Source organism: Arvicola amphibius, chromosome 5 (genome assembly GCF_903992535.2).
Source record: "Arvicola amphibius chromosome 5, mArvAmp1.2, whole genome shotgun sequence".
Lineage (NCBI taxonomy): Eukaryota > Metazoa > Chordata > Mammalia > Rodentia > Cricetidae > Arvicola > Arvicola amphibius.
Genome location: NC_052051.1, coordinates 25,983,464 through 26,055,552, shown reverse-complemented (window position 1 = coordinate 26,055,552; position 72,089 = coordinate 25,983,464). Strand labels below are relative to the sequence as shown.

Sequence of the window (72,089 nt, the reverse complement as noted above, 5' to 3'; positions counted from 1 at the left end):
ATAATAGGTGAAATTCAAGTCTACACATACTGGCACGTATAATCCCAGGACTTTGGTGGCTGCGGTAGGACCAGTATCATGAATTTGAGGCCATCCTCAGCTACAAAGTAAAACTATCACAAAATGCCAGGTGTGGCACAAGCCTATCAGCCTAGCACTTGGGACAGGAAGGTGGTGGGGGGAGTGAATTTAGGGCCATTCTTGGGTTCATAGTGGTCGTGCTGCAACAAACCCTGTCTCAGAACAAAAATATATTTCTTTAGAGAGCAACAAAAAGGTAGCAATAAACACTGGGGAGCTTCATAAGGAGCTGATACTTTATCTGGGCTGTAGTGATATTTTGTACTCTAGCAAAGCTTGCCTGAAGATCAGAGTGCAGAGCTAAACCACTAGAGGCCAGGCAGTGGTGGCACACACCTTTAATCCCAGGACTTGGGGGACAGAGGCAGATGGATCTCTATTAGTTCAAGGCCACCCTGGGCTACACAAAATTGATCCAGTCTAAAAGAGAAACAGTTCACACAAAAATGATCCCAGCAATTGGGATCACAGGCCTTTAATCTCAGCACTAGGGAGGTGGAGACAGGAGTGATATGGCTGGGAGAAGAGAGGAATATAAGGCGGGAAGAGACGTGAGCTCACTGCAGTCTGAGCATTGGTAGAGGTAAGAACTCAGTGGCTGACCTCTCTGCTTCTCTGAGTCTTCAGCTTTCACCCCCGATAGCTGACTCTTGAGTTTTTATTACTAAGAACAATTAGATTTCGTGTTTCACTGGGCCTTGGAAATTCCAGGAACAAGGACATGAGTATGATGGAGTGGCTTCAGTGTATGGGTGAACATGCAAATGTTGGAGCAGGATCAGCAATCTAGTGGAAGAAGTGTGGCTGGAGTGTTTATGTGGTGCTGGGAATTTAACTAAAGGCAAATGCTCTCTACCTCGGAACTACAGCTGCAGCTCAAGCAGAGCAGAGGGAGCCACCTCCCATGACAACCAGGGACCCCAGGAGCTCAGATGCCAGCCCTTCGCCAGCCTTCCAGCATGGGCCTGACAACAGGTGCTCAACAGCCAGACCTGGGTGCTCAAACTGCTCTGCAGTGGGGAAGGAAAAGCAAGATTAAGTTACAGAGTTACCCACTATGGCTCCTGGAATATTTTTCCAGCTGAATTTTCCCTGTGTTGTATGTTTTCTGAAGCCCCCATTCAAAATATAATTAGGAAAACCTAATTTACTCTTAACATTGATTATGATTTCATTGCCCACTGCAAATGAGGCTGTCAGCCTGATGAAGCCAGAAGTTTCTGGCTTCGTCATTTCCTTGTCCTCCTGGCAAGGAGCTCTATCCCAGAAAACAGCAAAAATACAGCATGGATCGCTTACTTTTACTGGCACCGATAGCTTCCTCCTAGGATGGAAGCTGTGTGTTGAACCCTGGGGACTTACAACCCACTTAGACACCAAACGGCAAGCGATGGCAAACTGATGTGGTTCATGGAAACCTGTGCTGCTGCTGGAGCTGAGAAATGTCTCATGGGGAGGAATTATCTCCTAGTTTAGCAATTACAGCTACTTTAAGAGCAAAATAAGTAGTACATTCCTATACTCCCATCTACTTGGGAAGCAAAGGCAAGAGGATATCAAGTTTAAGGCCAGCCTGGGCGTTTTAGACCCCAACTCCAAATAAATAGTAAACACTTTGTTTTATTTACTAACAATTCCTTTAGAAAATAATGGCGGAACAAGCTCTCTCAAAGTGTGGTTCAGTTGGTAGTTGTCCAGTGCAAAGTAAGCCCCAGTCTGATCGCCGGGATATGGCAGCACAAGCGAGTACTTCCTGCCCTCGGGAGATCAGAGGAGGAAGACCAGAAGTTTATGGCCCAAAAGTATATTAAGAGAAGTTCAAGGTCACCTGGGGCTACAGAGAAAGTGGGAGAACCTCCTGGGCTACATGAGATCCTATTCAAAGGAAGGAAAGAAACGAAAAATATAAAAATTCTACCAAGGAGTACAGTCTCGAGTCAGTGGAGACTGGCACTTGCCTTCAATGGGAAATCTTCTAGTACTGTTATCCCAAAGTTTGCCTGACAAGTAAATGCAGTTCTGTGAAGACCCCAATGTGGTTTTACTGTCAACGTGACCCAAAATTCAACTGGGAAAATAGATGCATCATTTTCATACCAAAAGAGCTAACATTTACTGACCACTTACCATGTTCCAGGCCCCATCAGAGAATTCCACAAACAAACAAACAAACAAAAAAAAAACAAGAAAAACCACCACCAACAAAAACATTAAGGTTTAGTGACCATCATTACTAACAAGCAGATTAGGGAGCACGATCAGAGAGAAAAGAAACTAGCCTTGGGACCAAGGGTCAGGGGTCAAACTCCGTGAACTCACCATTCTGCTCTACTGCCAAGAAAAGCCTTGAGATTAATGACTTGTTTTTTTCAACCAGATATTAAAATATATTAGGCAGCTACAACAATGTGGCAATTTCAACCAAGGACAGCGGAACTATGTTACTAAATAGCCTAGCTGAGAGGTGTGTAAGGAACCGCAATGCACGATGAAAGTGACCAACTGAGAAGGAGCGGAAGATGGGCTCAGTGACTAACAACGCTTGCTGCTTCTGCAGAGCTGCAGTAGGGTCGTTCTCAGACCCTACTGCAGCTCACGACCACCTTCAACTCCAGCTCCAGGGCATCCAAAGCCCTCTTCTAGCCTCCATGGGCGCCTCCGCACAACATGCTACACACACATATGCAGAGAAACAACCTTTAAAAGTAAACTGGAGAAATGGTGGGTGTCAGCCAGAGCAAACAAGCTGGGATCCCATTTCCCTTATGAAATCTAAATACATCCCAGCATACAGTTTATATTTTTATTTACATGTTACCACATGAAAGTATTGCAAGAAAAATACCTTTACTACTCAGGAGCTGGAATCTTTCTGAATATGATAGAGTTCAAAAGAGCTCTATCAAGTAAGCCAGTTGGTTTGACTCCCTAAATTTAAGTCCTATGCAGCCACAACATGAAGGCAAAATGACGACAAAGTGAGGGACTATCTCCCACCCATATTATGAAATTAAGTTTTATCATATTAAATTCTTAATAACGAGGCACGGGATTGGAGAAACGGCTCGGTGATTAAGAGCACTCACTGCTCTTCTGAAGGTCCTGAGTTCAATTCCCAGCACCCACATGGCAGCTTACAACTGTCTGATGCTTTTCTGGTGTGCAGATATACATGCAAACAAAACGCCAATATAATAAAATACATGAATAAATAAAGCTTTTTAAAAATAGCAAGGCATAGTGTCACACATCTAGAGTGTGACACTTGGGAAGTGGAAGCAGGACTACACTCAAGGTGCGTAGTTTGAAGCCATCTTGGGCTATATGAGATTGTGGTTTTTGCCTTTTTAATTTTTAATACCTGTTTTAGAAATAAGTCACTATATTTGTGTATTGCATGAGGGGGAGTACACGCACCATGGCACATGTTGGGGGGGGGTCAGAGGTCAATTTGGTTCCCCTTCCACTATGTAGGTTCTGGGGATTAAGCTCAGGTCATCAGACTTAGCAACATCACCCAGCCTAACAGCAAAAAAAAAAATCTTAGTAAAGAGTTCTTCTGTTGAGATGGGGTTACTATGCATCGCTGGCTGGTCTAGCAATGACTGTGTACAACGGGCTGACCTTAATCACAGAGATCTAGCTGTCTCTGCCTCCTGAGTGCTAGAATCAAGGGCACGTACCACATGCCTGCCATAATAATTCTGAAAGGTTAATAGAAATATCTCAGTAGTGATAGGTCAAACTGGCAAATGTTAAAATTACTGGCAGAAATTCATTTTACCAAGGATTTAGGAAAATGACCATAAATTACTACTGAGTGCCTAAGCTTCTGGAGTTGTTTCGGGAAGCAGTTTGGCAACCTGAAACATATTTGTTTTGAGTGGATGGGATTTGAACCCAAATGCAGCTAACAGTTATCTGTGATGTAAACCTAGGGGAATAAATAAGTAAATAAGTGAATAGTAATCTGTATGCAAGGTTGCAAATACAGTATTGCATAAAATAGTTTAAAAACTGGTAACCCCTTCAGTGACCAGCAAGACTGTTAAATCCTGACAAACTACAGTCAGGAGTTAGATGTCTATTAAAGACAAGTCAGCCTAGTGGTGGTGGCTCACGCCATCAATCTCAGCACCCAGGAGGCAGAGGCAGAAGATTTCTGTGAGCTCGAGGCCAACCTGGTCTACAGGAGAGCCAGGGCTACACAGAGAAACTCTGTCTTGAAAATAAATTAAACAGGGCTGGAAAGATGGCTCAGAGGTTAAGAGCACTGGTTGCTCTTCCAGAGGGGCCCGAGTTCAATTCCCAGCACACACATGGTGGCTCACAACCATCTGTAATGAGGTCTGGTGCCCTCTTCTGGCCTGCAGGGATACATGGAGGCAGAATACCTTATACATGATAAATAAACATCATTTGAAAAAGAAAATAAAACAAATAATAAAAAATCATAAGTCTACATTGTTTGTGTCCATACCATTTTATTGAGTGAAAGCATGAATGAACCTATGTAAGGTATAACCTTAAACTACACTCGCCACTGGACTAAGCCCATAGTCCCCTGTATATACTATGAAGGCAAAACTAACAGATTGTATACAGATGCTCAAAAGATCATTAGCTCTGGTTAATAGACTCCCCAGTGATTTGAGTTTTTAAATGTTTTATTTTTTTAAATCTTTGATAGGCTTTCACTGTGTAGCCTGTGCTAGCTTAAACTCATGATCCCCAGCTTCTTGTGTGCTAGGATTACTAGCACATTACCCCACTGTACCCCACCTTTGTGTTTTTTACTATCAGAATATATAACTAGATGCAGGAATGCATAAAATCACATTAGGTCCCTCCCTCAATACAATAGAGGTAAGGAGACAACCCAAGACTCAAGACAGCTAAGCAACTTGCTCTGGGCATATCAGGGTCTAAACATGGGTCTGGGTGACACAGGAACTTTCCATAATGCTGCACCACTACTATTAGTACTTGGCTTGGCCGCAGTACTTAAATACAGACAATGCTTTTAAGCATACACACCATGTAGTATGTAAATGAGAACAGCGTGAAGTCTTACCTGCCAACTTTTCACACAGCTCTGCCACCTTCAAACTGCATCTGGCAATTTGCATCTGGCAGCCACGCACTTCAGTCAGGCTCTCATAATCCTGGCTGAGAGGTGCCCTGGGGCACCATCCAGTTCCTGACCACCTGACACAGTGCTCCAACTGACTTTGCTAGCCACTAGGCTTCCCCACTAGATGTGACATCCCCCTGTGCAGAAGCTTCATCCTGTATGGCCAGAGCACAGAACACTACCTGCTGTTTATAGTGCTCAAGAGAATACATGGACCTGCCGCCAAACCCTGGTTGCAAAGGTAGCAATCACTGCATTATTAGAGCCAACTGTGGTGGGGTGCGCCTATAATTCCAGCACTTGGAGGCTGAGGCAGACAGATCACATTCAGCACTGGCATAAAAAACATAGTAAGTGCAAGTCTTGGTTCACACCGTGAGTTCTGGAACAGGCAGGACTACTTAATAAGACTTTGTCTCAGAAAACCTACAGAAACAAAAAGGATGTCCTTTATGACAATCGGAAATCCTATCAGTGCCACTACTCACAGGTCAGTTTTGGGAAGGACATGGTCCACAGTTGTAACTCATGAGTTATGAATGGCAGCTGGAACATTTCAAAGCCAGGCCCTGCTCTGAGAGCAACCTGGCCCCATTCCCTAGGGACCAAGACTCTGGTGTCAAGATGAAACAGTCCTTGGAATAATGCCTTGCATAGTGAACTGTGCCAGAGAAAACTCCTGGTGGGGAATTTGTCAACCAAGCCCAGAACCCGTGTGAATGGCAGATAGGCTTACTGTAGGCACTTAACAAAATTGCTTTCTGTTATTTCAAAGGGGAATAACAGCATTCAAGGCTTAATTAGAGCATGCTAGAGTACAAACTGGGCTGTGCCTCCCTCATGTGATGTATATACATGGAAAGAGTAGCTACAAATGTGCTGTAGAATTGCAGTTCTTCTGAGTGGTTCTCCACCTGTTCCTCCATCACTCCAAGCCCTGGTCACCGGACGTGTTCCAGGCACGTGTTCATGGGCATGCTCTTCTCTCTTTGCCCAGTGGTCACCACCTACTCAGGATCTGTCACCTCTTCCGCAAAGCCTTTCCTTCCTGCTCCTGGAGCATATCATCACTCTTCCCGACAGATGACACTTGCTGCAGGTGTCAGTACCTACCAAGCCATCTAAATGCCAGACCCAGGGAGGATCATCAAGTCATTCCTTCAGGGAGTTCGGCCAATAAATACACAGATGCAAAGATGGAAAAGGGCTAAGAGGGAAATAAGGTACCAGAGACCCTGCAGTCAGGCAGAGGTGGCAGGAAATTAAGACGACTGTGGAGGTGACTTAAGACGGTTCCTGAGAGCCAGGCATGGTTGCACATACCTATAATTCTAGTACTTAAGAGGTCGAGGCAAGAGGATTTCAAGTTAAGGCCAGCCTGGGCTACATATAGATAGTCAAAAAGTCAGAAGGAACACCTCCTCCCCTCGGGGGGAAAAAAACCACCCTGGTAGCTAAGAGATGAGTAGGAATTATTCATGCAGAGTAGAAAGAATGTTTTAGGCAAAGAACACGTGTATGAAACTGCCAACAGGAAGAGAGCCAAATGGAGGCTCTACCACCTAGCCTCAAAGGTCTGGGAAGACAATGTGAAGCAAGGGGCAGACCTCAAAGGTACCAGGCACTCAAAATCAAAGCTGTTGGTTTTTGACACATACCTCCACCTGCTCAGAGGGGTCTCAGTACATCTTACTTGCTCTACCTGTGTCCTGGGCAACACACAGTGTGTATACACCAGGTGCTGATGGGCTGCATAGTCCCCAGAGCTGCAGCAAGAGACCTGCCTCTGCACACGCCCACCCTGCCAGCAAGTTCCCAGTTGGCTTGCCTAACTGAAGCAACGGGGGACTGGTTAACCACAAACGCAGTGATAAAAACCAAGGCTGCAATGACAGCAGCTGCAAGAGCTACAGTTACGTCCTTGACAAATGTCACCAACAACTCCACTGGCAGATGTGACCACCACATGCTTCTTGGACACTAAATTCTCAGAGTAAACTTCAATCAGATGGTAACTCTAGTGTAAGAGGGTCTGCCAAAATCAGAGGCCCCAAGATTAAATGATCAGTGTGAAGTTAAAAGCAGGCTCCAAGACTTAGTAGTTTCTCAAATAATTTTTAAAAATAATGTCTAAGATGAAAATACAACTAAATAGGCATGAATATCCAAGTCACTTGGGTACCCTGTCCTGGATCTATCTTCATAAGACAGTCCTTGGCCCAATTCAGAGTTCTAATATACTTTAAGAACACACAGTTCATATCACCCTTCAAGTACCTGATTCCTAGTTAATGGATTCTGACTATTCTCCACGAATACTTACTAAGTCAAGGCAGGCTTTGGGTTTCCTTTATGGGACAGGTTTGGAAGTAAAAGCATACCACATATAATTAGAGTATATTTTTTGAAGAAGAATAAACAAGTCATTGTCTTAGTGTGTGTAAATTTTTTAATTTATGTTAGTAGGCATTTTGCCTACATGTATGTCTGTGTGCCTAGTGCCTGTGGAGGCCAGAAGAGGGCGCTGGATCCCCCAGAGCTAGGGTTACAGTTCTGAGCCACCATCTGAGTGGTGGGCATCAAACAAAGGACCTCCGGAAGAGCAACAGTGTTCTTAATTGCCGAGCCATCTCCCCAGCTCACGTGTGTACTTCATGTTGGTATTTTGAGAGTTATATGCTGCTTAACCTTTCTGTGGAAGGTCTGGTGAGGGTGAAGGACTGCAAGGGACGAGAGGTGGCAGCTCGTGGAAGAGTGCTGGCTCAGCACGTGCCAGGACTGCACGTGAGCCTCGGCACCACCAGCAGTGTGTCAGAACTCTCTTTCACAAGGCTGTCACAAGTGCTGTTCCCGCCTGCTCACCAGTTCTTTCCTTCTTCCCTCGTCCTGCTCCCTGTGCACTCTGGACCCCTTCTTCTCCCCCCCCCCCCGGTCACTCTGGCTCTTCAGAAGCCCACCCTCTATTACTAATTATACTTTATATTGCCATATACTTCATGGAATTGATGAAAATTCTGGAGTTTTGTGGTTGTTGTTATTTTGGTTTTTGTTGGTTTGTTTTTGAGACAAGGTTTCTCTGGGGAACAGCTCTGGCTGTCCTGGAACTCACCCTGTAGACCAGGCTAGCCTTGAACTCACAGAGATTTACGTGCTTCTCCCTCCTGAGTGCTGGGATTAAAGCCTCTATTATATTCTTTTGGTTAACACTTCCCCTTTAAAGTACAAGCCCTGCCCCTTTTCCATCTGCTAGGGACCACCTTAGTGTTCCACTTGGTATGCAGTAGGTACTTGATACTTGTTAGATCTTGTTATAGAAACTTGATGGCTTGGTATATAGTAGGTACTTGATACTTGTTAAATGATTAGCTGCTTTTCTTTAGAGTCTGCTAAAGGTGGTTTCTAAGCCTTTGGCTAATATCAAATGTAAAGCTGGTTTGCTCAGTACTGGCTCCTGGTTTCCTGGGATCTAGACTGCTCGTCACATCGTGCTGAACAAACGGCCTTATTGTGGCAATGGCCACACTGTTGAATGTGGCTCTGGAGCATGCACTGTGCTGGCTGCTTTCACTGTATTGCTAATCTTTAGAAGGGCTCTGCTCTATTTTCACTCCACTCTCAGATAGGGGCTCCAAAATCCAGAGAAGTAGATTAGATTCTTCATATTCACCAAGCTAGAGCACAACGTCAAGGCTAGAATTTAAACGCAGCTCAAGAGTCCTACATCTGGGGCTTGGGGGGTTTAAATGAGAACCATCCCCCCATAGGCTCACGGATTTAAAGCCCAGTCCCCAGCTGGCAGCTGTTTAGGGAGCTTGTGAACTTTTAGAACTTTGGGAACTACTAGGAGTCTGGCTGGAAGAAGTATGTAACTGGGGCTGGGCTCTAAGACTTTACAGCTGTGCCCACTTCCACTTCGTCCTCTCTGCTTCCATGTGTGGCTGAGACTAATCTTTGAGCTTCCTGCCATGATGGACTCTCACCCTTTGAAACAGTAAGCCAAAGGAAAATAATCTATAAGTTGTGCTGGCCATTGAATTTTATTACAACAGAAGGGGAACTAACCCAAGGTTCCTTCTTTTGGTCCCATTTCTCTGGAGGAGGTGTGCGACCTGCTGAGGTTCACCTATCATGTCTTGGGATATGAGAATCTTCAAGACACGAGGCCCGATTTTGATATTTTGGTTTCTTAATGATAACATGACATTTTGTTTTTAAAAGAGACATGGGTATATCTTAAAATAGCCTGTATAATACCTTCAAAACAACTTTTAAAAACAAAATATAAAGTTGAAAATTTTCATGCCTCTTGCCCCAGGCCCAAGTACCTCAGATTAGGAACTGCCACAAAAACATGACACACATTTTTTTTTGTCTCTTTCTTTCTTTCCATTCTTCTTTCCTTTTATGATGTTGGGGATCAAAGACAGGGCCTTGCACACAAGTCAGGCAAGAACCACTAAGCCACACCCCCACCTGTCACTCTCATTGCTGTACCTTTTGGATGTCCATATTACAACTCAGTGCTGATGTTCTCCTCTAACTACATCTTCGACAGTGAGAGAAAACCACACATGTCAGTTACGGGCAGTCTCTTTAAAAGGCACCAATCATTTACAAGGACACCTTTCTGTAGATACAATAAATCTGATTGATTTTTATTACACATCTTAGTTTAGAATCACTTTTACATCGCTAGACAAAGAGATAATACAAATAAATATCAACTGTAAAACTTAAAAGTCCCAAGTATTGGCATATCCTTTGTCTAAAGACAGCCTAAGAGAAGGTCAAGATCATTAGTAACTCCAAAGAGCCATCAAGCCCCCGCCTTCTGCCTGCCCACATCATTCCCTTCATAAATAACCTCAGAAGCATTTTATTCAAGAGACAGAGAGGAAGGTGCCAGAATCCCAAAATACCAGACCAAGACTTGAATGATAACTGTGGGGCTGACTATCTTACCTAGCTCCCTCTGAGCTTTTGCTTTATGGCTTTCAGAGTACATTAGTAGCCCATTTCATCCATGATGGTATCTGGATGGTCCAAGGTATTCACAGTGCTCCTCGAGAGGCAAAGGTGATGCAGAACTGGATAGCCTATGTTAGCAAGGAGTCGACGCTTCTCAGAAACTTGGCAGAGTCTACATTCAGTGAGGGAGGACTTAATAAGATAAGGAAGGGCAGACAGGCCCACGCCTGAGCTGTACCACACTCTGGCACCCTGGGTCATGGAGGTGTAGGTGGAGCAGTTCAAGCAGCATGCAGGCATCTGACAGGGGGCAATTCAACACAGGTCAGTCTTAAGAAAGTGCTTCATGCCTATGATTTGTGGCTTCTGATTCTGAATCTAGGGGTCTGGAAATTGTGTCATATGAAGCCAGATACATTCTACAGATCAGAGGGAAAGAGAGTCTGATAAGGATTGTATGCGTAGCTGCAAACACCTCCCGGATGATCTTCTTAGATCCTTTTAAAGACTTGCTTCTAGACTACAACAGCTGCTGCAGGCATGAAGGCCTTCCAGCATCCCAGAACATTCGAGCTAACTATCAGTATAAAGCTTTGGTCCCTCAGAGAGCTGGTATGTTCTCTACTCTTGGCTCAATTCAGAACTCAAAGCAGCAGCATTCTGGGGGCAGCAAGACATTTTAGCATCTGCTCTTTTCAATATCGGATCCATGTTGAGAGAAGAGAAGCACCAGAGGCTGCCCGGGAAGAGACAGCTTCATTGCCACTTGGGTGGTCCTTCTACTTGGTTTCCACAGACCACTGTAGGAACACAGCTGGGGACAGGGCAAAGCTTGCTTTAATAATCATGACTGTCAGCTGGCTTTCTTCTTTTGTTTCGCTGGAAAAGTTCTGTAGATCACTTAACCACCACCACTTCCAACACATTAGCCACTTCAAAACACCAGTATTAAGGTATGGTATTACCTGAAGTTTCCAATCCTTTGCTTTGCTGCATGAATGTTTTTAGCCTACAGAATTCAGACTAACTGAGGAAATGTGGTAAGAAACAATGTCACCAGAGGACAGCCACCTTAAACCACACATCTCATCATTTGGTTCCTATTCAAACAGGCAAAATCTTAGTATATAAGGAGCAGGGTTTGAGCCCAAGAAAAGATAAGGACAGGTTCCATTATACCCTAGGAACTGCTGAATAGGGTTCTAGGCTCAGAAAGAATGATCACTAACATAGGGATAAATGGATCTCCATTCTGTAGAATGTCAAGACATTGCACTTGCTAGCTCCTCCTTCCCATAGGTTCTGATCCAGAAATGATATGGAGACCGAGCAGCTGAGTTAAAAATGCATCTCAAGGCTCACTTGAGTTGCCATTTTCCTGAGGCACCATGCCAGCAAGGTGCACCAGTGTGGCAGACTTGCAGACTCAAGACCGTCCCCTCAGGCTTGGATCATGGACTCAGACACACATGGGGGGGGGGGGCATGCTGCTAGCCTGATTAGCCATCCAGTGGGCCTTTACCACAGACGAAGGCAAAGGCTGCACATTGGAGTATTTCTAAAACTGGGCAAGTTTTCAGTCTCTCTCACAGACGACGAGAGCACAGACATCACTGTGCAACATAGCCCCCCACGCTCGCGCATTTCTCTTGGGGGAAAATGAGTAACTGTCACCTAATGACCAAAATAAAGCTCGAGGTGCCAGAATATGAAGAACTAAAACTTACAAACTGAACTAATCTATGTAAACAGGAAGTGTGAACTCTCCTCTGAGTCTACTCCCTCAGAGCCTTTTCTTGCCAGCACCTAGGGGAACCACACCTCCAGGAGTCAGTGGGTTTTCTGCTCTAGGCAGACAGGATTCCTTTGCTTCCATCTCTGTCTTCCCTTCCCCTGCTCTGAGTCTCCTGCCTCCAGCTCTGCATCTGCCTACTCATTCTGCTCCCGTGACAGGCATGGACCCAACTGGGCAATTCAGAAGTGTCCCTTCCTGAGGCCTGCCTCCAATTCCAGTCCCATCAGAGAAGGCAGAGCCAGCCCCTCCTCCCACAGAGACCCAGCTCTTAGCGCACTTGCACTTTGTGGGCACACTCTGAGGGTCGACACGAGCCCACTCCGCACGTGGACTTGGAGGCAGACGGTGACAAAGGAAGAGTAAAGTGGCATGGCAGACGGACATGGCACTGGTTTATAGACTTAGGTCTTTAACAGGATGGTCATGGTTTTGAGGTTTTAAAAAAGCTATTTCCCCAAACTCTCCCAGGAGGCAAAGGGAATGTCTTTTCTATTGCTTCCAACACCAAGTCCTTCTGGAGCAGGAACTGGAAGCCACTGCCCCGTTCAACAGATTCCACAGGCAGATCTACTCCTACTGAGGGGCCTGGCAGCTGGCTCGCTGGTTGTGCCATCCTGGGACTTGGTTCCAAGTGGGATCTCTCTCATTTCACCTGACAAAAGCAGGCACCCACTGCAGTTCTAGGGCTCTCACTTCCCAGCTCCACTGTCATTTTACTCCAAGGCTCCTCACATACGGTCCTAAGGAGGCCTCGCCGCCATATTGTGTAACAAGAAGGGATCCTGGTGTGAGGAAGGGCTAGAAGAGAGGAGAGGAAGGGAGGGTGGGAACGGGAGGAAGAAGGAAAGCAAGGTTGTGGTCATTCTCTTGCTGTCCACTTGGACTTTGCACTTCACCTTACCCATGCATTTCTGAGATGCTAATTCAAGGACACGTCCCAGAGGAGCTGAGTGCCAAATCAGGACCAGCATGTTCAGGCAGAATGAGTTGCTTAATCTGCAAAGAGGCCATCTCTTCTCCTCAGGGGAATGGCTCTGCGTTTAGGCTCAAGTCATCTCTGCAGTTTCGTGCTCGCTCTTCTCTCAGAAGACAATGCTGTTCCCACCCTGGGAGGGGGTGCTGGATTACTTGGGAACCAGCCCCCGAGACTGTGGGTAAAACTGAGATGCAGGGTTTCCTGAGGAGGAAGACGAGGATCCTGACTTCCTGCCACTTTTGGGCCTGCAAAAGTAAAATGGACATTACTAATCAGCATGCAGATCTGAAGGTGGCCTTTCCTCAAAGGCCTGAAAACCAGGATTCTTTGAACTATAAACCCACTAGACTAGACCAGCATGACCCGTTGGGCCTGGCCAACCCACCTTCCAGAAGAGGCACAAAACCCAAAAGGAGGGCTTGGATGCTCAGCACCGCAGGCCAAATGAACAGGGCTGGGAGCAGGGCTTCCAGAGGGCTGGGATTGAAGTATTCACTATCACACCTGGCTCACACATGCTTTCAGACACAGGTCGCCAGAAGCCACTCACCTGGCCTTGGATTTTCTGTTTGCAGTGCTTTCAAAGGATGATGCATCCACCTGTATCTCATCTTCATCCTGCAGAGCTGCATCTAGGGCAGCCTGGACCTTGGGGGAAATGGCTGGGCCCTCATAATCTCTGGTCGTCCGGCTGGGCATGTCCAACTCCAAGAGCATGATGTTCTCTGCCTGCAGCAGAAGCACAGCAGCCATCAGCAAGGACAAGAAAGCCAGACAACCTCTGAGATCAAAACCGCAAGCTACTTGCCATTAAAAGCCTCCCAGGAGGGCTGGCGAGATGGCTCAGCAACTAAAGGTGCTCGCCGCCAAGCCTGATGTCCTGAGTTTAGTCCTTGGAGCCCACAGAGCAGAAAGAAAGAATTGACTTCCACCAAGTTGTCCTCTGATATGCACACACGTCCCATGACACACATGCATCCAAGCACATACAAATAAAAGTGATAGAAAAAAGTGTTTAAAAAGAGCCTGCCTAGGATCTCTATGAGTTCAAGGCCAGCCTGGTCTCAGAAGGAGTTCCAGGACAGCTAGGGCTGTTACACAGAGAAACCCTGTCTTGCGGGGAGGAGGGAACCTGCATAAAATGATAGCGTTTCCTGTGTCTACATTGGTGTTTGTACACAAGTGTCTGGAAGGCAAGTGTCGTTCACATTTCATCTCTTAGACGGGGTCTCCCTGTGGACTGTGGCAGGGCTGGAACTCACAGAGATGCAACCTCCTGTGGAGCAGGGGCCGGGATTCAAAGCATGCACCACCACATGTGCTTCACCGTAGTTTTTGAGACAGGGCATCTGTGTGAGCCTGAAGTCAGTGCAGCTAGACTGGCTGTCCAGCAAGCCCTGAAGACCTCCCACCGATCTCAGCACTGGGCCTGCAGGTGCAGCAGGTGCCCGCTGCAGCTCCCAGCATATCGTATTTTTTTTTTTTTTTTTTTTTTTTTTTGGTTTTTCGAGACAGGGTTTCCCTGTAGTTTCTAGAGCCTGTCCTGGAACTAGCTCTTGTAGACCAGGCTGGCCTCGAACTCAGAGATCCGCCTGCCTCTGCCTCCCAAGTGCTGGGATTAAAGGCGTGCGCCACCACCGCCCGGCAGCATATCGTATTTTTATTTATCTAATTTGGGGGGGGGGGGGCAGAGGTGAGCCAGAGTTTCTCTCCTGGAACTTACTCTGTAGAACACTTAGCGTCCAGCTTTTTATATGGGTGTCTGGGATTTGAACTCAAGTCTGCAAGGTTATATTCACAGCACTTTACCAACTGGGCCCTGTCACAGTCCCAGAAATTATGTTTCATAAATTTTTTTCCTGGTAGGACTGAAAGTTTTTTTTTTTTTTTTGTTTTTTTTTTTTTTTACTTTGTTTTACTTTTTTTTTTTTCAGAGTTTCTCTGTATAGCCCTGGTTGTCCTGAAACTAGCTCTTGTAGACCAGGCTGGCCTCAAACTCACAGAGATCCACCTGCCTCTGCTTCCCAAGTGCTGGGATTAAAAGCATAAGCAACTATTACCAGGCTTTACTTTTAATTTTTATTAAAATAGGATCTACAAAACATACTACTCACTATTAACCATCTCACAAAGTCAGATTTGGTAGTATTTCATATGTTAAAAATTCCATACAATCATCACAGGTTTCCCAGACTATTTTTCTCATTCCAAACAGAAATCCTTTATCTCTGACATGTTTATCCGCCTTCCTCCTCCCTGGTGTATGGCAAGCACCGGCATGCTCTCCATGTCTATGGATGTTCCAGTCAAGATCTTCACACGTGGCCTTTGATGGCTGCTGTTTTCAGGTTTTTGGGGTTTTTTTTTTTTTTGCTTTTGTTTTGCTTATGTTTTTAAACTTTTTGTTACTTTGTTTTTTCAAGACAGGGTTTCTCTGTGTAGCCCTGGCTGTCCTGGAACTTGCTCTGTAGATCAGGCTAGCCTCAGACTCAGAGATCTCACTTAATATTATGTTTATGAGTCATCCATATTGCAATCCAGACCAATGCTTCATTCCCCTTTTTATGGCCAATGAAAGTACTGCATAAATACCACAACTCATGTATATTCATCACGTGATGAACATTTGATTGGCTCTGGCTTTTGAATATTGAACAAAGCTGCAATGATGATTCATCATATGCAAGTCCTCATGTGAACATGTGTCCTAATTTCATTTCTATTGTGTGACCAACGCAATGACCGAAAAAAACCTGGAGAGGAAAGAATTTGATATTATCCTTCACGATTCTAGTCCACCACTGAGGCAAAGCAGGCCTGCTAGCTGTTTCATACAGCATTAACTGACCAGTTAACATTAACAGTGAGGGAGTACAGTGGGAACGGAGAGATGTTGCTGGCTGGCCAGCTCACTCGCTGCCTCATAGCTGGCTAGCTTTTTCACATAGCCCAGGGACACCTACCTAGGGATAATGCCAACTACAGTGGGCTGAGTCTCCTGCATCAGTTAATAATCAGGATAACGCCCACAGACATGCCCACAGGCCAATCTGATCTACACAATTCTTCAATCAAAGCTTCCCTCTCAGACGACTCTAACTGTGTCAAACTGACAAAGCTAACTAGGACATGTATTTTCAATGCTTCGGTATAAACACAACATCTGATGTGTACTTAAAATAATGCATGTTTTGAATTATATAAGGGGGTATGGAGAGTCATAAGTGTTTTACAGATGTGTATTAGACTTAATCTGTCTATAACATTGTTCAGATCTAGTTCCCTTGTTAATTACTTGTTGAGTTATTCTATCCATCAGTTCAGATATACTAGTGAAGCTGCCAACTATTACATTTGACTTTCTGTTTCCCCCTTCTCTTCGCTCAGTCTGGCTTCACGTACCTGGGCTTTGCAGGATACATGATTGTAAGTAAGTGTTAGCATCTTCTGGGAACGCTTTTGGTTATATAAAAATTTTGCCTTATTTTCTATGCTATTTATGGATTATTCTAGCTATCTTCTGAACTAACTCTCCTCTCTCCTCTCTCTCTCTGTCTCTCTGTCTCTCTCCTCTCTCTCTCTCTCTCTCTCTGTGTGTGTGTGTGTGTGTGTGTGTGTGTGTGTGTGTGTAATCTCCTTCTATCCTATCTATCCTATGTACACAAAGTGGCCTGAAACTCATGGCAGTCCTCCTGCCTCATCCTCCCAGGTGTGAGCCATTATACTCAAGACTGGTGATTTTAATTTTCTACCTTGCTTTTCTGAAATTTTCTGTTTTTATTTTTTTGTAATAAACATATTTTGTATAAAAATATCTCATATAAGATATGAAGAGGTACAAAGACAAAAATAGTTATCATTAATAGTTGACACAGATGTTCCAGCAGCTTGGAGGCGTCAGCATCTGTGTGCTCCTGGGGAGCAGGTACAGGGCAGGTATGTACTTTGAGCTCCACTTGAAGGACCACTTTTTGGCCCTGCTTCATGGCTGCTTTGTAAACTGCCTCCATCACAGAACACTACTTGGTGAATGAGCCCTTCCTATCCAAAGGCAAGTGCAGAGAGGGCAGCGCACACCGCTCCGCAGCTGCGGCCACTGCCTCCAGGAGTCTGCCTTAGTGCTCCAGACAGCCCCACTCGTCAGTGTTAATATCCAGACTGTGCACAGAATTTCTCCAGTGGAGCAGACTGATACCAAACCTCGAGAGTTCCTGCTTTCAGTTCCACTTCTGGTCGAGTCTGTCCTCTGGAAAGTCACAGATTAGATTTGTGCACTTTATTTTTTTTTTTTTTCTTTTTTTGGTTTTTCGAGACAGGGTTTCTCTGCAGCTTTTTTTTTTTTAGAGCCTGTCCTGGAACTAGCTCTTGTAGACCAGGCTGGCCTCGAACTCACAGAGATCCGCCTGCCTCTGCCTCCCGAGTGCTGGGATTAAAGGCGTGCGCCACCACTGCCCGGCTAGATTTGTGCACTTTAAAGACTTTTTTTTTTTCTCAATTACAAAAGCCTGGCAAGTTATGCACTATCTGAAACTACTAGAAAAAAATGCTTCTAAGGCTTCTGCCTGATACCGCCCTTCTTCCTCCATGTAAAAACCCACATAATAGGCAGTTTTTGCTTTCCTTTCTCAATTTTAAATGACTAAGCACCAGGACTAAGAGCACTCAGTTCATCTAACTCTGGCTTGAAAGGAGATAAAAACTTTTTTAAATGAAATGAGTTATGATGACTCACACCTGTAATCTCAGTGCTTGGGAGACTGAAGCAGGAGGATTGCTATGAGTTTGAAGTTATTGTGGGATACAGACAGGTTGAGCTACAGAATGTAATCCTGTAAAAATATTTGATTTCAAAAATACAGGTTGCCCGTGGATAGTTGCAAAAATACAATTAAGTAAAATGAAGGAATTTTAAATTGAGCACACTTTACCAGTCAGGGTCAAGCAGTTTACATTTTCATGGATTTCATACACCAGATTTTTAATTCATGTATACACTTCTAGCACCAACTTTTTTTGTTTGTTGTTTTTGTTTTTGTTCTTTTTTGTTTTTGTTTTGTTCTGTTTTTCGAGACAGGGTTTCTTCTGTAGCTTTTGGAGACTGTCCCAGAACTAGCTCTTGTAGCCCAGGCTGGCCTTGAACTCACAGAGATCTGCCTGCCTCTACCTCCCGAGTGCTGGGATTAAAGGCGTGCGCCACCACTGCCCGGCTAGCACCAACTTTTTATAATTCTGTTTGTTTTGTTTGTTTCTTTGTTGAGATAAGGTCTTTACATGTAACCCTGGCTGACCTGGAAGATGTTATATAGATAAGGCTGGCCATTAGTTACTTCCTGCATGCTGGATTGCAGATGTGTGCCATCATGAACAGTACAAACTGCTTTTCAACTTAGTAATACATCATGTCTCCCAGTCCATCACTTACCAGCTGCCTGTGCTCTAAACAACAGGACCAAGTGCACAGGGAAGATAGGGGAGTTCAATTAGAGAGGACAATCAGACATCAGGTATGGGCCCAGCAGGTCAATTAGAGAGGACAGTCAGACATCAGTTATGGGCCCAGCAGGTCAATTAGAGAGGACAGTCAGACATCAGTTATGGGCCCAGCAGACAGGAAGTATTTTATTGCACGGTATTTGGGGGTCACTAAACAGTGCTTGACTATGTCATTTTACATGACTGTGCAACTGACACACATGTTAAATGGAAGTCGCAGTTCCCTAGGACAGGTCTATTGCCCACCACTGAGCACCTGTATCTTCCTAAAGGTCTCACAGAACTGTCAGCACTTCCTTAACTATGAATGTCTTCTGGCCTCTGTGGACAGGGTGCTTGCTCCCCACCCCCCTTTTTCCTAAATCTCACTCTGCCTTTCTTGTTTCTAATCTCTGTGTGGGTGGCTGCAGGTGCAGTTGTATGTGCATGCCTCTGGAGGCCAGAGAATGCCCTCAGGTGTCATTCTCAGGAATGCTGTCCACCTCCCTTAAGACAGTGTCTCTCATGGGCCTGGAACTCACCAAGCAAGCTAAACTGGCAGGCCAGCAAGACCCAGAAATCTTCCTATTTGAGACAGTTCTGTGATTGCGAGGCACAACCCCAGAGCCGGCAAGGTGGTTTGTGGGTAAAGGTGCATGTCATCAACCCTACTGGTTTTTTTTTTTTTTTTTTTTCTTTTTTTTTTTTGGTTTTTCGAGACAGGGTTTCTCTGCAGCTTTTTTAGAGCCTGTCCTGGAACTAGCTCTTGTAGACCAGGCTGGCCTCGAACTCACAGAGATCCGCCTGCCTCTGCCTCCCGAGTGCTGGGATTAAAGGTGGTTTTTTGTTTTTTAAAGTTTATTTATTTATTATGTACACAGTGTTCTGTCCACATGTATGTCTGCAGGCCAGAAGAGGACACCAGATCTCATTACAGATGGTTGTGAGCCACCATGTGGTTGCTGGGAATTGAACTCAGGACCTCTGGAAGAGCAGACAATGCTTTTAACCTCTGAGCCATCCCTCCAGCCACAGTTAACCTAAGTTTAATACCCAGGATTCACACAGTGGAGGGGAAGAAATGACTCATGTCCTCTGACCTCCACATGCTGATGATGGTGTGCCTGAGTGTGGTTTCTGGGGCTTGAACTCAGGTCCTCCTGCTCAAAAGACAAGCACTTTACTAAACAAGTCATCCCCAACCCCTGCCTTTCCATTTAGTAGTCATCACCCGCATGCTATTTCATATATTATTTGTTAAAATTATTGTACATGTTCTCAGATCTCCAGGAAAGTCAGGTACACACACTGTGACTTGGCATAATGGTGTCTAACGACTTCTCAAACCTAAACTCCCTGAAAGAAACACACAGACACACACACACACAAACACACACACAAACACACACACATACACACTGGGGTTAGTGAAATGACTAGGTGGGTTAAAATGTTTTCTGCGAAGCCTAACAACCTGAGTTTGATCCCTGGAACTCACATGGTGGAAGAAGAGAACCAGCTTCCACAAGCTGTCATCTGACACTTGCTGTAGCATGCGTGTGCATGCCTCCCCATCCCCACAAACATACATACACATATTTTAAAAAATCAATGTTATTTAAACAATTTTTAAAATCCACGAACAGTCTTCTGTTGTAGAATATAACTTAGATGGGTTACATTAATTTATGCTGTGGAACATTTATTTAATGATGCAAAGATGTGTTGCATTTGTTCAACTCTGTGAAGCTGTGTTACTTTGCAAGTCTAAAACACTGATTGGTCTAATAAAGTACTAAACAGCCAATAGCAAGGCAGAAAAAAGGTTATTCTCTCTGGCAGACAGAGAGAATAAATAGAAGAAATCTGGGAAGAAAAGATCAAGGATCAAGAGAAGGAGGAGGACTTGAGGGGCCAGCCACCTAGCTACATAGCAAGCCACAGAGTAAGAAGTAAAGAAAGGATAAAGATAAAAGCCCAGAGGCAAAAGGTAGATGGGATAATTTAAGAAAGCTGGCTAGAAATAAGTCAAGCTTATTATTATTAATAAGGCTGGGCATTCATAAGAAAGAATAAGATTCCGTGTGATTTATTTTGAAACTGAGAGGAAGGCCCCCCAAAAAGCAAAGAACAAGTTAGGCAGTGGTTGCTGTGGGACAATGGTCTGTACCCTGTCACTTGTATTTTAAATAAACACTGATTGACCAGTAGCCTGGCAAGAAGTATAAATGGGGCGACCAGGCAGGAAGTAGAGGCAGGGCAACGAGAATTCTGGGAAGAGGGAAGTTTCAGTCTGCAGTCATCACTCAGACACAGAAGAAGCCAGACAGAGAGCAAGCAAGACGTGACTGCCTAGCCGATAAAGGTACCAAGCTACGTGGCTAACACAGACAAGAATTATGGGCTAATATAGTTATAAGAGTTAATAAGAAGCCTGAGCTAATAGGCTGATCAGTTTATAATTAATGTAGGCCTCTATGTGTTTATTTGGGACGAAACAGCTGTAGCAATCAGGCAGGACAGAAACCTTAGCCAACAGAAAGGTGTACCAATGTGGGGCTGACCAAATCCACTTAAAAGCCTGAGAGAGCTTGGGAAGTTATTCTAGATAAAAAACAATAGAGTTAAGCATGTCTTATTATAACAGCAATTTCTCAGGTGGGCTCTGCTTGTTAGAGGCAAGTGCTCTCATTTAAGAGAGGCTTCCTGACTCAGCTTTAGTGGCAAAACCTTGCAGCTCTTTTAAGAGGTCTTGCCACGAAACACTTAAATGGTGTTAATGAAAAGCTGACTACATACATTTTGGTGGTGGCAGGGACCCTGGAAAACCATAGAGTTGTGGCAAATAAACATGGCTCTGGCCAGTATCTCTGCCATGAGGCTAGACTCTCAGGAAAGAGCTAAGGAATGGGCTGGAAACAGCCATCAAAGCCACGGCTTTAATCCTAGACATACTGCTTAGCAAATTAAAGGTTAATGTGGTCAGAAAAAGAAAGATATACAGTAAAAACAGATTCAAAGATGAAGAAAACCTCTAAATGTGTGTCTAAAAATATATGTAGGCTTGGGAGGGAAAAAAAAGATAAAGTCCTTTAAAGAAAAAAAAGAGTAGTTGGGTGTGGTGGTACACATCTTTAATCCCAACACCTGGGAGGCAGAGGCAGGTGGATCTCTTTAAATTCAACCTGTTCTACAGAATGAATTCCAGGATAGCCAAAGATACACAGAGAAACCCTGTTTCAAAAAGCCAAAAATTAAAAATAAAAATAAAAAAGAGGTTAAAATAAAGCTACATAAAGATGAAAAATGCACAGAGTCTAGATGCTGTATGTTATTGTGTTGTCGTTAAATTGATGACTGAGGAAGGAGCAAAAGCAGCTAAAAGACATTTGATTATAAATGCTGCTGGATTAATCATATATATATATATATATATATATATAATGCTTTGACTTTAAAATTTAACTCAAAAGATATGTTACATTGGAGAAGAGGTTTTGCTTTTGTTTCCACAGGAAATAAGGAACTGTGGATTCATTCTGCATTAAGAAAAATCAGGTTTGACCAAGGAAGAGCGCCTGAGAAATCTCCAATAGGAGGAATGACTCAGATGTTTGAGTTCTACATTCATAACAGTTCATAGACTGCTGCCTGAGATGATCAAGCCTCACAGGAAATTCCAGTCAGGACTTGATCATAATTCTAAATTTTCTTTTTTTAAAAAATATTTATTTATTATGTATACAATATTCTGTCTGTGTGTATGCTTGCAGGCCAGAAGAGGGTACCAGACCCCATTACAGATGGTTGTGAGCTACCATGTGGTTGCTGGGAATTGAACTCAGGTCCTTTGGAAGAGCAGGCAATGCTCTTAACCTCTGAGCCATCTCTCCAGCCCCCTCTAAATTTTCTTTAGGTCCCCATAAGATGATCAGTGCCCCCAGTCAGCAGGAAGTAGTCTAGAAAACTGCGCCCACATTCTCAAAAAAATGGATTATGGATGTTTGCTTTTGTTTAGAATGTTGTTTACAAGTTATTATGAATAATGGTCAGTAGAAAGCTAAACAAAGGAGATTCAATTCAGAGTTGTTGTTTAAAAAAGGGGGGTGCTGTGGGACAATGGTCTGTACCCTGTCACTTGTATTTTAAATAAACACTGATTGGCCAGTAGCCAGGCAAGAAGTATAGGCAGGGTGACCAGGCAGGAAGTAGAGGCAGTGTAATGAGAATTCTGGGAAGAGGAAAATTTCAGTCTGCAGTCATCACCCAGACACAGAGGAAGCCAGACACAGAGCAAGCAAGATGTGACTGCCTCACCAAAAAAGGTACCAAGCCACATGGTTAACACAGACAAGTATTGTGGGCTAATATAACTTATAACAGTTAAGAAGCCTGAGCTAATAGGCTGATCAGTTTATAATTAATGTAGGCCTCTGTGTGTTTACTTGGGACTAAACAGCTGTAGCAATTGGGCAGGACAGAAACCTCAGCCAACAAGTGGTGGCACATGCATTTAGTCCCAGCACTTGGGAGGCAGAGGCAGGCAGATCTTGTGAGTTCGAGGCCTGCCTGGTCTACAAGCTACTTCCAGGACATCTAGGACTGTTACACAGAGAAACCCCATCTCGAAAACCAAAAAAAGAAAGAGAAAAAGAAAAGAGCAAAGAAAAGAGCCAAAGAGCGAAGAGTAAAAAAACCAACCACAGTCTTCTCACCCTGTATCGGGGCTCTGGCCGAATCATCATGGACATCCGTGCGTGCTGGCTCAGGGGTCTCTTGTATCCCACAGCAGAGACTGGCCGCTTCATCATCTGCTGGCTCCTGAAAGGAGATGACAGTGGTTAAGGCCCTGCTGGAATATGCCCCACAGGCCAGGACCAGGCCAATGGGATAAGCTCTCAGAGAGTACTCTAAGAAGTACTCCAAGCCAGAGAGAACTGAAAGCAGTAATTTCTGGGACTAAGGCTGACAGAAGCCATGTGCTAACTTCTTTGCTTTTTTGCTTGAGGTGCCAGCTGATCCATATGTGGGCATCATGCCTCCTTTAACCTGAAAGGGACCCAGTAACTGTCTTGTTCTCAGACAGCAGACAAGCATAGCTACCAGCACTACTATCCCTGCTTCCTTGACAGACAGCTCCACATTTCCAGCATGGTCCAGGTGTAGACTGACATACAAAATAACCCCTCTGTCCTCGCACACCGCAGCCGAGAGGGAAAAGGAAGACTGGAGGTCATGGGGAACCGTAACTAACTGGTGCATGGGTGACAAAGCCTCCCAGTTTCTAATATCATGATTCGACCCAGCTTGAGCCTCCTGGGCCTGTAGCTCCCACAGAATTAGGCAGGCAGGTTCCAAGTTTCAATGCATTCTCCCCACATCCCAGTAGCCTGGTCCCATCATACAACATTCTTTTGTTTTTCCACCAGCAAGTCTGCTTCAGGTCAGCAGTGACTCACCCCAGTCTGGTGAGAGGGTGTAATTTCCAGTGGTCTTCTTCGTCATCAAAGAAGGACCTATTCATAATTTTATTCTTCTCTTCCAAGGGGATAAAGTTTTCTATAATAAGATGCCTGTAAGAATACATGTAGATAAATACACATAAAGAATGCACACAGAACTAAGCAGAGGCACAGACCTATATCAGCTACCTGGGAAGCTGAGGCAGGAGGGTTCCTTGAGTATATGATGTCATCCTGGGCTAGAGTGAGATCCTTTCTCCAAAAACAACAACAAAATAAGAGTAAGAGTCAAGTCACTCAGCAAACATTAAACCCTACACAGTTAAGACAGACACCTGGTCCTTACCTGATAAAAGAGGTAACAGTACAGCATCAGCAGGTGCTAATTGTAATTGTGATCTGTGTCAGGAATATGGAAAGGACTCTCCTACCCAGGCAGGGTAAGGATGTGAGTGGACAGTGTGTGTGTGTGTGTGTGTGTGTGTGTGTGTGGCGGGGGGAGGCGACACAGAAGCCATTCTAGGGCAAACATTTGTTTCCCAAAGTATCGGTAAGTGGGCCTTCTGCAGTGCTGAATGCAGGACAGAAGGAAATGGCTCCACCCAGTCCTGTGACTTGCTGCCTAAGCTGGCACACCATCCATTCTAATCATCCAGGTTAGTAAGATGGGCGGAATGGAAGTTCCTACCAACACCAAAATAAAGATGATTCCTGAGCTTCTGCCTGACCAGGGACTGAAAAGAGCATCAAACACGCCGGCAGGTGACATACACTGCACTCCACTACTCGAGGCTGAACCAGGAGGACCAGGAATTCAAGATCAGCCTAGGCTACACAGTGAGTTAGTTACAGGCAGGCCGGGGCTACCAAGCAAGAGGAATAAAAGGAAAACACTGAACAGGAAGTGAGACCTCACTAGGTTATCTCTAGGATTGTGATTGGCCCATATTTGCCTGTTATTCCAAAACCTCAGAACAAACAATGCCAAAAGGATGTTACTATGGGATGGACATGGGACAAAGCCCTCAGAAGGGCAGGGCACTAAGAAAAAAATGGCTTCCTCCAACAGTTTTTGAGAATGTGACATTTTCTCTTTATTTTGTTTGATATTTCAAGAATTATTTTTCATTATTATTATGTTTTTTTCTGATTGCAAAGGTTCTATTTATATATTAGAAAATATAATTATTCATATTTCCAGTATCCAGGGGGTGACTATTATTAATATAGTTCTTGTTCTGATCTTTTCTCTACCTGACTACAAAGAGGACTGCTACAAACAGTGTGTGTGTGTGTGTGTGTACATGTGTGTGTGTACGTGTGCATGCGTGTGTGGGTGCTCATGTGGGTGCGTGTGCATGTACATGTGTATGTGCTAATGCTGCAGTGCATGTGTGGAGGTCAGAGAACAACTTCATGGAAAACATTCTCTCCTACCTTTATGTGCTTCCTAAGGATCAAACTCAGTCACCAGGGTTACACAGCAGGCACCTTTACCTGTGTTCATCTTAGCAGCCCCCCACACACTGAATTTTTTAGGTTATTTTATATGTATAGAATGTTTTGCCTGAATTATATGTCTGGGTACCACTGTAGTGCCCACAGAAGACAGAAGGGTGTCAGATATCCTGGAACTGGAGTTATAGATGGTTGTAAACCACTATGTAGGTATTGGGAAATGAACCCAGGTCTTCTGTAGGAGCGGCAAGTGCTCTTAACCACTGAGCAGTCTCTCCAGTCCCCTTATACACATTAGATTTTAAGGACCCTTTTCCAAATTTAAAACTTGATCGGTAAAAGAACCTGTTTGAAAATCCCTTTAGGGGAGGGTTCTGGGTGGGGGTGGGGATGGAAACAGGAGGGATCAGTGGCGGGAGGATGGAGAGAGAGAGTACTGAGACACACAACTGGAATGGGGGCATTTCTGGGAAGATCTAGAAACAGTGCAATGGAAACACAGTGCATCCATAAGGGTGACCCTCACTAAGACTTCTAGCAATGGGGGTTATGGAGCCTGAACCAGCCATCTCCTGTAACCAGAAAAGACTTCCAGTGGAGGGGATGAGACATCAACCAGCCACAAACCCCTTAACCTACAATTTGTCCTGCCTACAATATGTGCTTCAGTAAAGGCAGCACAGAAACTGTGGGAGTAGCCAACCAATGGCTGGTCCAGCTTAAGAACCATACCACGGGAGGGAGCTCACCCCTGACCCTTGCTATAGGGCCAGGACCTAAAGGCAGGATAGCCAGAGACCTAGGATAGAACCAAACACAACTAGCAAAAACAAAAAACAAAAAAAACCCAGCCAATGAAATGATTCCTAACAATATTCTGTTGTACTCACAGACTGGTGCCCAGCCCAGTGGTCAGCAGAGAGGCTGTACCCAGCAACTGACGGACACGGCTTCAGAGACCCATAGCCAAACTCAGACGGAATTCAGACAATCCCGAGGAAGAGGGGAAGACGGGTTGTAGGAGGCAGAGGAGTCAAGGACACCACAAGTAAACCTGGGCTCACAGGGGCTCACAGAGACTGAACAAACAACCAGGGGACCTGCATATATGTTACAGTTGTGTAGCTTAGCCTTCTTGTGGGACTCCTGACAGTAGGGGCAGGGGCTGTCTCTGATTCTTCTGCTTGCTTTTGGGACCCTTTTCTCCTACTGGGTGCCTCATCCAGCCTTAATAGGAGAGGAGGTGCCTAGGCTCAGTGCAACTTGATATACCTTGGTTGCCTGATATCCATGGGAGGGCTGGCCTTTTCTGAAGAGATGAGGAGGAAAGGAGGTAGGGGAAACTGTGGTAGAGACATAAAACCAAAAAATAAATAACTACCAAACCAAAAAAAGAAAAAAGAACATTCCTTTAATCTCAGTACTCAGGATGCAGAGGAAGAAGTAGGCAGAGCTCTGTGAGTTCAGTACCAGCTTGGTTGCCTAGTGAGTTCCAGGTCAGCCAGGACTATACCACTACACCATGAGACCCTGTCTCAGAAAAAAAAAAAAAAAAATCAAAGATGGCTTACTGATTGGTTGAAATACTAAAATCATCTCAGCACTGATTTTTCATTGTTGTTTGGTTGTTCTTGTGTTTTGGTTTTTCGAGGCAGGGTTTCTCTGTGTAGTTTTGGAGCCTGTCCTGGAACTAGCTCTGTAGACCAGGCTGGCCTTGAACTCATAGATCTGCTTGCCTCTGCCTCCCAAGTGCTGGGATAAAGGCATATGCCACCACTGCCTGGCTGTTGTTTGTTTTTAAGACAAGCTCTCACTGTAGTCTGGGTTGGGTTTGTGATCCTCATGCCTCAACCTTCCAAGTGCTCAGATGACGGACATGCTGCTATACTTTATCACCTACAAAGCATTAAAAAATACATTGCTCAGGGGCCTGGGGAAGCAGTGCAGTTGGCAGAATGCTTGTATGATGCCTTAGGTTTGATCTCCAACACCACATAAAGTAGGCATGATAGCACATACCACCAGGAGTTCAAGGCCATCCTTAGCTACACAGCAAATTTGAGACCAGACTGAGCTACATGAGACTCCGTCTCAAAAAAAGATGCACAGACTTCAAGAGAACAATAGTTCTTATAGTGCTCTGGTTGACGAGTATGAATGTGTTCATTTGACCAATCAGAAAAAAGGTAATTAAAGATTCTCTCTTGAGTGACAGGTGAGATCAGAGAATCTGAAAGAAGCCAAAGATAAGGGTGAAGAGACGGGAAGGTCGCGTGCTGACCTCACAGACACGGACTGAAATGAAAAGTGACTTTGTCAGGAGCATCAGCAGGCAGTGGGTGGCAGAGGCTAAGCTGGCAAGAAGCAATGGGCTGTCTTGGGACGGGTCTTCCTGGACCCAGGGGATGGCAGGACCCTGCCGACAGGTACTCACTTGAGCTTAAGCTCCCTGGTGAGCTCATTCTGCGTCTGTTCCAGCTCCTGGCGTTCCTTGATGTGTTCTTCTTGCAGGTCGTGGATCTCAGCCTTCACAGCCTGGAGCTTGGAAAAGAGCTGGAGCCAGGGGGACACGGATGAGGAAAGGCTGTGCGAAGAAGGCGCACCCTCCCCCAGGGCCCCTGGCACCTCCGCCTCCTACCTTTTTGAGCTTTTTTGTCTTGATGTCTACCTCCTGCTGCAACGAGGTGTAAGTCTCTTTTAGTTCCAATGTCTCCTCGTCTCGACTTTCCATTTGCTGCTGGATTTCTCTTTCTCGACGTTTCTGAGCGATACCACAAAATTCATCAGCTTGCCCTAGCGACCATGGCTACACAGTATGGGTCTGGATGCTCCCAGTCGGCCTCCGGCTAGCACGGGGCTGCCAGCTCCTCTCCGCTCCCTCTGAAGCTGTTCTCATACCACAGGTGTCAGCTCTGTGGCTTCAATCACGTCAGTCCACGCCTTCCTCCCCACTCAAGAACGCAAAGTTACCTGCTCTGCGATCTCCTGGCGCTTCTGCTCCAAGATCTTCTGCTGTTCATTTGTATGATCTACTATATTTTTTCCTCCAACAAGCAGCTTACTCTCCATGGCCTGAGTGAGAAACAAAGTAAAATCCATCCTGTGGTCTCCCCCGGAACAACAGACCCCTCACAGGAAGACTGGAAGGATACTCCATGACTAAGCATGACGGTGCATGCCAATGGTCCCAACATTCAGGAGGCTAAGGCTGGAGGATTACAAATTACAGGCCAATCTGGGCTACATATTGAGATACTGTCCAAAAACAAAAAACAAAAAACAAAACAAAAAAAAACCACTCTCCCAAAACAAACAAAAACTACTCTGGGGAAAAAAACATGCACCCGGTCCAGAACAGGATGGGACTTCATTCTGATGACACTGAAGGTCTGGCTGTTTAAGATATTATGGCTTTCAGAGTTTGTTAGTTTGTTTCTTTGTTTTTTAAACAAGTCCTTTATCGGTTGTTTATCCAGAACACTAATCCCACTCTAGACATACTAAATCTATCTGGTGTGCTACAGACAAGAGATGTTTCTGTCAGTGAGGACCATAAGACCCAGAGCCTGCCCAGAGCTCGCCGAGGGACACAGACAAATAAGCAGGCTTTAAGCAGATGGCATGGGATGTTACTGTGAGGAAACTCTGAGAAGCTAGTGGGAGAGCGAACGGGAGAAGAGTCAGGCTTTGGGGGAACTTGGAGACAGCTTCCTCTCTGAAGCGACAGCTACACAAAAAGCGGAAGTAAAGAATAAGAATTTCCTAAGAATAAAAAAGGCTTCTGTTAGCAAGGGTAGAATAAGGAAGTTGACAAAACCAGTAGAGGTTAAAGCAAAAGCCTCAGAACCCTGTTAAAAAACCCTGTTTGATCCTGAGAGCTTCAAGGAGCACAAGCGCACAGGCAAACTGGGTTTTAAGATTGCACCCCACAGCAGGAGAAATTCCTGGAAGAGAACATGCTGATGGAGTGCAGGCAAGAGGCTACTATACACTGTGTGAGTGTGTGTGTGTGTGTGTGTGTGTGTGTGTGTGTGTGTGTAGCAGTAGCTTGGTTGCAAAGGCCCTAATAATGATGTGGTGTGGTGTGGTGTGGTGTGGTATGATGTGGTGTGTTTATGTGTGTGTATGGTAGTAGCTAGGTTGCAAAGGCCCTGATGAGGTAAAAGCAAGAAGCCTTGGGACTGAGGAGATCACAAAAAGAGAGGGAGGGCCGGGCGGTGGTGGCGCACGCCTTTAATCCCAGCACTCGGGAGGCAGAGGCAGGCGGATCTCTGTGAGTTCGAGGCCAGCCTGGTCTACAAGAGCTAGTTCCAGGACAGGCTCTAAAAAAGCTGCAGAGAAACCCTGTCTCGAAAAACCAAAAAAAAAAAAAAAAAAAAAAAAAAAAAAAGAGAGGGAGGAAGAGCAAGCGAGAACAACTCCTAGAAGTCTAGCTTCACTGAGGTAAGGAAGGTAGAAGGCTGTTCTGATGGCATCGGTCAACAGAAGGCTGTGGAGCCTGGGTGCTAGAAGGCAGCTAAGGGCAGGCTGTACAGACTGAGAGCCTTCAGCATACATGTAGATGAAGCTAAGGCCAGGGGAATGAAAGCCCAGAAACCAAAACCTACTCTAACTTGCTCTTAAGAAACTTTAGTTAGTTGGTCAGTGGTGGCACATGTCTTTAATCCCAGTACTCAGGAGGCAGAGGTAGGTGGATCTCTGAATTTGAAACCAGTCTGAAAAATCAAAAAAAAAAAAAAAAAAAAAAGGAAAAGAAAGAAATGAAACTTTAGCTGGGGCAAGGTGCATGGTGATGAGACACCTTCAATCTCAGCATTCATGAGGCAGAGATAGATTTCTGGGAGTTCAAGGCCAGCTTGTTCTACATAGTGAACTTCATAGCCAGAGCTACACAGTGAGACCACATTGCAGAAAGGCTAGAGGGGAGCAGAGGGAGAGAACATGGATATATTTTAGAGAAGAAATTAAAATTTGTGTAAGTTCAGTAAGAAAGAACCCATGGGCAGCCCTAGTCTGGGCACCAAAGGAAACAGTGCATTGCACTAGATTAAAGACAGAGATGAGGACTCTCCATACTCTAGAATACTTTCCAGCATCTGAGGAAACGCAGAGCAAATGTGAGGAAGCACATCAGCAATAGGGTTCAGACCCCCCCACACCAATTAAGAGAACAACACAGGGAAACTAGAGAGGGCTGCGGGGGTGGGGCAGAACTAAGCAGCAGTAAACAACAGGGTACCGGGCTAACATCCCACAAAGACACTGTTCTACTCTCACTACTACACAAAAGTTAGTCAGATAATCACCACTATGGACAGGATGAGGAGTAAAGTGGGTGCTTCAAAAGCGTCCCTCTAGACCCTGGCCATGGTGGCACACGTCTTTAATCCCAGCACTAGGAGGCAGAGAGAGGGGGAACTCTGAGTTCTCCACCAGCCTGGTCTATAGAGTGAGTTCCAGGACAGCCAGGGCTCCACAGAGACACCCTGACTCAGAAAACAAAAACAAAAACAAACAAACAAACAAACAAAACAAAAAAGATTCACTCTAGAATCTAAGGGTGCCAGCAAGTCTCCTGGGGTCAGGCACAAGAATGGTCACAGCAGAACACGGGAACGGCCCATTAGAGGAGAATGGAATGTCACAGAATATTCAGAACGGTAACAGTAATGGACATGACTAGAGGCATCAGTCCAGGTTCTTACGGATGATTGCTGGTAAATAAAAGCAAACGTGATAACACCTTAAGTAAATGCCCATGCAAAAGTAGACAGATGCTAGAGGAAACAAAAGCAAGGCAACAGCATCCATCACTGGGTTCAAGAAGACTACCTTTGGAGGGGCGAACACAGGAGCATCTAAGGAAATGGACACTGAGGCTGTGGTTCAACTGGTAGCATGTTTGTCCCACAAGCCCCAATCCAGGGCTTTCATCTCCAGTACCCCATCATGGGCATGATGGCACATGCCTGTGCTCATTCTCGGCTACTATCAAGTTCAAGGCCAGCCTGGACTATGTGAGACCCTGCCTTTAAAAAAGAAATGCTGCACAAAGTGGTATACACCTGTAATCCTAATACTAGACTGAGGCAGGAGGATTGCTGTAAGTCAGGGCCAAACTGGTCGGTCGGGTCTGTCTGTCCGTCCATCCATCCATCCATCCATCCATCCATCCATCCATCCATCCATCCATCTATCTATCTATCTATCTATCTATCTATCTATCTAGCAAAACTACAAAGAGAAACATCAAATAATCAAAATGATACCTACTTTCTCAAAGAAAAAAGAGAAGAAAAGAGGGCTGTCCTATTCCTCGCTGGATGTCTGGGTATTAGTTTTATCGCGGTTCTTCATACAGTGCACATACATGACAACTATCATGAATGCAGTTTGGTTTTAACCTTTATTTTGGGGGGATGGAAAAACAAGGTCTCACTCTGTAGCTCTGGCTGTCCTAGAACTTACTATAATAGACCTCACAAGCGATCCACCTGCCTCTGCCTCCTGGATGCTGGGATTAGAGGTGTTTGTCACCATGCCAAGCCCCCACTGTATAATTCTTCTGATCAAAGAAATGGCACTGAAAGGGAAAGGGGCCTAAGGAAGGGCACAGTACCTTGATTTTGGCCCCCAGCATCTCAGCAGCATCCTTCTCCCGTCGCAGGTCCTCCATCTTTTTTTCTTTCTCCTTCAGCAGCCTCATCTTCTCCTCTGCAACCAAGCTGTGATCCTCTACAATGGCCCGCTTCTCAATCTCCAGTTTTTCTTGCTGTTCCCGCCAGTAATCATCCTTATCATCCCCTTCCTCCTCACCCTCTTCTCCCTCCTCCTCCTCCTCTTCCCCACCCCCACCACTGCCACCACCTTCCCTCCGCTTCTCTCGCCTCTTCCTCCTGCCAATGGAACGTTTTTCCAGCTGGGCCTTGAGCCGAGCAATTTCTTCCTGGAATTCTCGAAGCAGAGCATCCTTTGGGTCCTCATTGACCCTTGGCTTGTTCTTAATGTTTTTGGCACGATTGGCATATCTCAGAGTGGTCAGGGTCTCTTCTACATTGTAAGAGGCAGGCCCCACATTGGCTACCATCACAGTTTTGGCATTGCCACCAAGGGAATCCTGGAGAAGCCTAGTCAGCTTTGAGTCTCTATATGGAATATGGGTGCTTTTGCCATCTACCAGGGCAGAGATAACATTACCCAAGGCTGAAAGGGACAGGTTGATCTTGGTCGCTTCCTTCAGTCTTTCCCCTTGAGCGCCAGTCTTGGCTTGCCGCTCACTGCCAGCAAGGTCTACAAGGTTCAGTTTTCCTACCCGGATATGGTTTTCACCATCTAGGCCCACCTCGCTGCATTCAATAGTGATGACAAAGATTGCATGTGACCGTGAGCTGTGCTCGTTCATGTTGGTGGCACCAACAGATCGGTTCTGGTTCCCCACATTCATCACATGCTCTATCTCCTTCACACTTTTGGTGACAAAGGAAGACAGATCCTTCACGTACACGCCTGTATCAGGTCTTTCTTTGAGCTCCAGCCTTTTGGTCTGATCCTTTGAGAGCAAGTCTCGGATCTCTTCCTGATAGATCTCTAAGTAAGAAGCCCTGACCAGGTACTGCTGATTCTGCGATCGAGAGATGTGGGTGAAGATGTGATCAAATGAGTTGGGGATGACCCCTCTCTTCTCAGGGTCACCACGGACTCCCTCCATGGTATAGGTTTTCCCAGTTCCCGTTTGTCCATAGGCAAAAATTGTGCCATTGAAACCCTGTAGGACAGAGTCCACAAGTGGCCGGAACGTCTCGTCATAGAGTTCAAATTGCTTGGCATTCCAATCATAGACGGCATCAAAGGTGAAGGTCTTGGGCATCTCATGGGATGTGCCTTTGGGGTTCTTCACAGACACCTGCCCCAGCTTCACATCCACATCTACCACTTTGTCGTAGGATGCGGCCTTTTCTTTGCCATTCATGGGCCGACAGCGAACCACCACCCGGACTGACTCTGAGCTTTTTAACTTGGACATGATGAACTCTGACAGCTTAGCCTTGAGGACGATGAATCCAAACGGCTCAGGATGCTAAGGTCCTGGGGAAAAACAGAAGCAGTGAGCATGGTGCAGCTATCATCGGGCTGCCTGACAGCAGTGGGTACAGCAGCCATCCTCACTTGCAAAGCTTCTGATAGCCACATTTTAGCATTTTAGTACACTGAGTATTTCTCCTCATGGGACCTTAAGCAGCTTCAGTAGTAAACAACTCCAGTCCACTAATATTGATTTTTACCCACCCTCAATCAATACTTGACTTTATACCATAAGTGGAAACTCTGGAAGCTTTTTCCTTCTCCTTCCTTTTTCTTTCTTTCTTTCTTTCTTCCTTCCTTCCTTCCTTCCTTCCTTCCTTTCTTCCTTTCTTCTTTTTTTTTTTTTTTAAAGAGAATGAGGCTCAACCTTATCTCCTAATCCTCCTGCCTCCATTTCCAAGTGCTAGGATTACAAGCATGAAGCATCATACCTTTGTTTTGTGGGTTTTTTTTTTAAAGATTTCTTTTACTATTAAATTATGCATATATGTGCTCTGTGTGGGGACGTGCACTAGTGCAGATGCCCATGGAGGCCAGAAGAGGATGCAAGATCCCCTGAAGCTGTAGTTAGAGATGGCTCTTATTCTCCTGACAGGGGTGCTAGAACTGAACCCTACTCTCCTGGAAGAACACTAAGTATTCTTAACCACTGAGCCATCTCTCCAGCCTTCACTAGAAGTCTTTTTTAAAAAAAGCCTGGGTGACCTTATATCCTATGAACTATTAAATCCCTAAGGACAGCAACTTGAAATGATTAAAATTTTAAATGTACAGGGGCCAGCAAGATGGACCCATGAATAAAGGTACCTGTCACCAAACCTAAGGGTCAAAGTTCATTCCCCGGGATCCACATGGTGGAAGGAGAGAATTCTAAGATGTTGTCCTTTGACCTCAACACACTCTAAGACTTGTCCATACATGCATACACACAGAGAGAGATAAATAAAATGTAATAAAATTGTTTTCACCCTTTCAATGCACAGACCTTTTGGCATAACAATCCTAAGGATTTATCCTACAGACAAGTGTCTTATATAGAGACGTGTCTCTCCTGGGTTATCTGTTGTGACACTGTGATACCAAGAGAGTGGGGACAACTCTCTGGGTGCTAGTGGTGCACACCTTTCAACAACCTGGTTTACAGAGCTAGTTCCAGGACAGCCAGGGATACACAGAGAAACCCTGTCTTGAAAAAAAAAAAAATGAAAAAATAAAAAAGAATGGGACAAGTCCAGTTTCCATCAAGAGGTATAATTAAATACATACATATAGGGAAATCCAGTGTAGTTTGTTTTGTTTTGTTTTTCGAGCCAGGGTTTCTCTGTAGCTTTAGAGCCTGTCCTGGAACTAGCTCTTGTAGACCAGGCTGGCCTCGAACTCACAGAGATCCACCTGCCTCTGCCTCCTGAGTGCTGGGAATTAAAGGCATGTGTCACCACTGCCCGGCCAGTGTAGTTATTTTTAATCTAAACAAATTCATACCAAAATCTAATAGGTCAATAAGTGAAGCACAGTGTATGGTTTACACAGTGTGAGCTTAACAGGGGTATAAGTGTAGATCCTAATGGAAACTACGGACTGAGGGATAGCTCAGCAACAGCACATGTTAGCAAACAAAGGCTCAGACTCAGTTCCCAGCACCAGAACAAACACACACGAAAGGCACACAAGAAAATAAACAGGTAAAGAAGTAAAAAGGGAGGAGGGAAAATATGGGCTCCATGACAGCCTGCAGGCCTAGCATTTGAGAGGCAAGTTAGACGCCAGTCTGTGCTTCATAACATGGCCTTGTTTCAGGTGGCTCAGCTGCCACATACAAGACTGTGAGTTCTATCCCCAGCACCACAAAAGGGTATGCATATAATAGGCCTGACAGGCACCTGGTGTCATACAGCCTCGACAGGGGAGCCACTGGGCCACAGGACTCACTGTGCACTGGCTTGGATGCCTGAATACCTTACTGGATACCTTAGCTGGTGCTGGAAATACTTCTCAGTTCTAAGAATCAATAAAAGGTGGTTTATGCGAAATATGCTTGTAAGTGAAGATGTGGAATAGCACACTGCATTCAGCCCTCAATTTAATACATTCTGAATGCAAGGAGGAAAAGGGCAAAAAAAATATTTTAAAGAAAAAGAAAAACAGAAGCTTATTTGCTGCCAGGAAACTCAGAAGGCAGAATGTGGCCGGATGTGTCTTTAGGAAAGACAAAGGAGAGACCAGATCAGAGCCAAGAGGAACACAGAGACCACAAGCTCCTGATAACCTCAGTGTGGGAATTAAAAAAAAAAAGAAAGAAAGAAAGAAACCAGAGGATTCAGGTTTAAAAATTAGTATTCAAAATTCCTTTTATGCCTGCAGGCCAGAAGAGGGCACCAGACCCCATTATAGATGGTTGTGAGCCACCATGTGGTTGCTGGGAATTGAACCCAGGACCTTTGGAAGAGCAGGCAATGCTCATAACCTCTGAACCATCCCTCCAGCCCCTCAAAAGTCCTCTTAGAGACAAACATCGCTCCCTTGCCATTCCCCAGCCACCTAGTTTTCTTGGCCACAGACAAAAGTCATTAGATCTTTTCCTTCTATCTTTATTTTCAGTGTGTGGGTGTTTGGCCTGCATGTATGTCTATGTATCACATGCATGGAGTGCCTGTAGCAGCCAGAGGCAGCATTGGATCCCCTGGGACTGCAATTACTACTGATGATTGTGAGCTCCCATATGGGGGCTAGGAATTGAACCCAGGTCCTCTCAAAGAACAGTCAGTTCTCTTAAAGCCCTGGGTCATCTCTCTAGTCCCATTATTAGATTTTCAACCTAATATTTTAACAATGTGATATTATGCACAGCAATACACAATGGTTTGCATCTTGCTCTTTCTTAATACAACCTATCTTGAAGTTCATATCCTCAACAAATAGAGCAGCAGCATAATATCCCACTGTACGGATATATCATAACTTATTTAATATCTGCTGCAGGTGCACTTGGGTTGCTGGATGTGGCAGTGCACAACTGTAATTCCTGAACTTACCCAGCTGAGGCAGGAGAATTATGGGCTTGAGGCCAGGCTGGGCTCCATAGTAAGACCTGTCTCAAGCAACTAACAAAACAATAGATAGCTGTTTCTGATAGTCCACTGTGAAGAATCCAGGAAACAGTCATTTCTTGTGTGGACAAATATATCTGCAAAAGTAAATCCTAAGACGTTGAATTGCTGAATCAAAGGATGCACACATCTGTAACTGTAGCATGAAGAAGAGCTGGAGTCACCCTACACAAAGGATGCACATATCTGTAACTCTAGCATGCAGAAGAGATGGAGTTACCCTACACAAAGCATACATACATCTGTAACTCTAGCATGCAGAAGACCTGGAGTTATCCTACACAAAGGATACACACATCTGTAACTGTAGCATGCAGAAGATCTGGAGTCACCCTACACAAAGGACGCACACATCTGTAACTGTAGCATGCAGAACAGATGGAGTTACCCTACACAAAGGATGCACACATCTGTAACTTAGCATGCAGAAGAGATGGAGTTACCCTACACAAAGGATGCATGCATCTGTAACTGTAGCATGCAGAAGAGATGGAATTACCCTACACAAAGGATGCACGCATCTGTAACTCTGGTATGCAGAAGAGATGGAGTTACCCTACACAAAGGACAATGTTCCTCCCTGAAGCCATAAGTTGCCAAATGAAAAAGTTCAATGCCACATGCAGAATACTTCAAGTAGTTGGTCAGTGGTGTTCCAGAGACTCCCAAATAATAAAGATTATGGTCACTGCTCTTGCTTGGCCACCAGAACTTAATGCTAAGATCCTACTGCTGAAGACACTACACAAAGTGGTCAAAGGAATGGAGAAATCAAGTTGGTACCAATCAGGAAGCTTCCTCCTTGTAGGTTAGTTTTCATAATCCTGAAGGTGCTATAGGCTGCTATGAGTCCTGTAGACTACAATGACTGGTGTGGTCAGTTGTGCACAAGGGTGCAATAGTGGCGGGGATAATATGGCGGTAGCTAACTGACTTCTGGTTGGATTTAAGGTTGACTCCACAGTGGGTAATGTGTGCACTGTACTGGAAATCTGGCCATGAACCCATGGAGAGGGAGCTCACAGACTCCAAGAATGAACCTACCATTTGATAAATGGACATAACATCAAGCTGAGCCCTGCATTTGCATCTCTATACCCATACATTAGCACAGCGCTCAACTTCACCAGAGAAGCTTCTTTGTGTAACAGACGGTAGTTAATGCAGGAACTCACACTTGGCCGAGTGCAGAGAATCAGTCCTGTGCGTGCTCAGCCACACACGGGACATCCATATCACCCTCCCCCTGTACAAGAGACCATGGCAAAAGAAGGGGCAGAAGAGACTGTTAAAGCCAGAGGTCAGGGAGGACCGGAATGAAGTAGATCCTTCTGAACATGGCAGGACCCCTGCACTCAGGACCTCCTGGAGGCTGTGGGTGCTCATACAAGATCAAGCCAGTCAACACTCTAGTGTGCATGGGAAAGGGGCTCATGAGCCCCCACCCTCCCTGAGGAACTGTTGACAACTGAAGGCTTTTGGGGAACAGTGAGTCAGCTTTCTTTAAGTGTGTGGCCCCTGGGAGGTCAATCACACTCCAGTGGATGGCCCTGCATCCATGTATATATGAAGCATATATTGGATTTGGAGGTCTATTGAAAAAGAAAAAGGTAAGAAAAGAGAGCATGATGCTGGAAGGGCCAGGGGAGGTAGATCCAAGAGGAAAGAAAAGGAGGGGTAGGGGAGAGGGTAAATGCGATCAAAACACATTTGTGCTATTCTCAAAGAATTGATGAAATATTATATAAAAAGTCAAAATAAAAATTAGAACAAAGAACCAGAGCTCTTACTCTCTTTGAATGTGTTTTCCGTAAGTTCTGCAAAAACAGGAGTCATTCTCCTTTCACACGGGTAACTGTCAAGCCACAAGGTACAGGCAAAGGAACTTACAAAGTCTCCACCATATCTGTATGCTAATATAAAGATAGATTAAAATTAATATGAAAGGGTTTGGGGTTGCAGGCGTGGCTCAGCAGAGGAGCACATGATGAGAATGTGGGACGCCATGGGTTCAGTTCTCAGAATTTGAAAGGAAAAAGATTCTTCTAAGACGTTCATCAACAGTCACTGCAGGTACTATGGTTAAACCTTAATTCTGTCCATTAAACATCAAGACAGCCACTTTCTACTGTTTAGTTTGTAATATTCCTCTTATACAAAAATTGAGATAGAAATATCTACCTAATGACACGCAATAAGAACTAAATCTCATGCTATTTAAAGAAAATGCACAAAGCTAGTCCATTCATTGGTCTTCTAAGTCTAATTTTGTCACATGGAGTCAAGCATCTATAACCAAAACATTCAGGAGGCTGAGGCAGGAAGACTATTAATTGGAAACCAACCAAAACTACATACTGAGACACTGTCTCAAAATAAAATAAAGGAGCCCAGTGGGGGTGACATATGCCTTTTATTCCAGCACTCAGGAGTCAGAGGTAGGCAATCTCTGTGAAGATCTCTATGAGTTCGAGGCCAGCCTGGTTTACAGAGCGAGCTCTAGGACAGCTAGGGCTACACAGAGAAACGCTGCCTCGAAATAAATAAATAAATAAATAAATAAAATAAAGGGGCTGGAGAGATGGCTCAGAGGACTGAGGTTCAGTTCCCAGCACCCACACGGCAGCTCATTCATCCATAACACAGTTCCAGGGATGTAACACCCTCCCTTTTTTTTCTGGCATCAGACATTCACATAGTACACACATATACATGTGAGCAAAACATTCATACACATGAAATAAATAAAATTTTAAAAAAGAAATTTTAAAAAATAAAATCAAGCCGGGCCATGGTGGCTCATGCCTTTAATCCCAGTACCCAAGAGGCAGAGGCAAGTGGATCTCTGTGAGTTAGAGGCCAACCAGGTCTATAGAGCAAGTTTCATGAAGCCAAGGCTACACAAAGAAATCCTGTCTCCAAAAACAAACAAACACACACCAATTAATTAATTAATTAAAGTAGAAATGTTATCAGATGGGAAGAAAGAGCCAGGTGCAGTGGTCCTAACTTCAATTCTGCACTTGAGAGGCAGAGACAGGTGGATCTCTATGAGTTTGAGGCCACCCTGGTCTACATAGAGAGTTCCAGGCCACTCAGGTCTACATAGTGAGAGCTTATCTCAAATAAATAAATAAATTTAAAAAGTAGAAAGAAAGAAAAGAAGGAAGAACAAATGGTTTTTCTTTCTGTGGAAGGTACCCTCAGCTATAACTGTGCCTGACTACTCCTTTTGTTGGTTAGAGGTTTTTGCTTGTTTTCATCTACTCGATAATAATCTGTGTTCATCTGAGAAGCCTCAGTTGAGAAAATGCTCCATCAGATCCACCTGTAGGCAAGCCGATAGGGCATTTTATGACTCAGAACTCAAGACTGAAGGGCAAGTCCACTGTGGGGGGTGCCATCTCTGGACAGGAGGTCCAAGGCTGTGTAAGAAAGCAGCTGGGCTGGGCTGGGCTGGGCTGGGCTGGAGAGGTGGCTCAGAGGGTAAGAGCACTAGCTGCTCTTCCAGAGGTCCCGAGTTCAACTCCCAGCAACCATGTGGTGGCTCACAGCCATCTGTAATGAGACCTGGTGCCTTCCTTGCCAGCAGTACATTGTATGCTAAATAAATAAATAAATAATTATTTTTTAAAAAGCAGCTGGGCAAGCTAGGAGGATCAAGCCAGTCAGCAGCATTCCTCCACGGCCTCAGCTTCAGTTCCTGCCTCCAGAATCCTCCCTGGAGCTCCTACCTTGGCTTCCCTTCATGATGGACTATAACCTGTGAGCCAAATAATCCTCCTTGGTCCCCAGATTACTTTTGGTCATGGTGTTTTATCACAACAACTCAAAGCAAACTGGGACATGCCACCTGTCTCCAAATTCCAGCAGAGGCCTACCAAAGCTGGTGTGAGCGAAAAGGGAAGCACGGCCCCCAGAGCCTCCTTCGGGAAGGCCTCGGATGCAGCACCTGGCAGCCAGACAGGTGGACTGCAGAGTTCAAGAAGGTGGGGTTACAGGCTCCTGGGCATCATGTTCTCCTGAGGAGGCAGTCTGTCCCCACTCACACCTGTGAAAACACTGTGGCCTGAGCCTGCTCCATAAAAAGCCCACAGCAAAGACCTACAGACCTGGCTACTACATTTTTTGAGCTGCAAAGTGGATTAAAAACAAAGGAATGTTTTTAATGATCCACATTTATCTTCAAAACTCTTAAGGAAGAAACTACTAAGATGAGTCCCTGCATTAAATCTCCTCAACTCTGAACACATTTCTTTTCAAAGCTCACCCAGCTAGAGTGGTAGCCATGTATTATTGATGTTTTACTTCAAGAAGACGGGCTAATTCAATTTCCTGTCTCCGGAGCTGCAAATCTGTTCTGGGTCCTCCTCAGCAGAGAGGGCATCCTCAGGAGGATGTCGGACTCCCTCCCGTAGGTCCAATCATAGAGTGATAAATCTTGAGAGACACCCAGCAGTTCAGTCAGCAACCTGTCACCTGAATCCCAAGAACTTTTGCTGTCAGACCCAGCAGCCCGGGTTAAGAGCCACTGGCTGGCTGGCTGTGCAAAGCTACATTCTCCAACCTCGCGACTTGTGCCTGCTGAGATCAGTCACTTGTTTCTCAGGGGAACCACAGTCTTCCACACTCTTTGCTGAGCACTTCATTTTGTATTCATGTTACCCTTGCTGGTTGTCATGGAGACTCACCTCAAAGTCTAGAATTTGGTGTGGACTACATTCTGAGCAACTATCGGTTACTAGCACAGAGGTCACAAACTGGTCACATTCTACATGAAAGGATTTTTTTGTTTTGTTTTGTTTTTCGAGACAGGGTTTCTCTGCAGCTTTAGAGCCTGTCCTGGAGCTAGCTCTTATAGACCAGGCTGGTCTCGAACTCACAGAGATCCGCCTGCCTCTGCCTCCCGAGTGCTGGGATTAAAGGTGTGCGCCACCACCGCCCGGCTTGAAAGGATTTTTTTAAAACTGTGTATGTGGTCACTGAGGCCACAGCCTTGCATGTCTTACACAAGTGTTCTGCCACTGAAACATACTCACAGGCCTCTGCTTACATTTTATTGACCAGTGCGCTATTTTTAAAAAGGGGGAGGGTGGAAAGAGAAGAGGGAGGGGAAAATGAGGTTGGGATATAAAATAAATAATTAAATGTATTAATAAAGGGGGGTCAGGAGGAAAGCTGGGTATGGTGGTACACACCTCTACACATTCAATAGAGGCAGGCAGATCTCTGCTTGAGTTCCAGGCCAACCAGGGGCTACATAGTTAGACCCAATCTTTAAAAAACAAAACAAAACAACAATAACCAAAAACAAACAAGGGATGATCAATGACAATGAGATGGTTAATTGGGTAGATGCTTGCTGCCAAGACTGACAACCTTAGTTTAATCTCTGGAACCCACATGGTAGACGGAGATAACGGACTCCCAGTGGTTGTCCTCCAACTGCCACACATACACAATGACATGCATACACCTGCACACATACATACACCGCCACACATACACAATGACATGCATATGCTTGCATACATACATACACCGCCACACATACACAATGACATGCACACACCTGCACAATACATACACTGCCACACATACACAATGACATGCATACGCCTGCACACATACATACTCTCACACACATACACAATGACATGCATACGCTTGCACACATACATACACCGCCACACATGCACAATGACATGCACACGCCTGCACAATACATACACCGCCACACATACACAATGACATGCATACGCCTGGACACATACATACACTCACACATATACACAATGACATGCATACGCCTGCACACATACATACACTCACACACATACATAATGACATGCATACGCTTGCACACATACATACACTCACACACATTCACACTCAGAAACATATCCATACACAATAAATAAGTGTGACTATTAAAAAAAAACAATAAATAAGTGTGACTATTAAAAAAAAAAACAAAAAAACCACAGCCCAGCACTCAGGAGTCTGAGGCAGGCAGAACTCTGTGGTCTACATAGTGAGTTCCCGGCCAGCCAGGGCTACAGGGTAAGAATCTTATCTCAAAACAAACAGAATGATAGCAAGATGCAGCTCTGTGGGACAGCTGTGCTGAGCTTGTGGGCATTTCGGGGTTTGGACTCCAGCATCAAAACCCTCCAACATTTTCCTCTCCCTCTTCTCCTCCTATTCTTCCCCCCTTATTTAAACAGCACACTGGTCAATAAAATGCAAGCAGAGGGCTGTGAGTGTGTTTCAGTGGTAGAGCACTTATGTGCCAAATACAACAGGCTGGAGAGATGGCTCAGAGGTTAAGAGCACTGGCTGCTCTTCTAGAGGTCCTGAGTTCAATTCCCAGCATCCACACGGTGGCTCACGGCCATGTGTAATAGGATCTGATGCCCTCTTCTGGCCTGCAGGCATATATACAGAGCACTCATATATAAAATACAAATAAATAAAATTTAAAGAAGAAAGAGAGCAGGCTGAGCAAGCCATGGAGACCAAGCCAGTAAGCAGCATCCCTCCATGGACTCTGCATCAGTTTCTGCCTCATAAAAAAAAAAATGAAGAGATATTTTGTTTGTGTTTTAACAAATAAAGCTTGCCTGAAGATCAGAGTGCAGAGCTAAACCACTAGAGGCCAGGCAGTGGTGGTACAAACCTTTAATCCCAGGACTCGGGAGACAGAGGCAGACTCTGTTAGTTCAAGGCCACCCTGGGATACATGAAATTGATCCAGTCTAAAAGAGAAGCAGAGCTCACACAAAGGTGATCCCAGCACTAGGAGGTGGAGAGAGGAGTGACATGGCTGAGAGGAGAGAGGAACATAAAGTGGGAGGAGACAGGAGCTCAGTGCAGTCTGAGGAAGCAGTCTGAAGATGCAGTCTGAGGATAAGATCGCCACTTTGGTCTGAGCACTGGTAGAGGTTAGAACTCTAGTGGCTGTCACTCTGCTTCTCTGTTCCTTCAGCTTTTCCCTCCTGGTAGCTGACTCTGAGTTTTTATTATTGAGACCAATTAGAATTTGTGCTACAAAAAGCCCTCAGCAGCTCCACATACATACACATGTCCGTGTCCTGATGGAACCTTGCACGTGCGCAGAAAGAAACATAGGCAAGGACGCTTCTTTTCTGTTTTTGATACAAGGTCTCACGCTGCCCAGGCTGACCTCAAATTCACCATACAGCTGAGGCCAATTTGAACTTCTGATTCTTCTGCCTTGACCTCGCAAGTGGTAGGATCACAGGCATGTGCCACCGTGCCTAGCTGACACAACACTCCACCAGCTGAGCCACACCTCTGCCCCCGGCAGTGTTACAATAACAATAACAAAAGTGACAGCTACACACCAATTTATGGAAAACCAAAATTAAAATACTACATGTAGTCCAGTGCAGCGGTCAGTAAAGTAATAAGAGGTCTTCAAGACGAGCCACAGTCCAAACCAGGCCACACCCATCTTTGTAAATGACTTTTCACTGAAACATAGCACGACCCTTCGTTTGCATAAGCCTAGATCTACAGTGACTATAAAATGGCTGACTACAGTGGCTATAACAGAGAAAGTAAGGTCCCCCCCCCCCCCAGCCCAAAATATTTACCAGTTTGGACTTTTGCAGAAAAAGTTAGTCAGTCCTTGAACTGGCAAGGTTTAGTCCGGACTCACATACAAAATGGGACCCTGTAATCCAAAAAAAAAAAAAAACCACCAAGACCAAGTTGTAGAGAAGGGTGTACACACCAACGGGGAGCTCCAGCTGCCCGAACTGGACAGTGGAGAAACAAGCGAGAAAAGGCAATTAGAGAGGGAAAGAGATTCAACTCAACCTGCAGTATTTTATAATTTCTCTTTTAAAACTAAAGTGAGCAAATGAGACATGAGCTGAACATGTGGCACACTCCTTAGCCCCAGCACTCTGGAGGCTGAAGCACTCAGATGGGTCCCTGTGAGTGTGGGGCCAGCCTGATGTACATAATAAGTTCCAGGATAGCCATGGCTACATAGTGAAACCCTGTCTCAGAAAGAAAAACGAAAGAAAAGTCCACCACACTATGCCATCGTTAAAAAGACACGTGGCCTTGGCTGACACTAGATGCTCAGCCAGAGGTCACTTGAGCCTGAGTTTAAAATCAATATGGACAACGCAGGGAGTGCTCGTCCTCCCAAAAAAGATAACAATGACTTAAATTTATTTTGTCTCAAGAGTACCTGGTTTTATAAAAAAGATTTTAATAAAATATTTTAAAGTAGAAAAGAAAGGCATTTAGCAAAACTCTATAATACCTGGGAAATGGTTATAGATTAAAAGGCAATTTATAAAATTGAATGGCTTCATGTTGTCATTGTTATATAAAAATAAAACACTTGCTGGGTGGTGGCAGACACCTTTAATCCCAGCACTCAGGAGGCAGAGGCAGTCAGATCTCTGTGAGTTCAAGGCCAGCCTGGTCTACAGAGCTAGTTCCAGGACAGTCAGGGCTACACAGTGAAACCCTGTCTCAAAAAACAAACAAACGAAGCAGTCATTGAAACAGCAGTGGTCCACTTTTGGTGATGGGAATGCAGGAGATTTCCCTGTTCTTCCAACACATCTGTATTTTCCTAATTCTCCTTTCATAGGTGTGCGACCTCTTCAAATGGGGATAAAAATAAATGTCTGGCATTTCCACAGGAGCAGCCCTGCAAGAAGCAGTCCAGACACACAGAGCACACATTGATACATCTCTAATCAATACACAGCAATGCTGTCCTCTAAGAGAATAGGGAACCGCCTGCCAACGGCCTGCCCAAGGCTCAAGGACGGAGTGTCTGAGATGCAGCCTGTGCCACAGATCATGTGCACTGTCAGAAAAGCACCACGGGAAATAAAAGCAACATTGTCAGCCAGCCTAAACCACCTTCATTCACAGACTTCAGCTAGGGAAGCGTCAGTCTCTGTATCAGGACCCCGAAATCCTGAAGTACACGGTTGGAAAAGACATTCTCACCCTGATCCCTAAGATGCATTTTCACAACGGGAGTTACAAGATTTCCAAATGAGTATAGTGACTCACACCTGTGATTTGCGCACTGGGGAGGTAAAGTGGAGGGATCACCAGGGCCCAGGGATTTGAGACGAGCACACACACAGAGTTTGTTCATCTCTGGTTTCAAAACATCACTATTTTGTAGAATATTTAAAAGAACATGAAATCTGGTTTGAGAGATTAGTTCTTCATTTTCTTGTGATTGCAGAAAACCTATCTGTAGGGTAGGCTGGTGTGGTATCGCGTACCTTAATCCAAGCACTCAGGAGGCTGAGGCAAAGGACAGTGATCTGAAGGCTAGTCTGACAACACCAAGTGATCCTGTCTCAAAATACCAAAAATAACAACAAATCTAGCCTCCACACACTTGGAGGGAGATGCAAGAGCCACATAGCAACAATGGTTGTCAGATGTGGCTGGTTTCCCTAAGAGAGCCAGGCGGCAAGGCCAAGGTAGGAGAAGAACGTCACTGTGCGTACTTTTATACCCACTGGATTTGAAAGCATGTGGACATACACTATCTAGTCAGTCTTTTTAAATCACGGACTAGGAATGTGGCTCACATGGGAGAAGCTTGATGAGCATAAAAGAAACCCTCAGTTTGATCTCCAGCACCAAAAAACACACAGACATCGTGATGCAGCCAGCACTGGGGAGGTGGAGGCAAGGAAGTCAAAAATTCAGTCATCCTCAGTTATACCTGGTTTGAAGCTTCAAATACATAAGCTCCTATCCCAGAAACAAAAACATTTTTGAATAATGTTGATATACCTAGTTAGAAACAATTAAATTAGGAGGCTAAAGCGATATCTCCGTGGTTAAGAGCACTGCCTGTTCTTACAGAGGACACAGGTTCAGTTCCCTGGACCCACATGGTGTCTTAGTATGATCTGTAACTCTAGCCTCAGGAATCTGCCTCCCTCTTGTGGCTTCTTTGAGCAACTAAACATAAACAGCACACACTCATAAACACACATACTCAAATAAAAATAAACATAAATCTTCTTTTAAATGCAGGTAGGATTTGGAGAGATGACTCAGTAGTTACGAGTACTGTTTTTGCACATGACCTGAGTTCAGTTCCCAGCACCTACATGGCAGTTCACAACCATTTGTAACCCCAGTTTCAAGGGATCCAACACCCTCTTCTGACTTCTGCAGATCAGGTGTACACATAGTATATAGACACACATATAGGCAAAAACATTCAAATACATAAGATAAAAATAAATCTAAAAAAATTGCTTACTGTGATTTAAAAAAAAAAAAAAGACCAAACCATGAGCTTTAGAGCTCAACAGGTGAGCATTTGCATGGTCTCTACTCACTCAGGCTTATGTAAGCTGGGCAGTGGTGCTGCATGCCTTTAATCCCAGTAGAGGCAGCTGCAGATGGATCTCTGTGATTTTGAGGCTAGTCTGGTCTAAATAGCAGGTGACAGGCCAGCCTGTCTAATATCAAAATTACTTCCATTGAGTGAGGCTGGTAAGAAGCATGCCCCCAAAATACTGCACCCATTAATGGGGCAATGGGATTGTGGGTCACAGTGCTATCTGGTTGGTGAGTTTGCATGTCTTCTTTTGTATGTCTGTCTTTCTGTTCTTTGGACTTTCTGATGGGTTCGTGTATTTGGTTTTTATAATCAAAGTGGGAGGAAGCAATAAAGCCACTCCCTGCTTGAGGAACTGTCAGAGGCCCTGGGAGTTATAGAAGGTGACAACTAGTGCTCAGATGTCAACCCACCAGATGAATGCTTCTCTGATGGCGTTTAATCCCGTCCAGGCAAGCCCTGCAGGACCATTGACTCTGGAAACTGTTGCTCACTTTTGCTAAAGCAACTTGGTGTCTCCCCAGTACCTGCACTGTAGTGGTAATCTCATGTGATGTGTATATGTAATCTTGTGATTACATCTCAGTTGGGCACATATATCTGTGGGTAGTCAGGAAGATGACTTTTCATTTAGCTCCATAATTTTGATAAATTGAAAATATACTAGGACATGTTTCATTACTAGATCTATTCGTCCCAAAACTATAAATATTTAAAAGCCCACTTCGTTCCTTTTATTCAGGTTAATATCAGAAAATAACAAATTTCTCCTCAGTCTAAAGCAAACTACACACAATTAGCTCACTTTTACCTCAAAGCAAGTACCAACTAGATGAAAGGCTTTTTGTAAATAGACCATAAGTTTAAAGCTTTACAGCTATGCACAAGGTCAGAGCTGCAGGTGTCCAACCAAGGTTGCTACACAAAGCACCCTAAGAAAAGCATGCCAACTCTTCGCTTGCCAAGTCTAGCTGATAAAAGACCTATGGGCTCTGATTACAGTCTTGCCCCTGTAGCCTTGAAACCCTTGTGTTGCCACGGTAAATGGCACAGTTCCTTATCGCTTACCCTAGGAATGTGCTTTTGACCAATGAGAGGTAACTCTTGTAACTTTTTCTTTGCTTCAAGCCTCTTGTAAAGAGAGAGTTTTTAGGCTAGAGAAGAAGCTGGGGGGAATTAGAAGTAGAAAAGGAGAATTAGAATAGAAGCAGAAGAATAAACAGACTTGTTTAAAACAGCACAGTGTGAGAGGATTCATTCTCAGATACCCATAAGTTCCTTTCACTTCATGTAGCATCTCATCTGGACCCTGAAGAGGACCTTGGGGCTGGACCAAAGGCCCTCGATGGGGAGACAAGTCTAGCAGTTTGATTTGGGTTTGAGCATCTGTAGATGACATATTCTCAGTAAGTACCCTGAAAGTGTGCCCAGTAAGATCAGCAGTGCACCCCTGCACTGATCACAAAATGGCACTGAACATTCTGTCATCTGGTGATACAAACAAATCATTTATCTGGGGGTGGGACAGAAATCCCCCTTTTGTATTTAATTTTGTATTTATTGAAATCTCATAGATTTCCTGCAAACTAATTCAAGTTTCCAGGCCACCCCACCCACAGTGAGCCTGGGGTTTGTGTCAGTCAACAGCCCCCACCCCTCAGTGTGCCATCCGTCTTCACCTCACCTCTCTCTCCTTTCAGGCAGGGTCTCATGTAGCCTAGACCATCTAACCCCCACCATGAGCTATAGACCTGAGGAGGACTTTGAACTCCTGACCTTTCTGCATTCTCTTCCCAAGTGCTGAGATTACCTGTGTGCATGACCACACCTGCCTTGTTCCCCTACTCCTTGTGTGTGGGTGTACATGGGTGTGTGAGTGGAAACCAAAGGTCTTCCCCAAACATTTCTCCACCTTGTTTGTTTGTTTGTTTGTTTGTTTGTTTTTCAAGACAGGGTTTCTCTGTGTAACAGCCTTGGCTGTCCTGGAACTCACTTTGTAGACCAGGCTGGCCTTGAACTCACAAAAATCGCCTGCCTCTGCCTCCCAAGTGCTGGGATTAAACATGTGTGCCACCACCGCTAGACCTTATTTTTTTTATTCAGGGAGTCTCCCTGGATCTGCAGCTCATGATTTACTAAACTGGCTAGCCAGCACACCCCAGCACTGGGAATAGAGACCTACACCTCCGTGCCCAGCTTTTTATGTGGGTCTGGAGATGAGAACACATGTCCTTGTTGTTGTGTGACAAGCACTTTATTAACCTAGCCATCTTCCCAATCCTGTTCCCCTACTTCTTTATGAAAAATAGTAACTCAGGTGGATTATACAATAAACAATCTACTTCTCTTGCACAGATCACTTCAAGCTTTTATGTGTGTTTGTTTTGTTTGTTTGTTTTTCGAGACAGGGATTCTCTGTAGTTTTGGATCCTGTCCTGAAACTAGTTCTTGCTGACCAGGCTGGCCTCGAACTCACAGAGATCCACCTGCCTCTGCTTCAAGAGTGCAGGGATTAAAAGCATGCGCCACCACTGGGCGGTCAGCTCAAGCTTTTTAATCATGGCTAAATGCCATGGTCTGGTTGTTTTCTTACCAGTGCTGTCATGATTGCCCTGATATATACCTTGAGGATGGGCAGGAGGAACCAGTACGTGAAAATGCTGTACACATTCCTTTTTGACAGAAGGCACTGTCCTGTCCCTTCTCCCGGATGTACCACCTGTCAGTTCACTCACAGTGCACCCCACTCCCCGTGTCACTCGATACTCAGAATCATACTCTGAACTCCCACCTGGCTGGAAAAGCCTTACTGCCAAAAACTTCTGTGTGCTGATCCAGGAAAGACGTGAAGTTTCTAGGGTCACTGGGATGCTTGGTAGGTAAAAAGCACTTGCCGAGCAAGCTTGACAACCTGAATTTGATCCAGCTCCTATAAGTTGTTCTCTGACCATTACATTCACACACACACACACACACACACACACACACACACACACACACACACCCCATAAAATGTTTTTAAAAAGAGGAACCACAGAGATGATCCAGCAGTTAAGAGCATGTGCTGCTCTTGTGCAGGACCCAGATCTGGTTCATAACATCTATATTAGGAGGCTCACAACCACCTGTAATTCCAGTTTCTGGAGGTCTCCATGGGCACCTCTATGCATGTACTGCACATACATACATGCAGGCACACACACATACACATAAAATAAAAATCAGTATTTTAAAAATAATTTTTATCTTTTTAAGATAGATACAAGCATTTTCAGATAAAGTTATGTGATCTATAATTTGTTTCAAAATAATCAGGGTGAGTAGATAGGACTAGAGGAGGGGTCTGCCTGACGCTGGTATAGCCTGGAGGTCACTGTTCCTTGCTACTTTCTTTTGCTTGTTTGTTTGTTTTGTTTTGTGTGATAGCCCTAGCTATCCTGAACCTCACTTTGTAGACCTGACTGGCCTCAAACTCAGAGATCCGCCTGCCTCTGCCTCCCTAGTGTTGGGATTAGAAGTGTGCGCTACCAAGGCTGACTCCTTCCAACAGTTTTTCATTAAATATATTTTAAATTATGGTTGGAAATATAAACACTACCAGCTACAGTAGAACATACCAGTAGTCTCAGTTCCTGTGTGTGTGGGAGGGGGTGCTGAGATGAGAACTTGGGAAATTCAAGGCCAGCTGGAGATCAAGGACAGCTTCTGGGGACACAGATTAGTGGTAGAGTTGCAAGAGGCACTAGTTTCAGTCCCCGGCACCTTAACAACAAACAACAACAACAACAACAACCAGAAATGTGGACAACGGACGAAGCTGCATGAGAACCATCACTAACTCATTCTCTTGGTAGCATTATTCACACTCTAAGCCCTGGATACAGCCTTCGTGACAGTAGGAAACACCCAGGACCTGCACTTCTCGAAGGTCAAACACAGTGGAACACATTTGCACACAAGCAGCCACAGCTAGCAGGGTTGTTATTTCTAGGTGATAGGACTTGGGGTGAACCTTACTTTGATCTTTCCGTGAGTTCCTTGATATTTCCTCAATGGAAATAATTTTTATTTTCATAAACAGGAACACTTTCCCTTTTTAGAAAGGCTGAGAACACCATTTCTCAGGGCGTCCCAGGTCCTTACTGTTCCTCCTGCAAAACCGAAGACCACCTGCAGTCATCTCAGTCACCTGAGCAGACACTCGTGTTCCACGATTCACCAGCGGGCTCTGTGCTCATGCTCCTGAGTCATCAGCAGAGGGATGGCTGCTGCCACCCTTGGGCTGCTACAGACTGTGCAGCGCTCCTATTCTGCACAGTTTGTGTTACACAAAAGGCCACACAGCCCCACTGATACCAGTGCTAAAGGTGCTTGCTATTAAGGACTGCAGTGTGGGTGACAGTGTGTTAATGTCCCAAATCCCAGTCATCTTTCTATTTCCCCTGGATCACACTCTCGGCTACACTGTGCTCTAGTGTAAGAAAATGAGAGTGCTGTAAGTACCTGCCCCAACTCAAGTCCCACTTTCCCCGTGCCGGAGATCTCTAATGAAGCAGTGTGCTAAAGACAGGTCTGCCGGCAGTGACGGGCTCAGTGTCTGCAGTCAGGTGACGAAGTGAGGAGACACAATGATCCCTGAGCAGTCCCACCTCAAGATGTAATGCAGTCAGAGCTGGGTGGTGGTGCACGCTTTTAATCCCAGCACTCTGGAGGCAGAGGCAGGTGGATCTCTGTGAGTTTGAGGCCAGCCTGGTCTACAGAGTGGGTTCTAGGACAGCCAGGGTTGTTATATAGCCAAGCCCTGCCTCAAAACCCACAATAAATAAATAAATGAATAATAAAGATGCGACACAGATTGGTGGCAATGGCCAGGAGAGCTGACTGTTAAGAAATGTGCTCCGGAAGCCCCACCCAGGGGAAAAGCCCAGCATAGAGGCACCAAGGGAAAAGAAAATGTCATGTGTTTGAGTATGCAGCTACAGTCACGCATAAACATACACAGAGAGACAGGCACAGAGGTCCAGACAGGCTGACTTATTTGCCATGTCACAATACAAGTGGCAGAATTACTGCTAAAATCCTGCCAGAATTTTCTGTGCTGTCATAGGATTGATTAATAAATCTTCTAAAATATTTTTAAATTTGGGGGGATGAGTTTGAGACAGGGTCTTGCCATTTAGCCTTGGCTAGTCTAAAACTGGCTATGTTTACCACAACAGCCTTGAACTCACAAAGATCCACCTTCCTCGCCCTCTGGAGTGCTGGGTTAAAAGCATGCGCCACCACAGTTTTGTTGCAGGAGCTGGTTCTCTCTGTCCACCACTTGTGTCTTTGACTTGCGCTCGGGTCCTCAGGCACCTTTATCCACTAAGCCATCTTACCAGCCTGACAAGAAACTTTTTTATTTATTTTTATTTTTCTATTTTTTATTTTTTTAATTTTCAAGACAGAGTTTCTCTGTAGCTTTGGTGCCTGTCCTGGAATTAGTTCTTGTAGACCAGGCTGGCCTCGAAGTCACAGAGATCCGCCTGTCTCTGTCTCCCAAGTGCTGGAGTTAAAGGCGTGCGCCACCACCGCCTGGCTTGGACAAAACTTTCTAAAGTTACCGCACTGCAGGACTTCTGGTGCCCTCTTCTCTCCCCTGAGGGTTAAGTGACCTAGGAGAGAAGCTCAGAGTCCAGCTCGGATTCTGGGAGACCTGGAGCTAGGCTGCTATAAAGCATGAGGGTTGGCCTGGCCTGCCCAGAGCTGGGTCTCTGTAGCCTCAGCCTCCAACACTGAGACTCACCATCACACTCTAAAACAGCCAAGGCATTCCCAGCCTCCTCAGCCTTTGAAGTCACTTTTTGGTCTGTTTCTTTGTGGGTTGAGATGGAGGGCTCTTGTAAGGCTGGCTGACTTGAAAGGAATTGTGTAGCCTTGACCATGGACTCCTGACCCTTCTACACCCACCTCCTGAGTGCTAGAGTTATAACCAAGTACCACTGTGCCTGGTTTGAAGCCCCTTGTCTCTGTTAGCATTTCTTTCTTTTTTTTTTTTTAATTTTTTTTTTAATGATTTATTTAACTTTATGTTCATTGGTGTGAAGGTGTCAGATCTCGTGGAATTACATTTTCAGACAGTTGTGAGCTGCCATGTGGGTGCTGGGAATTGAACCCGGGTCCTCTGGAAGAGCAGTCAGTGCTCTTAACCACTGAGCCATCTCTCCAGCCCTCTGTTAGCATTTCAAATCAGTTACCCAGGCGCAGAAGAGAGGCCTCTGACAAACTTCATGGGCACTGTGGTCACTGCTCACCTGAAAAATAGACGGGGCCAAGGATGGAGCCCTGTGTAGAGTATGTGCTTAGCGTGCAAGAGGCTCTGGGTTCTATAGAAAGGAGGACAGGGTAGTAGAAGACCAGCAGCATGGTTCAGTGAACAACAGAGTCTGAACCCTGAGACCCATGTAACGGTGGAAGAAGAGAACTGACCCCATGAAAATGTCCTCTGACTTCCACAGGTACACTGTGGCACACACACCATGCACACACAAACATACACACACAATAAAAAGTAATAAATGACGTTTTTTGAGCAGTGGACTTGGGGTCAGCATATGTGGGAAAGTAGCTGATTCTTGGTGTCTCTACTTCCCTCTTCTGGGAAGGGGAGGAACAGCTCCTGTACAAGGCTGCTGGGAAATGAAAGAGCAGGCGCTTGGCTCAGCAACAGGAGCCATCCCTGCACCCTATCACCTCACTGTTACCACTGCCAAATCCTAGGGGTTTTGTGGTTTTTTCAGCCTCAGGCCATGACCACGGCCTTGCATAGACACAGGCACTCATGATGAAGGAGGTCGGGGTGCACACAGCTCTCATCTTCTAGGCTGTAGGTCAGGGATTTGTACTTCTTGCCCTTGTAGGCGTTTCTCTCTGAGTCTGGTTAACCACAGTGACCCTGGAGATGGATCTGACAACTCAGATCTTGGATACAGCGATGATCTCACAACAGGTATTTTAGCCACCCGCAGCTGGGAGAGCCCCATTTTCAGACCATCCAGCTGTTTGAACTGCGCCACCCAAAAATCATCCAGCTGTTACGGTGACTTCACCCTCAGACCTTCCAGTAGCTCCTCATTCTTGGCCAAGGCTGCATTGCTGGCAGCTACAGAGGCCTGACTGGCAGGAAAATGGAAGGAGTACCTGGCTTTGCTTCCCACCACCTACGTGAGTGTACCTAGGGACCTCCTAAGCGAGTGTACCTGGGGATGATGGTGAAATCCAGATCCTGAGTTTTCTGATCTAGACTTAGACTGCATTTTCAAGAGGTACCCAGTAGTAACAAGAGTGCTTCTGTCATGCACAGCACATTGGACCAGCAAGACTCTACCTGCCTTAGCACTTGCAGATCCTTAATACACTGGCGAGCAGGAATGACCTCTCAGTATCTCGGAGTCCTCACCTGGAAACAGGCCGACCCATACTCCACATGACCACGACTGACTGAGAATCAGCTGACGAGAAGCCCAGAAGGAGCATCATGAACACAGAGCTACACGCAGCAGACAGGGCAGTTATGTCTCACCGTCCATGACGTGGTACAAGCACCAGTGAAGGCCAATGTCTAAAGGCTGTCGCTGGTACTTGTGAAATGAGGCCTGGATCCCTGCGAGGATGAGCTACTACTCTCGGAGTCCTCGAGGAATTCTGGCAGAACACAGCAGCTTTTCAGCACCTTCTCCCGTCTAAAATGCTCTGAGCCTTAAGACCTATTGTCCAGCGGCCAGGAAAGAGGCACTTTGGCAGGGAGAGCATGGCCATCTGAGGCGCTGGGAGTGAGCTGTGCTAGTGAGTCTATGTTCTCTTCCAGAGCTGGCTGGCTAGGCTCATCTCAGCCTCCATCAGCCAAGATTCACAAGCCAGGACAACGATGCTACCAGCCTGAGACAGGTAAGCATGAGCCTAGCAGAGGCCACGTTTACTGCTCCACAGACTGGCATAGAGACAGCCTAGAAAAGAAGGTCTTCTGGAAACTCAAGGTGGCATTCTGCCAGATCCTCCTGGCTGTTGTCCTTTAGCAGAAGCTGGGGGTTCCTTCCCAAGGGCCTAAGGTACGGTTTCCACCCTTGGCCTCTTGGAATAATTCTGTTGTTCCTCTCAGGGCACCACACCAAAACGTCCTCTAACGTTTTAGAGGCAGATGGCACCTCTAACTGCTCAGGCCAAAAACCCAGGAATCGTCTTAATCCTCCCATCCTGCTGGCCCCACCTCCAAACAAGTCTTTCTGCTGCTGTCGCCTTTTTACCACCCTCCTGCGGAGACTTCCGGCTGCCACTCAGAGTTCTCTCAAATCATACCCACAGAGGCCAGAAAGATCTCACTTTCTTTTGTTTCCTCTTGTGATGCTGGAGATGGAACAGAAGACACACGCACACTAGGAAACACTCTACACCGAACTCACCATCCACCCTCCAAGCGATTTAAACAAGCAAAACAAAAATCTAGGGGCTCAGTTAGTGGAGGGCTTATCTGCCACACACAAGGTTCTGAGTTCAGCCCAGAGCCCCACAGGCGCTAGTGTGGTGGCAGATACCTAGAACTCCAGCACACAGGAGATGAGAAAAAGAATCAGAAGTTCGAGTCCATCCTTAGTTGACTACATGGAGAGATTAAAGTTTAGTCTAGACTACAGGAGACCCTGTCCAAAAAAAAAAAAAAAAAAAAAACCTAATATATTAAAACAGCAACTAGGCGCTGGAGAAATGGCTCAGTAAGTGCTCTTCCAGAGGTCCCAGCACCCACATGGTGGCTCTCAACCCTCAGCAACTCCTGTTCCAAGAGATCCAACACCTCTCTCTGGCCTCTGTAGACATGCCAAAGAGGGGCACAGGCAAAGGAGTACAGGCAGAACATCCACACACATTAAAATCAGCAAAACCAAAGACAGCTAGATGGTAACACCTTCTTCTCGAAGTACTCCATGGCTCCCATTGCTTTTGCACTACTCCAGCCTGTGAGTCCCTCTATGGGAGAGACTAGATTCCCACTGGAGCCCAGCCACCTCTCCACTCACCCCATCGTCACAGCCACTTCTTGTGGTTTTTGGAATTTACCAAGCTTGTTCCCACCTTGGAGTCTTTATCCTTTTGGTATACCTTTTAAACGGTGAGCCCCTTCCTAAAAGTAAGCCTCAACAAACATGTCACCACCGCTCAGATGACTTTTTTGACGACTCAGTTGAAGCCACAGTGCCCGCCCCCAGAAGTGACTCTCTAGCCGCCATGTGCCACGCTTCCACAGTGCTTGTCCTGTTCAAATTCCTGTCTGTCTACTTTTTGGTTTTTGGTTTATACCTGTTGAGCTGTAACGGTGAGAACAAGGACCTCACCCATCTCTTCGCTGTCACCCCCAGACTATGCAGGGCTGCTACATAACAGCTGTTCAGCAAATGTCACACAAATGAAGCTCAAGAAACATGGTAGCAAGAGCACTGTGCTTGGAGTGAAAAGACACCATTGTGAGGTGGGCTACTTCCCAGCAGCGTGGCTTCTCTCCCTCAGGGTTCATCCACTGGGGAGCTAAATCTGCATCTCCCTCCCTCAAGAATACCAGTGAGAATGAGTGAAGGCCCATGTCAGAACTCAATAGCATCAAGATCCATGCAGACAGCAGTGTGTCAGCTACACAAGACCTGAAAATCCATAGATGGATCTGGCAGGCAAGAGACCTGCAAGTGCAAGGCCAGCCTGGGAAGACAAGAAGAGATGGAAATAAAGAGAGAGGAGGAAGGAAAGCTAACAAGGAAATTGGGGTATAGGAACACCCCGTGGCTCCCACTCCTGCCCCCACAGGTACCTATCAGATATCTTGGAAAGCAGATGTAGAAGACAACGGTGGCTTTACTCTGTGGCCAACACAAACACGACACATGAATTCACTCAGACAAGTCAAAGCAGGTGTATTGACAAATACTCAGTCCCAGCTGCTCAGGAAGTTAAGGCGACAAGATCACTTGAGCCTGGAAATTAGACGGTGGCTAGAGCAACCAAGGTGATCCTCCCCATCAAAAACAAAAGACAAGAGGCTGAGCCAGGTGGTGGTGGCACACACCTTTAATACCAGCACTTGGGAGCAGAGGCAGGCGGATCTCTGTGAGTTTAAGGCCAGCCTGGCCTATAAGAGCTAGTACCAGGGCAGGCTCCAAAATTACAGAGAAACCCTATCTCAAAACAAAACAAAAAAAGACAAAAAAACAAAAAATAAAAACAAGAGGCTGGAGATGGAGCTGGTTAATAGAATGCTCGCCTAGCATGCATGAGGCCTTGGTAAACCCCTAAAGCCAAAACGGTGGGGAGATCAAGTTCTGTCAAATGATAGATACTTGTAAACTAAGCTCGGGGTTCCTTGAAGACTGTTGGAGGTACAACATCCTGTATATCCTGGTGAAATAAACATTTACTGAATTTGGTGTCAAACAGCAAACCCCTGAATTCTATGACCAGTTTCCTCCTTAAAGCAAACAAACAAAAACAAGGCCTCACGTACCTCAGATTGACTCTGAACTTGATATATAGCCAAGGTGGCCTTGAACTTCTGATTCTTCTGCCTTCAGCACTTGAGTGCTGGGATTACATACGTGCACTACCATGCCAAGCTCTATGTGGCACCAGAGGTGAAATCCAGGGTTCATGCATACCAGGCAGGCATTCTACCAACTGAGCTACACCCTGCCCCAGACTTCTTTCTTTGCAGCCCATCTTGGCATGGAAGTCCTGGCTTCTGGAAGAAGCCTGTGATAACACCCACATTTACATAATGCCACAGTGGCAAGTGTCTCAGGCTTATGATGATCTTCTAAGATTGACAGATCTAAGATTCTAACCACACGTCATACTCATTCATTGACCACAAATGGAATATGAAATATAGTACAGGTGCTAGGTTAAACCCAAATAATGACAGCTAACATTTATCAAATGTGCCAGGCAGTTCACGTGGCTCGGACTCAGGTCAATCTTCCTAAGAGCCCTATAAGATGTCAATGCTATCACCTGCTCTGTGGGTGAGGAAGCTATGGCACAAATAGTAAAGCAATTGTTGGGTGAAATACAATCTGAGTGTAGCTGACCATGATTTTAACCCAGCAGCCCAACTGCATACCTTCAACCACAACAGCACTGATGGGTACCATCCAGCCAAAATTCCTCACTAAAGAGGAGCCGAGAGATAGAGAATGCCACTTTTAAACATTCCAGCATGGGATGGGGGGGATTCATACTTTGAATGCTATCTATTACAATGATACGTTTCCCCCCAAAAGCCATACATTATTAAAGGAAAACCTTAGTGCCAGGGGTAGACTACCTTACCATGAGCTGTTGGAGAATGATACTATTTTGGTCAGGGTTTGCTAAATGAACAGAATTAAGAATGAATGTACTTATTAAAAGGAGATTTGTTAGATTGGCTTACATGATGCAATAGTCCAACAATGGCTGCCACTCACTGTAGAGGCCAAGAAACAGGCAGTTGTTCAGTTCACAGGACTGGATGTCTCAGCAGTCCCCATTCAAATCACCGGAGATGCCCTCGAGGGACCCAAAACAGGCTAATGCCACTGCTTCTGGTTGCCCACCAGAATGAGAGGGTAGGAAGTTATTGCTGGAGAAGCAGCTGGAAGCTTTCCTGGTGCTGGCTGTGCCTAACAAGACTGACAGGTGCTATGCAGCCTGTTGGGGAGGACACATCAGCAGTGTCAGTTGGCTGTGGATGCTTCATCCGACCATAATGACCTGCCCAGGGAAATGCACCCACTCGTGCAAAAGTGGCCTGGCTGTTACAGGGTAACCAACATCCTTCTGCTTGGATCTGAGGCCTTCTCCACAGAAAGGAATTCCCATCTGGCGCTGCAACCTGGCCAAAAGCCCATGGCTGGAGAAGACACAGGCCCTATTGGGAAGCCACCACTGCTGTCTTACTAAATGGACATGATATATCTGTCAAACTACATTTGAGACATTTAGATTGATGCCTATAGATTAGTGATGAAGTCAGTTTTGCTCAGAGAAGCTTCTTTTGCAGTGGGCAGCGGTCATTGAGACTCATGGCTGGTCAAGGTGCTGAAAGTAAGGGACTGTGCATGCTCAGCCTAGTGGGGACATTTTACCCCCTCCACAGTTCCGAGAACATCACAGAAAAGGGGACAGAAAGAACGGAAGAGGAAGAGGAACGGGGCGGAGTGCATGGAATGCTGTCTTTGGGTAGGAAATGGCCCCTGAAGTCTCAGCAGCTGTGCTTACCTGTGTAGATACCTGACACTGAGCCCATCAATCTTCAGTCATGGAGAGAGAAGGCCTCTACAAGGCCGCACGCCTCCCTGAGATCTATATAGGCACTCCATGGTTGCTGAGGAAGAGGCACTTCCTTCAGTTGTCCAAACACTAGTAAACTGCCTGTGCTCTTATAAACAACCCCTCACTGGCAGGGGGTGGTGGCACATGCTTTTAATCCCAGCACTTAGGAGGCAGAGGTAGGCTGATCTCTGTGAGTTCGAGGCCAGCCTGATCTACAGAGTGAGTTCTACGACAACCAGGGCTACACAGAGAAACCCTATCTCAAAAATAAATAAAGGGATAGATAACCCATCACTTGCATTGCTATAAGCAATCTTAATTAAACTGGTTGAATTGCCAAAGGAGTGGGAGATGTGGACGGGGGGACTATTTGGTAAGGGAGAGATCAGCAGGAATGGGAGAATAATGGGGATGAATGTGAGCAAAACACACTACATACATTTATAAAAGAGTCACAGTGGGGCTGGGGAGGTGGCTCAGCGGGTAAAACACTCGCCACACAGGCTCTGACAACCTGAGTTTACCTAAACCTCATCCCCAGGACACACATAAAGTTGGAAGTAATCAACTCCACAAAGTTGACTTCTCACCTCCACATGCCATAGCATAAGTTGGCAGTCACGCATGCACATCACACACACACATGCACATCACACATGCACATCACACATGCACATCACACACATGCACAACACACACATGCACAACACACATGCACAACACACACATGCACATCACACATGCACATCACACACACCATATGCATGCACAACACACACGCACATCACACACACAACACACATGCACATCACGTACACAGTGCACATCACGCACATGCACATCACGCACACACATGCACATCACGCACATGCACATCACATACATGCACAACACACATGCACATCACACACCTGCACACAATGCACATCACGCACACACCTGCACACAATGCACATCACGCACATGCACATCATGCACACACACATGCATATCACACACATGCACATCGCACACATACATGCACATCACGCACATATACACATGCACATCACACACAGGCACATCATGCACACACACATGCATATCACACACATGCACATCACACACATGCACATCATGCACACGCACTCATGCACATCACACACACATGAACATCTCACACACACATGCACACCACGCACATACATGCACATCACGCACACACACATGCACATTAAGCACATACATGCATGTCACACCCACACAAACTACAGTAATAAAAGTATTTTTAAAAGTCAATGAAATTTATTAGATAAAATGAATATATGCTAGTAGCAAACTCAACAAACAAAGCTTTTTCTGAGAACTTGTTCCCATGCCATTGGGAGAACAACCTTTAGCCAAAGCAATTAGAAGCAACTCAAAATACCCTTGTGGCCTTCTAGCAGTTACTGTTGAGAAAGCAGAGGCATCGGGGAGCAGGGGATAAAATGCATGTCCAGCTCCATCACACTGTAAACCTCAGATTCTTAGGCAAGCCAAATTCAATTTTCTCAGGCACAGGTTTCTCATCTACAAGACGGGTGACATCACCAGCTGCCTGACAAAGTCTGTGAAGATTAAATGAGATAATACGCCTCAAAAAAACTTATTATCAAGCTATAAATGATCACTACTACTCTAAGCACTTCCTAGAAGAGATAAATATACCCCCATTCTTCTTATACCGGGTGATGGACAAGGCACAAAAACAAAAGGAAACCATAACTCCCCCCACCCCCGGTCATCTACAGAATCTTATCTCTGGGTTTCTTCCCACCAGTACCTCTTGAGAGATCAACAACTCCCCTCCTCTGAGCAGACCAAGAAGTAAAACTGTGGGTGGGGAATGGCCAGGGTAGAAGGAATACCTGTGAGCTGGCAAGCTACACACCTAAGCCCTTTTGGTGGTCTCAAGTCATCTTCCCCTCCTGAAAGGCTTCCCTCCCATCCCAAATACCTCACTATAGGGCGTTAAGCACTAACCAGGTGTTTTGTAGAGTGGGGGCTCACAATTACCCACCCCTACCTACACAAGGATTTACAGGCAGTTAACGGTAGCAAGGGGGAGGGGCTCACAAGACCCCGCCCATTCCTGAGGTGTCACATCGCCCCACCCCCCACCCCGGCACCTCAGATGAATTAAAGGTGATTGAGGGGGTAGGAGGCATTTTCTTCCGAGGTGTAGCCATTGGTAAAATGTCCATGTTCCTGCAAAGAACCCGGCACCAAGTTCTTGCAATCTGCCCTAGGGCATGGAATTAGAAGGGACTAGAAGAAGGCAGGGGTCAGTGGGAGAGGGACATAATCAAAATACATCATACACACGAATGAAACATGAAACGTCATAATAAAACCCGTTATTATGTGTAATTAACATCTTCTAATTAAAAAAAAAAAGCCCCATGTGCCGAGCTACTCCAGACGCCAGTCCCCCTGGCTTCCCATAGCAGTCCATTATCCCACTTCACAGAAGAGCAGAAGACTCAATGCCACGAGATGCAGCTTCAAACTCAAGCATACAGACTTCAAACGGGACTCTTGATCCCCACGTAGAGTACCCAGGCCACTCTCCCTCTTCCCACTTGGAACCCTTTCACGTACACGTCTCCTCGGCAAGTGTCAGGACCCCACTGGACAGACAGATCTGCTGCTGCCAGAGAGGGCAAGGGGTTTGTCCAAGGTCACACAGCCAGCCAGGCACAGCTCCAAGGCTCGGACCTCAGGTACTTGCTTCCGGGGCTGCCTCCCCAGCCAGGACCCGGGACCACGGCCGCAGAGCGGCAGTGAGGACTTAGCAGGGGCGGCCGAAATGGGGGGTCGTGCCGGCCGCGCCCGCGAAGGAACCTGGCGGTCAGATAACCCAGGTGCCGGGCAGAGGATACTGCGGCTCGCGGAGCAGCGACGCCAGGACAACGCTGGGCGCCCCGCGGGGATCCCGCATCCCTAACTCACCTGCAGCCGCAGCCGAGAGCGGGCGGCGCCGGCGAACCCCGGGCTCAGCCATTCCCCGCTGCCCCGGATGGGGAGAGACCGCGGCCGCTCACTTCCTTAGCAACCCGGCTCGGCGACCCACTTCCTTAGCAACCGCGTCGATTTCAATAACTTTATTGGGCTCGGAAGCGGACAGCGCAGCGAGGGGCGGGACCCGGTGTGCAGAGGCGCTTCCCAGGTTTTCAGCGCGCCGCGCGCCACCATTCAGACCCACCTAGGAACCCGACTGCATCCGCAGGTCCACTGTGACTGTTTCTCGTTCTGCGAAACCGAGCTCGATGCCTTGGTCGCACTACGCGATTATTCCATCGTCCCCTTTCGAAAGCTCTTTCTCTCGACAGTTCTCTGATCTGGGTCTCAGATAAGTATTGAGTGGCTCCGAATTAGGGTGCACCCAGGGATGAAGCCAAATCCTTAGGAAAATCCTCGACTCTGCTCTGCCTGGCACTTCTATTCAGCCACAGCGTCCCTCGGTCTGCCTTTCAAATACACCTGCATTTCTCCACCAGCAAGGGATAGCACCACAACCAAAGCCAGGCCACCATCATCTTTAGCCTAGCCTGCAATTCCTATTCTCTCTGTTTATAGACTTTTTGGCCTGGCAATCCATTCCCGACGAGATGACCTGAATAATAATTTTAAAACCTGAAACACCTCACGTCACCCTCCCTTGCTAGCATCTTTGGCGCCCCGCTACTCTCAACATTAAATCAAAAGGCCTTGGTTGAGCATAATGGCTTGCGCCTGTAATCTAACACTTGGGAAATGGAAGCAGGAGGATGAACAGTTCACAACCATCCTCAGGTATAGATCAAGTTCGTGGCCAGATCGGACTACACGGCGAGACCCACTCCCCTAATACCAAAGCAAATATACATAGTTGTGCCAGGCAGTGGTGGTGCACGACTTTAATTCCAGCACTCCAGAGGCAGAGGCAGGCAGATCTCTGTGACTTCGAGGCTAACCCGATCTACAAAACTAGTTCCTGGACAGCCAATGATATGCAAGGGGTGGGGGTGGAGAGATGGCTCAGGGGTTAAGAGCACTGGCTGCTCTTCCAGAGGACCTGGGTTCAATTCCTAGCAACCACATGGTGGTTCATGATCCTGGGTTCAATTCCTAGCAACCACATGGTGGTTCGTGATCATCTGTAATGAGATCTGATGCCCTCTTCTGGCCTGCAGGCATACATGCAGAGCACTCATATATAAATACTTCTTTAATTTATTTTAAAAAAGAACAAGAGAAAACAATAACAGCACACAATTATAGGGAAAATATGCCACCCTCTCATGACTCAGTGAAAAGGCACTTGCTTGACAACTTGAAGAACCCAGGGACCCACTGGCAGAAGGAAAAGAAACAGCTAAAGCTGTCCTCTGACCTCAGCACATGTGTGTGCGTGCACACACACACACACACACACACACACACACACAATGTAATGAAAAGATACTAAACTGACGTAAAGTAAAACTTACCTGTACGAGTTACAAACTCTTTACTGTGCCAAGCAATAACACGTAGCACAATATTTGTGCTTATGTTTCATCTCCTCCACAACTTTTGGGTCTTTTCTTTTCTTTTTTCTTTTTTTTTTTTTTCTTTTTTGGATTTTCGAGACAGGGTTTCTCTGTAGCTTTTGGTACCTGTCCTGGAGCTAGCTCTTGCAGACCAGGCTGGCCTCGAACTCACAGAGATTCTCCTGCCTCTGCCTCTGGAGTGCTGGGATTAAAGGCATGCACCACCACCGCCCAGCATTTTTGGTTTTTTTCTAGAGCTAATAATTACCAAAATTTCCCCCATTTCCTTTAGTTCTTTTTGTTGCTATTTGTGCCCTTCCCCATTCCAGGATGGCTTTAAATTCACTATGTAAACAAAAATAACCTAGACCATCTTTTTTTGTTTTTAAGATGTATTATGTATACAGTGTTTTGCCTGCTGCCAGAAGAGGGCACCAGATCTTATTACAGATGGTTGTGAACCACCACATGGTTGCTGAGAATTAAACTCACAACCTCCAGAAGGGCAGTCAGTACTCTTAATCTCTGAGCCATTTCTCCAACCCATAACCTGGAACTTCTGATCGTCCTGCCTCTGCCTAAGTTCTGACATTGCAAACACACGTTGCACCACATCCTGTTTAGGTGGTGCTGGGTATGGAACCTGGGGCCTCATGAATGCTAGATGTGAACTCTTATCATCTGAACTCCAATCCCAGACTGATAGTTTTGGTGTGTGTGTGGGGGGGGGGTTATTTGTTTCATTTTGTTTAAATTTTATGTATATAGGTGTTTTGCTGCTTGAATGCCTGCACCCCATGTGTGCATGGTACAAGGAGGCCAAAAGAGGGCATCAGATCCCTTGAAACTGAAGTTACAGATAATTGTGAGCCACCATGTGGGAGTCAAGAACCAAACCTATGTCCTCTGCAAGAACAGCAAGTGTTCCAAACTACTAAGATCTCTCCAGGCTGTTGTAGAATACTAAAGATGTGTCACATTGTTTATGCTGTGGAGTATTTGTTTAATGATTCAAAGATGTGTTGCATTCTTTATGTTGCATTTGTTTAACTCTGTGAAGCCGTGTTACTTTGCCTGTCTAAAACACCTGAATAGACTAATAAAGAGTTGAATGGCCAATAGCAAGGCAGGAGAAAGGATAGGCAAAGTTAGCAGGCAGAGAGAATAAAAACAAGGAGAAATGTGGGAGAAGATCAAGGAATGAGAAAAGAAAAAGAGGAAGACTTCAGGGGCCAGCCACCCAACTACACAACAAGATACAGAATAAGAAGGAAAGGAAAGATATATGGAAATATTGAAAGGTAAAAGACAGGAGGCAAAAGGTAGATGAGATAATTTAAGGTTAGGAAAAGCTGGCTAGAAACAAGCTAAGCTAAGACCAGGCATTTATGAGTAATAATAATTCTCTGTGTGATTTATTTGAGAGCTGGGTGGCAAGGCCCCAAAGAGCTAAAAGAATAAAGAGCAAACAAACAAACAAACTATAACACACCCAGCCCCTATTTTTTATTTTATTTATTTGTCTGTTTGAGACATGGTTTCTCTGTGTAACAGCACTGGCTGTCCTAGAACTCACTCTGTAGACCAGGCTGGCCTCAAATTCATAGAGATCCTCCTGACTCTGTCTCCCAAGTGCTGGGATTAAAGGTGTGCACCACCAACATCTGGCTGTATATTTTATTTTTTAAGATGAACTTTCACATTGCACCCCAGGCAGGCCTGAAACTTACAGCAACCCTCCTGTCTCAACTTCCTGAGTGTTGGGATCATGGGTCTGAACCACCATGACTATCATATATCTCCAGTAAAATACTAATTCATCTAGATACTTAAGCACAGCAGTTGTTCGTGATTTTGGTCTGCTCTGTTAGGTCCTGAAGACTTCAGTTCTAATCCAGTTCTTCTCCAGGTTTCCTGGCACCCATTACCCTATATCCTGCATCCAGGTTGAGGTGTCTGCCCTGGACCCCATATATTCTGTATTGTTCTTTATTTCCAGGGAGCGCAGCATTCAGTGCATTCCTGACAAAGGGTGCTTGGAAATGGGTACCTTTAGTCTTTGTATGCCTAAATTTCACGCTTGTATCAAGGTCTTGCTAACATTAACTGGAGTTGAGGCAGGGTGTTTCCAGGTTCTTGGCCTCTTATTTATTGAAAATAAGAGCTCACATTGATTTGCAGATGAAGTAAGATTACTTTAAATAGCAACAGAGCAAGGGTACAGATTATAGAGGAAGATACTGTCAAGGCAGAGAACGAGCTGCATGCATGAGGATGCTTAAAAAACCCTGTAAATGGAAGTTTCTGTCCTGCCCAGTTCTGCAGCTTTCCAGTCCCAAAGAAACACACAAAGGCTTATATTAGTTATAGACTGTTTGGCCTATTAGCTCAGGCTTATTATTAACTAGCTCTTACAAATTAAATTTCCCATAATTCTCATTTATGTTTAGTCAGGTGGCTTGGTACCTTATCTCAGTAAAGCCTTTTCATCTTGCTTCCTCTGCATTTGGCTGATGAATGACTGACTCTCTGCCTTTCCTCTTCCCAGAATTTTCTTAGTCTAGTTGCTCCACCTAAATTTTCTGCCTAGCTACTGGCCAATTAGCATTTTATTAAACAAATCTGAGTGACAAATCTTTACCGTGTACAACAGAATTATCCCACTGCATTTCCCCTTCTTATTTTCCAAAACAAGACCCTGAACTAATCTTCTTTGTTTAGTTTTTTTCCTGACCATTATTCATAACAACTTGTAACCAACACACTAAACAAAGACAAACATCCATAATCCATTTTTGGGGGGAATGTGGGTGTAGTTTTCTAGGCTACTTCCTGTTGATTGAGGTACTGGTAATCTTATGGGGATGCAAAGAAAATTTAGGATTATGATAAAGTCCTGATTGGAGTATTTTGTGAGACTGGATCATCTCAGCCAGCAGTCTTGAGGCTGTTCTTAATGTAGAACTCAGAGGAAATTGCAACAGAGTTGTTCTGAAATGTTGAATCATCTGGGCCATCTGTTCCCGTTGGAGATTTTTCAGGGGGGTCTTCCTTGATCAAATATTATTTTTCTTAACCCAAAATGAAACCCAGTCTCTCATTTCCTGTGAAAATAAGAGCAAAACCTCCAAAGTAACATATCTTTTGACTGAAATTTTGAAGTCAAGGCATTTTCAAAATATATAGGTTGTACTAATCCAACAGAATTTATAATCAAATGTCTTTTAGCAGCTATTGCTCCCTCCTCAGCAGTCAAATAATTCAAAGACAACACAATAACTTACAGTATCCAGACTCTCTGTCTCTGTGTATTTTCCATCTTTTTTGTTTGTTTCTTTGTTTTTCAAGACAGAGTTTCTCTGTAGCTTTGGAGCCTGTCCTGGAACTAGCTCTTGTAGACCAGGCTGGCCTCAGACTCACAGAGATCTTCCTGTCTCTGCCTCCCAAGTGCTGGGGTTAAAGGCGTGTACCACCACCATCTGGTTGTATTTTCCATCTTTATGTGACTTTTTTTCTTACTCTATTCCATTTTTAAGGACTTTCTCTATCCTTTTTCTTTTCTCTTCCAAGCCTACACATATTTTCAAACACATGTAAACCATTCAGAATTTCATTTGAATCTGTCTTTACTGTTTATCTCTATCTTTCTCTAACCACAGGAGTCTTTAACCTGCTAAGCGATAGAGCTAGGATTAAAGCTGCAGCTTTGGTCACTGGCTCCACCCCATTCCTTAGCTTTTTGACGGCCTAGCTTCATGGAGGAGGTACTGGCAGAAGTCACATTTATTGCCACAACTCTGTGGAGTTTCTAGGTCCATGCCACCACCAAGAAGCCTGATGTTTGCTGCTCATAAACACCACTTAAATGTTTGGTGGCAAAACCTCTTAAAAGAGGTGTGAGGTTTTTTTTGTTTTTTTTGTTTTTTTGTTTTTTTTTTTTTTGCTGCTAACACTGAGTCAGAAAACCTCACTTAAACTGCTAATGCTGAGTCAGGAAGCTTCACTTAAAGAAGCTGTGCCTCTGTTTACTGCCAGCAAGCAGAGCATACTGAAGACAAGACAGTTACCAAGAAGATACACTTGATTCTGTTCTTGTCTAACAATCCCTCCCCCCCCTTTTTTTTTTAAAGCTTTCTTATGTTTTCTTATGAAATTCTTGCCAAACGTTTGGGCACCATTTGTAGGGGTGTGTGCATAACTAAGAACAAATGAAGTCCCTAATGAGGGCACTAATCTGTCTTCCACACTTGCCTGACTCAGTCTGGCAAGTATAGAAATCCCGGCTGAAGTTTGTTTTCGCCTTATTTGAGGCAGGTCACTCATGACTCACTACCAGGTATACAGGTATACAGGCTAGCTGCCTTGTTAGTCTCATCTCAGATATAAATAGTAGTATGCTCTGTAATCTTGGTATGTCTTTACATGGGTTGTGGGGATCCAAACTCTGGCTCTCATGCCTGCATGGCAAGTGATTTATCCATTGAGCCATCTCCTCTGCCCCCAGATAGTCCTACTCATCCATGACATTAAAACAATTTGAAAGACTTTTCCAGTTTGTCCATCCATTGCTAGTTGGGTTCTTTCATTTAGAGATTTATATCCATCTGATCTAGAAATATATGATTTCTTTAGCCATTTTCTTCTCTCATTTTAGAACCTCTTCTAGAACTTCATTACTTAGAGTTATTCCTTGAGAACTCAGCTTATAATTTTCCTCCTTCTTTTTCTCCTCATTTCTCTCCTTTTAGATCTTGCATTCTACTCTGGGACTTCCCCATACCCATCTTCCTCTTCTGTGGAAGGAGGATTGTCTCACCTCTTTGACATCAAGTTAGCTTATAACTTGTAGACCAGACTGGCCTTGGACTCACAGAGATAACCTGCTTCTGCCTCTTGGGTGATGTGATTAAAGGTTTGTGCCACCATACCCAGCTATATCTATTTATTTTATATTTTATGGGTTCAAATGTTTTGCCTGCATGTATGTATGGAAGTATATGTACCATATGCATGCATGGCACCCACAGAGGTCAGATGATGGTATGGCAGTTTGGATAAAAACAGCCCCCATAGGCTCATGAGGAGTGGTACTGTTTGAAAGGATTAGGATGTGTGGTCTTTCTCAAGGAAGTCTGTCACTATGGGGTTTCAGAAGCCAAGTCAGGCCCAGTGGCTCCCTCTCTTCTTACTGCCTGCTGATTTGGATGTAGACTCTAAGATACTTCTCCAGCACCATGTCTGCCTGTGTGTCACGATGCTCCATGCCTTGATATTAATGGAGCAAACCTCTGAAACCTCTTTGGTTTCCCTGGTTCTGTTGTAGCTGAAGATGTCTTGGTGAGGGGGCCATGAACACCTGGACATATGAGATCTCACACCATTTTTCTTGCCTTTTACAGTCACTGTCAAGATTTAACTGAAGGGCAGGGTTACAGTGAAAGCTGTCGTTTGAAGGCTGTTTTTTTCTACCTTCTAGCTGGTATGGGGGCCACACAATATTTTAATAAAATCTAATTTTTTTTCTGTGGGCATATGGATCAGGAGAGCAGCGGTTAGGGATGCACTCAAGCAGAAAGGCCGGTAGAATAAAAGGGGGCTAATGACCTGCAGTGGAGAAGCGAGAAGATGGGGGAGAGAAAATGGAGAACTCCCGGCCTGTTTCACCCCAAACTGGCGTTCCCTTAACAAGGAGAGCAGGGTGTGTGTACGTGGATTCCCAAAGCATCCCTCAGGGAACCCCTGCTTAGGATACTGAACATCTTTGGTGACGTAGCCTGGATGGACGTTGATGCCCCTTAGCTTAGAGCGGAGTTCCTCAGTAACTTGTGTCCCCGTTCCAGCTGTGGTAGCTCTCGGGGCGAGCACTGGCTTTTGCTCCACCTCCAGGTGGAGAGCCGGGTCTCCTGCCAGTGAGCCTCTTGTCAAAGGCACTGACTCCATGTGTTGAGTTACTGCCTGAATGAGGGTTGTAGAGAAGTTGGATCTATAGTTAGGAACACTTGGCTTATTATAATTGTCATCCTCATCACAACAGGATCCCAGCAGGCCATACACCAATCACAGATGTCAAGAAATCATCATGGTCTAAAGGTGCTTTCTTCCTGAGAATCTGGAAAAGAGATATGTAGGGGTAATCCATAGGATGTTTCTTAAGTTTGAACCAATTAAGGGGGTGATTCTTCCTAGATGGAGGGGCATGGTTAATCCATTTCATATTACAGGAAGGACAGGGTCTCTGTACTAGTTTTTTTTCTATTGCTCTGACAAAACCCCATGACCAATGCAATTTGTAAAAAAGTATTTTATTGGGATCTGCTCCAACCTTCCAACACTCGGGTTACAAGTACATGCTACCACATGGCTTTTTTTTTTAAACTGGTTTTTAAAAAAAAATATTTATTTATTTATTTATTTATTTATTTATTTATTTATTTATTTATTATGTATACAATATTCTGTCTGTGTGTATGTCTACAGGCCAGAAGAGGGCACCAGACCTCATTACAAATGGTTGTGAGCCACCATGTGGTTGCCGGGAATTGAACTCAGGACCTTTGGAAGAGCAGGCAATGCTCTTAACCACTGAGCCATCTCTCCAACCCCCCTTAAAACTGTTTTTAGACTTCTTTATTTTATTATATTGTGTGTATGGATGCTTGCTACATGTAGGTATGTGTACCATGTGATTGCCTGGTTCCTGAGGAGATCAGAAGAGGGCCTCAGATCCACTGGAACTGGAGTTACAGACAGTTGTGAACTGCCATGTGGGTGCTCAGAACTGAACCGTGGTCCTCTGAAAGAGCAGTAAGAAAGACAACTCTCCAGCCCCCATGTGGCTTTATAATGTAGATGCTGGGAGTAAACTCAGATCTCCATGATCTCTCACGGAGCTAACTCACCAAGCTATCACCCTGGACCACTAGGGCTGGCTTTGCTATGATTTCTTTTAGACAGGGTCTCTCTATGTATGGAACTCACTGTGTAGACCAGGCTATCCTCATATTCACAGAGCTCCACCTGCATCTATCTCCTGAGCACTGGAACCAAAGGCTTGAGCCAGCATCCCTGGCCTTTAGGAAGGAACTTGCCTACAGGAAGGAACTCCTGGTGAACTTCCTACAGGATTGACCAACAGCATGGTCTGGCTCTCCATGGTGTGGCAAAAACACCACTTCTCTTCTTCTCTAGAAGAAGAAGAGAACATTCTAGAACAGGGCTGTCTGACAGATCTGTGGCTGTGGCAGAAATGCTTCTTATTGGCGCCATCCAATATGGCAGCCGCCAGTCACACGTAGCTGCTTAGTTTCCAGAACAACACCAGGGCTACTGAAGAAATGAGTCCTGTTTACTTAGTTCTTTCTGATTAATTCAAGCTCGAGTTGTCACCTGCGGCTACCAGCTATCATACCACATAGCACAGTTCCAGCCTATCCAACAGAGATTTCGGGTAGACAATCTGGGGCTTGAATTTCAATTCCTTCCTTTATCTAGCAGGTGACCCAATGTAAGTCACATCTTTAGGACTTAGTTACTCCAAGTATAAAAACATATCTGTAAGTGACCCTGTCCAGGTTTGTCATAAAGATTAAATAAAAACTGGGTGGTGGTAGCACATGCCTTTAATCCCAGCCCTTGGGAGGGAGAGGTGGGCAGATCTCAATGAATTCAAGGCCAGCCTGGTCTGCAGAGTAAGTTCCAGGACAGCCAGGACTATCACACAGAGAAACCCTGTTTCAAAAAACAAAAAATTAAATATGGAGTCAGGTATGGTGTAGCGTGCCTCTCATCCCAGCACTTGATGAGCACGCACCAGGCCCTAGCATATGGGAGGGGGAACACACACACACACACACACACACACACACACACACTTTATTAGGCAGGTCCCTGGCATCCCAGGGGAGCAGCAGTTGCCAGTGTGAGGAGCCCTGCCGGTAATAGAGCTCAGAGGTCTTTGAAATTTGATGCTATTTGGGGAAGAGGGCTGGAAGGGGGTCGTGTCAAAAGACTGTAAAGGAATGGAAATTATTTATTGCATGGTAAGGAGGTGGTATCCCTGAGCCCCTTTCAAGAGGAAATAAGACGGTTGAGCTTGGATGGAGGCCAAGTACATGAGACGGGCTTAATGGTTGTCACTTGGCTAGGTGCCCAGGTTCAGCATGGATGAGACTGTGTGACCTGAGAGAGGCTCAGAAGGCTGGGAATGGAGCTAACAACTTCTAAATTCACATCTTTGATGTTTTTGAAGCAAGCCCGGCAAGAGCTGGTTGATAATTGCTTCCTCCTCAGGCACTTAATGGCTGTGTGACCT

General features: G+C 45.3%; 1 protein-coding gene across 1 annotated transcript; it reads right to left on the bottom strand.

The window, feature by feature from the left end:
• Positions 1-12,348: 12,348 nt before the first annotated feature.
• Kif3b (kinesin family member 3B) lies at positions 12,349-62,298 on the bottom strand. The gene is made up of 9 exons (XM_038331737.1): positions 62,217-62,298; positions 31,966-33,431; positions 28,317-28,418; positions 27,985-28,107; positions 27,781-27,899; positions 23,886-23,999; positions 23,142-23,247; positions 13,505-13,683; positions 12,349-13,199 (listed from the first exon to the last, which is right to left on the bottom strand). Exons 2-9 carry the CDS (start codon positions 33,367-33,369, stop codon positions 13,103-13,105), a joined length of 2,244 nt encoding a protein of 747 aa, XP_038187665.1. The 5' UTR covers positions 33,370-33,431; positions 62,217-62,298; the 3' UTR covers positions 12,349-13,102.
• Positions 62,299-72,089: the final 9,791 nt, after the last annotated feature.

What these genes read in the sequence shown, in the direction of transcription:
- Kif3b (XM_038331737.1), bottom strand. Translation starts at nt 33,369, where the DNA reads ATGTCCAAGTTAAAAAGCTCAGAGTCAGTCCGGGTGGTGGTTCGCTGT. An exon ending in TGCTGGGGGCCAAAATCAAG is followed by an intron (nt 28,419 to 31,965) that starts GTACTGTGCCCT and finishes TTTCTCACTCAG; the next exon opens with GCCATGGAGAGTAAGCTGCT. An exon ending in AACAGAAAATCCAAGGCCAG is followed by an intron (nt 13,200 to 13,504) that starts GTGAGTGGCTTC and finishes TTACTTTTGCAG; the next exon opens with GCCCAAAAGTGGCAGGAAGT.